Consider the following 72089-nt stretch of genomic DNA (forward strand, 5'->3'; position numbering starts at 1 on the left):
CCAGATACAGGGGAGAAGTATGTCAGAGTTGGTATAATGGATGGGGTTAACCGGGAAAGTGGAGGTGGAGAGCTAGGGGAGTGGTTGGATATGATTTCCTGACTTATGGAATCAATTTTAGATGTAAAATAGGTAGCAAAGTCAATGGCAGAGAGCAAGGAGGGTAGACAAGGAGTGGTTGGGCAGAGGAGGGAGTTGAAGGTGGAAAATATATGCTGGGGATTTGAGGAGATGAGATGAGATTCTTGAAATATGACTGTTTAGAGAGGGAAAGGGCAGCACTGTAGGATGACAGCAGGAATTTGAAATGGAGAAAACCTACCTGAGAGCGTGATCTTCTCAACTGTTGCTCTGCACTTCGGGATTATTTTTTGCAGCTATCTGGTGCATTTATAATGCCAGGGTTGAGGTGTGGATTTGTGAGGGTGAGTAGTGATCGCTGGTTCAACAGAGTCCAGAGCATAAGTAAGGGAGGCAATGTATAGGGAAGTAGCTTGTTCAGGGCAGGAGAAAGAGAGGATATGGGAGAGAAGTGAGTCAAGTAGGGAAGAAAAGAAAGCAGTGTCGATAGCTTCAATGTTACACTTAGTGATGGTGGCTTTTGGTGGTAGAGGAGGGGAAGGAGAGAGGGATATTTTAAAAGAGAGAAGGTGGTGGTCAGAGAGGGGGAATGGGGAATTGGAGTAGGCAGAAATAGCACAACAGAAAATAGAATAGAAATATGTGTCTGCACCTGAAATCACTAGGACATATACAACAAACCAATGGTAATAGCTAGAAATGGATTTATTATCACAATAGCAGCAGTGAATCTTACTATTAGAACTGCAGTTATTAAAATCAACATAAAATCACATATCAGAAACAGTGTAACATTCTGCATATAACCACCAATGCTGAAGATTTTGTGCTGTTCCCTTAGGGACAAAATTAATTAATTGTCTATAATAATGTAGGAGTAGATAAATCAACATATAAATCCCATAAAAAATGGAAATTGAATACTTATTTGCTCAAATTGAAAAACATAAGTGTCTCTCTCCCTGTTGAAGGAAAGACCGTGAAACCGCAACATTGGTGCACCACTCACCACTCAAATGGAATCAGTCCAGGGTATAGATCAAAGTCCCAGAAGGTAGGTAGAGCTCAGCCATCTGTCCTAGCCAATATTGGCAGACAGCTGGAATTTAGTTGTGGAGTGGATGTCAGCTGGAGTGAATGCCGTGGCTGCTGGTCCTGTGTGTCGCCACAGAAATGTGGTACAGGTAATTACAAGGGTCATGTAGCTCAGACGTTGTGCTTCGACTGTTTGAAAGTGGTTGTACCAGAAGGACAAGGATTACAGGAAGATCCGTGCACCATGCTCTGTGCTCCCACACTCCAGTGTGTTCCATACCTGGAAAGGAGATCCCCTGCAGCACATCAGGAGGTAAACTGATAATAACCTGGTAATCCAGAAAAGGTAGGCAGTTCAACAGGGAAACCTATAGACCTTGATGTGTTTCTACTCAGTAACAGAGGTTTTTTCAAAAGGCAAGATAGATCCCTCCTCATTTGGATGGGATTATATATCTAAGGCTGCAAATCACAGAGTTTTTTGTCCAGCAGGACACAATTATTTAATTAGCAGCATTTTATAATGCCTAACAACATGCAAGCATTTAATACAATAATAACATATCCCATAGAATGTAGGAATCAGGATCTCTTCAATTTATTCGTTAAATTACTAAATTTTGGGTACTCAGAAAAAAAAGTATTATCTCAATAAGAAAAATAGATAAATATATATCAGCAGTCAAAAAAAATATAAAAAATAAGAAATAAAATAATTTTTCAGAGAGAAAAGAAATAGCACATAGAAATATTAATGAATATAAATTATATGTGTACAATAGCACACAGAAACACCAATAATTTAATCCAAAAATACCAATTGCTATAGAAAATAAATAATTATACCAACATAATGACAGATGTTGAAAAAACAAAAATAAACCCCCCCAGTGGTAATGAGATATTGCCCGTCCATCCCTAATAACCCATAAGGGAACCACCCTGCAGAACACCTAATGGGAATAAATGGGGGACCTTCAGGACAAAGGCCAGACCCCAGAGGAAACCTAGGGATAATAGAGCAGGAATCAACCCTAAAAATCTATGTCCACTGTTTAAATTTAATCCTTTAGGAGCCAGCATCTGCAGGGTGGGTATCCAGTAAGCCTCTCGGACACACAGCCTGCAAAACCTGTCGCCCCCTCTTTCAGTTTCAAAAAATATGTTCAATGCCTACTAACATCAGTCCCCTAGGATATATGAAATGTTGAAGTGCAAAATGTCTGGAAACACTATGTTGACTAAAACCATTTATAATGTTCCTATGATGTTCAAGGAACCTGGTTTGAAGTGATCTGGTAGTTATCCCTACATAATTTAGCTTGCATGGACACTGAAGCATATAGATTACATATGTGCTTTTACAGTTAATATATGACCTAAAAGGATATACAACAGCTGAGTGTGGAGACATAAAGGAACTACTTTACGTTTGATGTGTCCACAGGTGATACAGCATGTACAGGCACACTTGAGACAGCCCACACTTTTCGGTAACCACCTGGAAGACTGGGACACCAAACTAGAACCAGTACCTTTGTTCCTGTAAAAGCTCGGAGCTAGCAGATTCTTAAAATTGTCAGCCTTCTTAAATACTATAGTGTGTTTGGGTTCAAGTTCATTTATCAACATTGGATCTAGATGTAGCATACTATAGTTCTTAGCAAAGATCCTACGTATCTGATGTGAGCAGTTATTTTTGGAAATGAAAATGCTGGCCTTATCTAATGAGAAATCAGACTTCTGTTTGATAGAGGGGTTCAAAAGGGTACTACGATCCAATTCTTCAATGGATTTAAGAGAAACCAATAGTACGGGTTCAGGATAGTTATTTTCCTTGAATACCTCCATAAGTCTAGAGGCTTGTGTAGTAAATACATCGTTAGAGGAACAATTATGGTGTAACTGCCTGAACTGGCCCAATGGAATGTTATCAAGCTAGTTCCTGCGGTGGTTGCTTATATAGTCGATATAATTATTGGTGTCGACTTCCTTGTGAAAGGTGCTAGTTCATATGGTGCCCTCAGCAATATCACAATGTTGAGTGAATAACAGATCAAGCAAATACCCACTCGCATGGGAAGGTGAGGAAGTCCATTGGGAGAGGCCAAATGAGGAAGCGAGGGTGAGATGTTTGGAGGCAGAAGATTCTGTGGGTATATCAATTGGAATATTGATGTCACCTAAGATAATAGAGGGAAGATCTGAGGAGAGAAAGTGAGTCAGCCAGGAAGCAAAGTTGCCAAGGAACTTGGAGGGAGGGCCAGGGGGACGGTAAATGACAGCTACTCGGATGTGTACTGGTTGGCTGAGGCGTATAGCATGAACTTCAAATGTAGAGAATGTAAGGGATGGCTGTGAGGGTATGAGTTGTTATGAGTAACCAGGAGATAGAAGGACCCCAACACCACCCCCATGGTGACCTCCAGGCTGGGGGTGTATGGGAGAATGTGAGGCCCCCATAGGAGAGAGCTGCAGGAGAAGTAGTGTCAGAGGGTGAAATCCAGGTTTCAGTAATGGCAAGGAGATTCGGGGATGATATAATAATAATAATAATAATAATAATAATAATAATAATAATAATAATAATAAGAAGAAGAAGAAGAAGAAGAATTTATAATTATAATAATAAATGATTCATACACACAAAACTTATACTACTTCGATTTCAGTACAGAAACATTTTGTCCCTGGATAGTTTACTTCTGTGCATAAAATAGACAGATCCCATGGTACTCAGTACTATCTAAAAAGCTTATAAAACTCCATACAGCTACTATATTTATTGTTCTTTGCCTCTTATCCTACACAAGCAGTACACTAACATCCAAGAAGCTGCTGGCTAGAAACTGATGGAATCAGAGTAAAACTAATATTAGTTTAAACCATTGGAGCCCTTCATGCAAAAATAAAAATATTGGACCAGAATTCAGTGCCACTTAGGCTACAGTACTTCCATCTATCTCATTCCCAAAGATCTCTCAAGAAAAATACATATTTTCAAGTATCCTGAATCAAAACTAATCCAAGGATGATTTTTCATGGTAAGAGAAATTATAGAAATATGATTTAGTAATATTATAGTTAAATTAATCTGTACATCAAGAATTGTAGATTTTGGAGGTCATAATTAGTCTTGTGTTGTACAGTAATTACCCCCAATTATCCCACTCTTTCCTACTAAGTCTGATGTTTATTCCCTGGCACTATGTACAGTAGCAGCTAATTCCATGCTGGGATGGTGAAATGCTTAAGATAGAATGAGAAACTAAACATACAGTAGATCCATCATACAATACTTTTCTACTGAAATGTGGTCCTAACCAGTCCCACAAATGTTCTACAGTATATGAACTAATGTATACCATGGCTCTTATTGTTAAAATACCAATTGTATCTTTCTAGGGGAGATGTATCAAGCCTTGGACAGAAAGTAAAATAGTTGTCTAAAGCAGCTAAGTACATTCCATCATTTCAAAAACTATGCTAGACAAAGAATCTGTGTGGCTGCTTTGCATAATGTCTCTACTACTCTCTCAAAGGCTTCTTGCCCCTCTTTTCCCCTTTAGAATTACTACTCAAGTAAATTTAATGAATGCATGTTTTTGTGATTTTTGCATCAAGGATTTACAGGAACACATTTTTTTAATGTGAAACCCTTAATTTTGAAGTGTGAAATACAAATTTGGAATTCAAAAAATAAAATAAAAAATGTTGCCTTGAATTACTTACCTAGCATTACTGCAAACTCTTTTATTCATGTTTCTGAACTTATTATTGTGTGATATTAGTTAAGACTGTAACTTCAGGTATATATATATATATATATATATATATATATAAAACAAATGGAGTTGAAAGATGAGTGGCAGCAGTTCCTATACACTTCATATATTTATATAAATATATTTATACTAGAATAGTGCAAAAACAATTAATATAAAGTGTCTAGTGCATATGTGCATTTAGTGTATAATAAAAACTGAACCATGAGGTAGTGCCCAATGCAATATTTTCGCCAGTTGTATGTGTTTCAGTCTAATAAATAGCAACAGTGCAAGAAGTTGTATACAATATATAAGAAATCATTTAATATACATATATAAAAAATAGACAAATTGTTAAAATAAATTATATACGTAAAGGCAGGGAAAAAGAAAAAATATATAAATGTATAGATAAAAATTATACTTCATAAAACAAAAAAGGTGGATCATATGCTTATCTTAATGAGGTAATCAGACCCAGTTCATGGAGGCAAGAATAGTGCAGCCTCCAATGCATTTCATCAGTAATCAGACTTCATCAAGGGAACATTCGCTTCCAACGCATTTCATTAGTAATCAGACTTCATCAAGGGAACATTCCCTTGATGAAGTCTGATTACTGACAAAATGCATTGGGAATTGCACTATTCTTGCCATGCAAACATTAGAATAACAACACTTACCCATATATACATACATACCCTCACCAAACACCGTTTCCCCGTACAAAACTACCGCCACGTTACCAACTTCCAGAGGCTGCGACCACCACATCACCTCCTACATAAACATCCAGCATTGCCAAGGATGCCCACCACTTGCGGTCCACCTGGCACACATCCAGCAACACATACGGATGTTGCTAAGCAACCCCATGCAGGCATCCCCGTCAATGCATAATACACAAAGCCTGACTCACTGTCAACAGGAACTTGATACCATGGGTGAGTGACTTCACTATTGCTAGCTCTGTTTATGGTGTTTATGAGCACACTCTGCTCATTGACAGTGAGCCGTGCTTTCTGAGTTATGCGTTGATGGAAACACCCGCATGGGATTGCTTGACAACATCCGTGTGTGTTGCCAGATGTGTGCTGGGTGGACTGTCAGTGGTGTCCTTGGCAATGCTGGATGCTTATGCAGTAGTTGACATGGTGGTCGCAGCCTCCGGAAGTTGGTAACATGGAGCCTGGGAGGTAGTGTTGCACGGGGAAGGGTTGAATGTATATATGGGTAAGTGTTGTCATTTTAATGTTTGTATGGTCCTGATGATGGGGCAGGATGGAGTGGAGGGTGCCTTCCAGATAAATTGTATATAGCAGGTATCCTTCTTATTAGGAGCTATATAGCCCCATGTGTAATAAATGTGCAAGTCAAGTTTCAAGGTTACTTGGACTTTTCATCATGACATGTGTAGCATAAAAATAAAAATAAAACATATCTTACTTTTATAAGGCCGGACGGCCTAATGAAAGGGTTCAAGTAACCTTCAAACCTTGTAACCTTGAAACATTGACTTGCACATGAAGCAATTTAATTTAATTCATCACTTTGTTTTCACCTATGGAGGAGTGCCGCCTGTCTTTCCTTAAACCTGGGGCTGCATAGCTCCTAAAAAGAAGGATACCTGCTATATACAATTTATCTGGAAGGCACCCTACACTCAAAATATCCTCCAACTCCAAAATGTAGCTATATATATAATTTCACAAAACTTACTGCATTTGTGCCACTCTAACTAAAAAAAGCAATGAAGTTACAATCATTAAGGCTGACGCCTTAATGGACGTGTTCCTTGCACAATACAGGTATGGTATGCCATGACACCCTGTGGTTAACTGCAGAATAAGCACTCTCACAGAGTGAGATTGCTGTCACTCACAAAATGGTGGAGCTGCTAATTCACAGAATGATGTGCTCATTGGTAAACACACATGCAGTCTATGCAACTGATGTCTGAGCAGTTATGTGGCAAACACATCTCATTCAGTGCCCACAATCTTCCCATTCACTCACCACAACAATCCCATGGGGCTCCAACATACTTCTCACTCCATACATCCATCTCATTCAGAATACGCATTCAGCTCCTTAATTGCTAAAATTATCATACTCTGGGCCATATGCAATTCCCGGCAAAAATTCCTGTACTTTTCGCATGCAGTACTTTTCAACCACTTAACTGGTATCCAATGTGGAAAAGTATCGCGCACGTGTTTGCCTTTCACCATATTCAATTAGAAATCGGTGAAAACGGGAGCTGGCAAAACTGTAACATTCGAAAATTCCTGTCAGATTTGGGGAATACAGCCTGAGATCCCCCAAAAGATGCACTGACATATGGGATCACTGTAGATGCCCCCGAATAGCCCTGCTTAAGGTATTTGGGGTACTTAAATATTCACAATAGCTGCTATTTAGTGTCTTTGCTTAAGTGGTGAAGAATAGCATTTAGCAGTTTATATTGGGGAAAACAAGTAGTCCCAGCTAATTTGGGGTACCTAAATATGGGTGCTAGCATATTTTTAAGTGCTAAAGTGAAAATTTAAAAATCGTAAAAAATCCACCTGCTGCAAGCACCATCAAACTTAAAAACACCTGCCCCATACTTGGGGACCCCCCTGGAGTTGATTTCACTAGTTTTTAAGTATGTCTCCCAACTTTGGACTTTTTCACACCAAAAATGAAAGTACTTTTTTGGGGTGTTCTAAAGTATTTTTTTTTTTACATTTTGTCACAGTTTACCTTTGGGGAGGTAACCACCCTGCAGGGGGTTGTTCAGAATTTTGTGCCCCATTTTTTTCCGACTGCTATTCATAGGTGAATCTTTTTTGCCGATTCCAATACATTGAGTTTTTGCACCGGCAAAATCACTTTGCAATTGAATACGGAGGATACTTTTCAAATGGAGAAATGACATCACTTGCAAACTTTTCAGCAGAAACTGACTTATTGCGGTTAATTGAATATGGGCCTAAGTCTATACATGTACACTATCTGTGCCTCCATGCTGTTATAACTTCCCCAATCCTTACAGCTGTGTGGTTTCCTAACTGTGCTAGTTTTTTACTCCCTCATCTGCACCAATCTGTATTTCCCCATCTGTGCTGCCCTGCCTTACTGCATTTGTGCCACTCTGTTTCCTTCCATCTGCACCACCACCTTTCCCCTAGTCACACCACTTTGTCTTCCCCTCACCTGTGCCACTCTTTATTCCTGTATCTTCACCACTCTGCCCCTCCTCCAATCATGGGAATCTGTCTTCCCACATATCTGCACCAATCTGTCTTACCCAATCTCTACTGATGTGTGTTCTACCGTTTTACTAGTCTGTATTCCCTCCTCCATACCAATCTGTTTTTTATTTTAATTCAGATTTTCAAAATAAAGATACAGAAATTGAGATAATTAAATATAGTACAAATTACAATGCAAATTTGCTTCTTGCCAAAAAGTTTAGATGAAAACTATTGTCTCTAAATATACGATATCTAAAATTTTACTTGACTTAAAATTATCTAATAGAATACAAATGTAAACTATGAGTAGACGTAACAAGTTATATCTAAATAAATTACAGACATTGATTTATATTAAATTATATATATTTGCATTTTAGTATTCACGAACATATATAAAGAGTATACAATATACATAACAATAATATTCTTAGTTACATAAAATTGAAATTAGATTAAAATAAACTAAAATGAATGAAAATTATGAAATTAAAGATATATAAGGGAAAAAGGGGGTGACGGGTGGGGGGGGCATTCTATGCATTAAGTAATAATTGTCGGTGAAGGAACCATTCTGCGGATCTGAATCATTTGGAAATTTGGTTTTGTTCTTCAGAAGAAAGTAAGTTTATATAAAGACCCCATTTCCTATAGAACTTTTCAACTGCTCTTTCTAGGTCTGGGATAGTGGCTCTGCGATCAAAATAGAGAAGTTGCATTAATTTCAATTTAACTTCGTCAATAGATGGAGATGAGCTGGAGGTCCAATGAATAAGGATATTCTTTTTGGCTACTGTTACCAACATTGTTAATAAAGGAATGTAGGTTTTTTTACCCATACCTAGAGACCAGACAGTGAAGTTGGCACACAGACAAGTCAATGGATCAGGTTGGAGATGAAGAGAGAATATAAAATTTATGAGATTAATTAATTTATTCCAAAATCTCTGGATTTTTCCACATTCACAGAAACAGTGGAAGAAATATGCATTGGATAATGGCATTTGTAACATTTACCAAGATCTGAGGCTACTATATATTTATGTAGTGTTGAAGACATATAGGCCCTGTGTATAGCTTTTATATGTTCTTCTTGTAAGTATGAGGACTGTAAAATGTTCAAAGTTCCATCAAAGTATTTGAATAGATCCATAATATAACTAATCATATATCTCTCTTCCATGGAATTAGAAGATTATCCATAGCAGGCAAAAAAAAATGTTTTAGCCAGTTGAACATAAAGGAAGCTAGTTCTATAGGTAATAGAGGAGGTTAATTTTAGTACAGAACTTACAACATCTGAATGAGGTGCAGATATAGAAGTAACAAAGTGTTTAACCTGTAGGTACATGTAAAACTCAGTATGATGTAGTTTATATTCACATTGTATAGCAGTGAATGAAAAAATTATAGCCCCTGGGTCAAATACTTTGGATGTCAAGTTCAGCTCCTTATTCCTCCATGTGAGAAATGTGGCATTACCCAAAGAGGGAGGAAAGGATGGGTTTCTCCAAAAAGGGATATATGGGGTGATAGAATGAGATCTGGCCAATTTTTTATTAAGCATGATCCACGACGCATATGTATCTTTCAACATAATGTGATTCAGTATGTGAGGAGGAATATCAGATGATTTGATTTGCCATGTTATAAAGCCCCAGGAGAAAAGGTAGTAAATGAGACACAATCCAAGTTCCTGTCAGTGTAGGAGATAGTTTCAAGAAACCAGTCTCTGATATAGCGAGAAAAAAAAACAGATAGGGAGCAGGAGAGTAAGTCTGGGACTCCCATCCCCCATCTCTTTGAACCACCTGCATTCTGGTGAGGGCTATCTTTGTTTTATTGTGTAAAAATTTAGAGACAGATCTTGTGAAACATTTAATGTCTGATGTATTTAGTGTGATAGGGAGCATTTGCATGCAGTAGAAAATTTTAGGGAAAATGATACTCTTAATGACAGCATTTCTACCCAATAATAAGATCGGTAAGTGTATCCAGTTGTCAAGTGAGGTAATGACCTTGTTGACCACTGGCATAAAATTTAGGTTATAGAGCTGTGAAAGATTGAAAGGTATAGAGACCCCTAAATATTTAAAATGTGAAGAAGCCGTAGAAAGAAGAATAGGAAGGGAGGAAGTTGAAAAATTTGAATGTTGATTGTCAAGAAGAAAAAATTCATATTTGTCAAAGTTTACCCTATATCCAGAGAATCATCCAAACTCATTAATAGTAGGGAAGACCTCTGAAAGAGAAGAATGTGGGTTGGAGAGAAACAGTAACATATCGTCATAACATATCACTAGTGATGTCAGTGGGGCCGGACCCAGATGGTAGGCATTCTCATGGGAACACCTCTGTCTGGGCAGCCACGTCCCGGGCACGTCCACCAAAGGGGGCGTGCTGTCAATCACCATTGACAGCATGCCCCCTTTGGTCTCGCGCATGCGCATGATGGAGCATCCTCTGTCGTGTGCATGCACATTTGTGTACCATCGACCCTCTTGCGAGCATCCTGCGCTGGTGAGCGGGTCTGAATGAGACCCTGAGTGCCTGCCTTTTATAAAGCTCCTCTGGTCTGGATGTATAATACATCGCAAAAGAATCTTCAATCTCTCTGTAAGAATTTTAGTAAAGATTTTATAGTCAAGATTAAGAAGGGACATCGGATGTTATGATCCCGCTTTAGATAAATCTCTACCCGGCTTGGGCAAGACTTTAATTATAGCAGCATTAAAATACAATGGGACAGAATTAGTAGTGATTATTTTATTATAAAATTTAACAAGAGTCTCTCCTAATCTATTCTGTAGTATTTTATAAAAGTCTGCACTGCTACCATCCAGGCCAGGGACTTTACCAGGCTTCATACATTTAATTACTTGTAGTACTTCTTGTAAGGCAATGGGGGCATGTAAAGAAGAGGCCATGTTGACAGAAAGTGATGGAAAAGGTAGAGAATCCCAAATAGTAAAGGAAGAAGCAAGAGTAGTTGGAATATTATTATTATTATTATTATTATTATTATTATTATCATTTATTTATATGGCACAAACAAATGTTCTGCAGCACTTTACAAAGTACATAAACAAGTTGTAGACAAGCAACTTACAGAATAATACAATACAATACAGGACCAGGACATGTATAATATATATTGCTACACTACTGACCATAACACCCAGATAAGCAACAGAACATAAGCAACCAAGTGTTAGGTGCCCTGGTGGTGAGTAAGAAGTAGATGAAACTAAAGTAGGGAGAAGCACAAGAGGGTAGAGAGCCCTGCTCATAAGAGCTTACATTCTAAAAGGGAGGGGAAGACAAACAGGGGTGACACAGATGGGGTAGATGGGGAGGAAGGAGCATGTAGCAGGGAGTTAGAATGATAGCTGGAAGGCTTTGATGAAGTAGTGGGTCTTGAGAGCCAGTTTGAAGGATTGAAAAGAGGTGGAGAGTCTGATGTGGAGAGTGAGTTTCAGAGGTGGGGAGAAGTGCAGGCAAAATCTTGGAGGCGGGAGTGGGAGGAAGTAGTCAGCTGGCATGAAAGGCGGCATGCATTAGTTGAACAAAGAGAGCGGAGAGGAGAGTGAAGGGAGATGAGATCAGAGATGTATATGGGGTAGATTGGGTGAGGGCTTTGTAAGCAAGCGTGAGTACCTTAAATTGTGTTCTAAAAGGGAAGGGGAGCCAGTGGAGGGCTTGTAGGAGAAGGGAGGCAGATGTAGAGCATTTGGAGAGGAAGATAAGCCGTGCAGCAGCATTAAGGATTTACTGGAGACGAGAGAGATTGGATTTGGGGAGGCCAGATAGGAGGAGGTTACAGTAGTCCAATCTGGAGATGACCAGTGAGTGTATGAGGATTTTTGTAGCATCCCGGGTGAGATAGGGTCTGATCTTAGAAATATATTTGAGATGGAAATGACAGGACTGTGAGAGGTTCTGGAAATGTGGTTTGAAGGAAAGGGTTGAGTCCAGGATAGCTCCAAGACAGCGCACTTTGGGGCTAGATGAGATAGTTATTCCATCAATTGATAAAGAAATAGTTGGAGGTGAGGTTATGTGGGAGGGTGGGAAGACAATCAGCTCTGTCTTAGCCATATTAAGTTTAAGAAATCGCTGGGACATCCAGAGATAGCAGAAATATCATGTTCATCATAAGTTAGAGAGCTAGGGGAAGGAGGGACAGTTACCTTAGATACAGCTGTGGGAGGGCTCGAGTCAGGCTGAGTGTACAGATCCTTATAGAATTTACTTATAATCTCTGCGATTTGAACATTTGATGCGGTAAGGGAACCATCATTAGTACATAAAGGATGAACAAGCATAGGACTGCGGATACCATTAAGAAGATTGGTCAGTAATCTGCCAGTCATATTTCCAAATTTGTGAAATCGAAAATTCATAGAAAAGGAATATTTATTTCCCATATTTTGGAGATATTCATCAAAGTGAACCTTCTTTAATAAATAGGCTTGTATAGTACTGGGATTAGGAACTACTTTGTACTTTTGAAAGGCCTCAGTCAAAGAAGATAGTATATTTACATATGAATTTGTATATTTTTTATGCTGGGCAGAGACATAGGAAATAATATTTCATCTGAGAACAACTTTGGCTGTATTCCAGAACAAAGCTGGATCACTTTCCAGATGGTTAAGGTTATCCTTTTTATAGTCTTCCCATGCCTGTCCCTGAACTGAGTTAGAGAAATGTGACGGAAACCTCCATTGCTTGGGCCCTTTTTTTCCTCATGTATAGATAGGGATGACCATACCAGGGCATGATCTGAAATGGAAATAGTTTCGATATGGACTGCAGAAATATTCGGGAGTAATTTTGATGAGAATAGCAGATAGTCAATCCTCGAAAGGGTTTGGTGAGCTGTGGAAAGACATGTATAATATCTTTCCAATGGGTTTAGAGCTCACCAGATATCAATTAATTGCAAAGTTTTAGCTAAATAGGGGACTCCTAATTTTGGTAAAGGAGGAGAATTAGAGTGAGACGTGGATTTACCTAAAACCTTGGAAGAGACTAAGTTAAGATCACCACACACTATAAGTGATTCATTACTATATATACAATACTCAGTCTAGCAATGAGACACTGAAAAACATTTTTGGAATATATATTTGGAGTGTATATATTACATAATACATACTTAATACCTAAAATAGAAACATCTGTTATGACATATTGACCCTACAGATTCATTTGGACCAATTGTATGTCTACTACGAATTGTTTCCTTGCAAGAATAACTACTCTTCTTGATTTAGAGTTGAATGAGGAGGCTCCCACTACCAACCAATTTAACATCAGAAGTTTGGTAAATTCTTTGGGAACTAAGTGCATCTAATGTAAGAATACCAGGTCAAGTTTTTGTTTATTCAGATAAAGAAGAACCTTTTGTTGTTTAGCTGTGGAATTGAACCCACTTACATTAAATGTTCCTATTCTAAGGTTCATCTTAGAGTATTATAAATAAAGTTTTATTCATTACCTATAAGTACCTTATCTATTAACAATAGATTGTATCCCAATGAGAGGGGAAGAGGAGGGTGGAACAGACAAAAGGGAAAAGACAAGACAATGAGAAACTTACACTGTAAAATTTGAAAAAACAGTGACCCCATCCAGTGGAGAAATTAAGTAATATGTGATAACTTGTTTGAGTTAACAAGTACATACAGAAAATTAAAATGAATAAACGAAAAGGAATATAAGGAACAAATATCCAATGAGATTATGAAAAAGAAGTTACAAAGGATCAAAAAGCTAGGTATCCTGTACTGACAACCGGGTTCTCCATTTGGAGAATAGTAACGTGAAGCAGTTTAACTTTTCTAGTTGTAACTAGAAGCTCAGAAATGTATTCTACCCTATGAGAATTAAATGATCTGATATGAGACCTAGAGTAAGTCAGATCGAAGCAACGCTAAGCATCCGCCCAGTATTAAGCAGATAGGAAGCCAACAATTTATATGAACAATGACAAATTGTTACAAAAAGATAATAATTCTAAATACACATAAATATATTTAAAGCTTTTTTTTTAATACCAAGTAACATGTTCTACCCCTAACACCATAGTGGGCAGCATCAATGGGAGCATTAAAGTATCAGTAAATAACTGAAAGAAGTTTATATCAGATAACATGCCAGCAAAACATCTTGATAAAGAAATCAATCATTCCAAATTCAATAATAAAACATTGAATGACTGAACTAATCTAATAGTGGCCAAGTAAAATCTATATATAAATGTAATTTTTTCACTTGATGTAAAATACAAATATGCATACTGACAGACACAAAATACAATAAAAGAGATAAATAACGGGTCACTGATCTGAAACATCCGATGCCTGAGACATAGATTCCTCATGTAAATAACTTGCGGCATCCGCTGTATTATTAAAATCAACATACGAGGAATCCACAAAAAACCATGGCAGGATACATCAGTGTGAACTTGCGCTTACTCTTTACCAACTGGGCACAAATATCTGAGAATATTTTGCATGCTCTAGACAGTTCTACGGAGTAGTCCTGAAAGATAAAAAGTTTGTGGTCCTCCCAAACAAGATTCCGTACTTTACTTGAGGCAGACCAAATAACAGACTTGTGAAGATAATTTAGGCATTTAAAAATCATTACTCGTGGTCTTGAGGAAGCAGCAGCAGGTTGTGGTCCCAAACGATGAACCCTCTTGATAATCATATCACGACAGATATCCTCAATGCCCAACAACGAATGCAGAGTTTGCCTAACAAAATGTACCAATGTGCCAATGCAGCCCTTTTAACTGTTTCCGGGATGCCGACCAATCTGATATTATTCCTTTGTGACCAGTTTTCTAAATTTTCCACTTTGTTAAGTAGATGATAATTATCTTTTTGGAGATGTTTCACTGCATGAATCAAATCGGCTACATCATGATTGGTAACTTTGAGCTGCAGCTATGTGTCAGAGACACTCTGCGTCAATCCCTGCAGCTGGGTGGTAATGTCCACCACTGCTTGAGTCAGTAGCAGAGCCTTGGTGGACTTTATTGCATCCACATACGTAGCTGGGGAGTCAAAGGGGCATCCTACCTGAGATTCAGAGGAAGGAGGTTCAGCTGCCACTTTCTTTGACGCCGGGGAAGAAGCTCCTGTATCATTGCCCGCCGCCATGTTAGATTCTGCAAGACGTTTCTCCTGATGCAGCTGCTGTGGCTTTGCCAGCACTTGCAAGGAGAAATATCTGTCCATCCACAGACATGAGGGGTGAGCAGGGTAAGCGGTCCCAGTGGAGACTTTCACAAAAGCCTAGAAAAGGTTATAAAGGGTCAAATATATCAGAGTTCCCAGTCTCAGACCCTAACACCATCCAACCGGAACCGGAAGTCCCATACCAATCAGTTTTTACCCATCTGCGCTACTCTGTTTTCCTGCATCCATGCCTTTCTGTATCTCATCCACATTGCTATGTTCCCAAACCGTGCCACTCTGTGTACTCTGCATCCACACACTGTTTTCCATGCATCTGCATCACTTTGTACCTCCCATCCACACCACTATTTTTCACCCATCTGCATGACTTTGGCTTTTTCCCATAACTGCTGCTTAATCTTCACCCCCTCTCCACACCTATATGTCCCCATCCACACCGCTCAGTCTCTTCCCACATCCACTCCATTCTTATCCCATATGTGCAGCTCTGTCTTCTGCTCAGACCTCAGTTGCATAAACTGCATTTGTATATTCCAATGAGAACACAATTCTGTTAATTAGCTGCTCCACCATTTTGTGAGTGACAGCAATCTCACTCTGTGAGAGTGCTGAATCTGCAGTTAACCACAGGGTTTGATGACATACCATATCTATATTGTGCAATGAACATGTCCATTAAGGCGTCAGCCTTAACGATCATAATTTCATTGCTTTTTTTAGTTTAAGTGGCACAAATTCAGTAGGTGTTGTGAAATTTCAAATCATGTCTAAGAAGCCTTAATGGTACATGTGAAACCGTAAGGTTTATTGTCTATGGCATTTCATTGCTTTTTTATAATTTATTAACCAAGAGGGTTTTGACAAGCAAAAAGGGCCACCTGCAGGGCAGAAGGACAACAAATAGGTACAATAACATGGGTGGAGAAGCAGACAGCATACAGAAGGTGTTTTAAGGGAGCAGAGGGATGACGGCTGTAGGAGCAGGTTGCAGGTGTGTGTGGCAGTGGCTGCAGTGGGGGCGTGGAGCAGTGGCAGCAACAGGGCCGTGCACAGATGCTTCAGTGGGATATAGAGGGACTCACTAGTGCTGGGCATGCATCTGAGAAAATCAAATCAATAAGACACAGATGCATGGATGTATCAGTGAGATCCATCCTTGCACTGTTTTAAAAAATGAATGTATAATATAAAAAAAATGACATGCTCCAAAGCACAGCCAGCATCGAGCTTTGGAGCCCCAGTGCTGCTTGTTCTAAACACAGGGGACAAACAACATATGAGTTCCCTGTATAAAGCACAACCAGCACCAGGCTAATCAAAGCCAGTCCTGGTTACCAAAATACAGGGGACAAACAACGTCGGTGTGCCATAAGACAAAAACAGAATTTTTACCATAGAGAAATCCAGAGAGGGGGGCATGGTGTTTAAGGGGCTACACCTCAAAAGCTATTGGAGGTACGGAGCTGAAATTTGGCATGGACAGGTAGAACTAGGACAGTCATGGTTCTTGATTTTTCCGAACCTTCACCTGGGGGGCAGCAACCTTTAAGCTCTTTTGCATGGCCACTGACCATCCAGGGCTCCCGCGGCTTCTTCATGCTCCAGCTGGTCTTCTCTCCAACTACTGGCTGATGTACTGACTGGATGGTGCCTCACGCTGGCTTTATATAAACCAGCCAAGGGGGCGGGGCAATGATGCCATGAGCCATAATTGAGGGGGCGGGGCGATGATGCCATGAGCCAGTTTTGAATTTCAAAAATGGCGCGAGGTGCCATTATTTAAATGGGCATTGAAGTCAATGGTGAGAATCGCTCATTGGCTGAGAGGTGGAAGGCTCACCTTTCTCAGCCAATGTGTACTCCGCACTGAGATTTCTGTACTGAAATCCCAAGGCAGAGCTGTCATTCGGGTAGTTGTGTCCTTAGAGGTTTTTTTTCTAAAACCCTGGATTGCCTACTTTGGAATGAAGAGGACAAATCCACGTATAGGAGGAGGTGAGTATGTAATATTTATTACTGGTACTCCATTTGATTATCTACTGGAGAAGAGGACAGGATGGCTACAGGGATATATAGGTGAGTATGTGAGATAGTGGTTATGCATGTGTGCGTACATGTGTGTGTGCATGTATGTTTAAATAATATGTTAATTTTCTACGGTGTGTGTGTTGTGTGGTTTTTTAATACTGCTTTTGCTGTGGAACTACAGGTACCAGCAAGCCCATAATTCCCTACATTCTGATACTTGTGGTTCTCCAAGTACCAGCATATGGAGGAGGATTGCTGGGAACAGTAGTTCCACAGCAAAATACAATATTTTAATTATTTCTGTGCACCACACTTTACACAATCAACCCAACACCTTTATTGGAGGGAGTCCCCCGCTCCAAAGTGAACCCCAGCCTGGGTTAACTAGCAATCACAGGTTATGCTTTGGCTGAGGGGCCCGGCGAGAGGGCCAACCAGCAAGCCTTCAATGCTTTTGCCTGGCAGGCACCAACCCATCAGGGTCCCCAGCTCCCCAGGGATCCCCAGCCTGGGCTGACTAGTGGTCAGGGGTGAGGCTTTGGCTGGGGGGCTCAGTGAGAGGGCTAACCCACCATGGCTCTGGCGTCTTTGCCTGGGTGGTGGCAGCCAATTAGCTATTTTGCATGGCTGCCACCTCCCTAGGGCTTCTGTTGTCCTCTTCACTTAGTGGGTGGCAGCCTGTCAGTTCTTTTGCATGGCCGCCACCCACTAGGACTTCTGGCATCTTCTTTCTTTAGGAGCTATTCTCTGCTTCCCCTCGACCCTTGGACTGCCATGCTGCCTCCTTGCACTGGCTTGTATAAGCTAGCCAAGTGGGCAGGGCGATGACATTGTGAGCCATGATTAGCTCATGGCGGCCATCTTTAAATTAAAAAAATGGCGTTGAGGCGCCACATTTGAATTGGGCATCACTGCTATATTTGGCAGAATGGGTGGCAGGGACTGGATCCTTTCAGATCCAGCCCCATCACCGACACCTGCACAGATGCCGGTATGCGGCGCAACTGCTACTGGGTCCCAGCACTGACACTCCACCACCGGCCGCTGACGCCTGCTTGATCACCGCCGTGTCCCTGCTTATGACTGATTCTATTGCTGTGTTGGTCCCGCAATGCCTGCAAAAGGCAGCCATCTTTTTACACCCAGGTGAAGCTACAGTGAGTACACCTGCTGGAGGCTCCTACTGAGGCTGCACAACAATTTGAAAAGTCCTATCAATCTTGAGGTAATAGTTTAAAAACTGTAACTTTCTAATTTACCTGAACCATAAAAAGCCCTACCCTGGAACAATAGCTACCTAATAAAACAAACCCCAAGTCTAAATTTGTCCCCAAGTCTAAATGCCTTCCCAAAAATCCCCCATAGAGAAAAGCAGAAAAGTGGTCCTAATTGAAAATTTTAGATAAAAGTGACAGTAGGAGCCTTAGATTACTCCCAAATCCTAATTTTTTATATCAGTGCCCTCAAATTATAAGGGCTACACCTCAAAAACTATTGGAGGTACCAAGCTGATATTTGGCATATGCAGGTAGAATTGTCGCTTGGTGTTGCATGCCAAATTTCAGGGCAAAAACATAAAAAATGAGGACTTGGGAGTAATCTAAAGTATCACATTTTCCTGACATTCTCAATTAGGTCCACTTTTCTGCTATAGTCTATGCTTTATTTGGGGGGAAGGCATAACTCAGGGTAGGGGGCAAATTTAGACTTGGGGTTTGTTTTATTAGGTAGCTTCAAGAATGTGCCATTGAATAGATAGGACTTTTCAACATATTGCACAGCCAAAGTAGGTGTCTCCAGCAGGTTGTGTATGTACTGTGGCTTGATTTGGGAGCACAAACATGGCTGCCTTTAGTTATTAGGCAGCAACACATGCAACAGTGATCGCAAAATATTTGCTGCTACATTCAACGAGGGACTCAGGGAGGACTGTGCATGAAGTGCTGACCCAGAGGGGCAGAAGCTGGAGCATGTGCTCCCCAACACTACACCTCTGATCTCCACCCCAGTACAGATGGCACCCCCATACAGTCAGCACATCTGATCCTCTTCCAGCACTGCCAGCACCTACACAATCAATCCCCCATTCCTAATTGCACCTCCAATTTCCCCTCCCCCAATACAGGCACTAGCAGCACCTGCACTCCGGACAAGAAGTGCAAGCACTAACTCTGATCCCCCTCCCCAGTCCATGTGGCACCTGCACCTCGGCTACAAGCAGCATCAGCGGGTGTCAGGGGAGCCATGTGTCATGGAGCCCTCTTCCCAGTCTCCGGCATCTGCACTCTCCCGACAGCCACTGATAGCACCCTCTATCACTGGGAGATAGCAAGTGATGGTGGAAGCCCCGCCCACTCATTGACATAATACCGGTAATAGCGGGTGTATTGGCAGGGGGTGGGGCCTAAAGCCATGGAGTGCCTGCCCCTATTTGAAGCCTGTCCTGCTGCTGCACATAGAGGTAAGTAGGAAAGTAAGCACGCATGTTCTCTCACTCTTTCTCTCTCCTCCATACCCCAGCACACCCCCCTCTCTTCTGTGCCTCTCTCCTTACTACCTTCTGTATTCCCCTGCGCCCCCTCTGTTATGTGCCCCATGCTTCCACTACCCTTGCACTCCCTTCTCCTCTGTGCCCCTGCCTCATCTATGCACACTCCTCTGTGTCCCAGCTCCTACTAGCTACTCTACTCTCCAGCATCCCCTCTCCTCTGTGCCCCTACCTTCTCTATGGCCCCATGTCTTCTATGCCCCTGCCCCCACTATACCTCTGCACCCCCCTTGCCTCTGGGCCCATGCCCCCACTACCACCTCATCTGAGCAACCCTCTCTCCTGTGCCCCTGCCTCAGCTATTCCCCTTCCCCCCACTACCTCCTCTATACCCCTGCTCCCCACAAACCTCTATACCTCTGTGCTCCTGCCCCCACAAACCTGTATACCCCGGCACCCTTCTCTCCCCTATGTCCCTGTCACCTCTATGGCCCCCTGTCTTCTGTGCCCCTGCCCCCACCACCTCCTCTAAACCCCTGCACCCCCCTTTCCTCTGTGTCAATGCCTCTTCTCCTCTATGCCCCTGCCCCTACTACCTCTTTCACTGTGCACCCCTCTTTCCTTTGTGACCCCTCTCCTCTGTGTCCCTGCACCCACTACTTCCTCTATACCCCTGCACCCCCCTTTCCTTTTTGCCCAGCTACATCTAAGGGCCCCATCTCCGCTGTGCCCCATCCCCCACTTCCTCCTCTATACACCAGCAATAGCACCCCCCTCTCTCCTGTGCCCCTGCTCCCATTACCCCCTCTATACACCAGCACACCCCTCTCTTCTATGTCCAAGCTCCCACTACCCCCTCTTTACTACAACCATCTCACCTCTGCCCTTGCCCCCATTAGCTCCTCTATACCCCTACACACACCCTTCTCTGTGCCCCTGCCACAACTAACCCCTCTATACCCTGCACCTCTCTCCCTTGCCCATAACTCCTCTCTGCTCACTCTCAACTGGGCCCCTGCTCCCACTTAAATACTGCTGTACCTCCCTCTACTCTGTGCCCATGCACTCCCTCTCCTCTGTGTTCCTGCTTCATCTATGGCCCCTCCTCTGTGCCCCTGCCCCCACTACTGACTCTTTACACCAGCACCCCCCTCTCTTCTGTGCCCCTGCTCCCACTCTCCCCTCTATACCCCTACACCACTCTCCTCTGTGCCCCTGCCCCATTAGCTCCTCCATACCCTGCACACCACTCTGTTCTGTGCCTCTGCTCCCACTGCCCCCTCTATACCCCTGCACCCCTTTCTCCTCTGTGCCCATGCCTCCACTAACCTCTATACCACTGCACCGCACCACTCCTCTGTGCCTCTGACTCCTCTATGCCTCCTCTCCCCTGTGCCCCTGCCCCCACTACCTCCTGTATCCCCATGCACACTCCTCAGTTTTGTGCCCCTGCTCCCACTACCCCTTTAAACCCTGCACACACTTCTCCTCCATGCCCCTGCCCCTACTACCTACACAATACCCCTGCAACCCCTCTCCTCTATGCCCTAGCCAATTCTATGCCCTCTCTACTCTGTGCCCCTGCTCTATTATCTCCCTCTCCTCTGTGCCCCTTCCCCCACTAACCCCTCAATACCCCTGCACCCTCTCTGCACTGTGCCCAACATCATCTATGCCCCCCTCCTCTGTGCCCCTGCTCCCACTACCTCTTATATACTACCGCACCCCCACTCCTGTGTGCCCCTACCCCCACTACCTCCTCTAAGTGCTGGCACCCCCCATTCTTCTGTGCTCCTGACCCCACTACCCCCTCTATACCTCTAAACCCCTTTCCTCTGTGCCCCTGTCCCCATTAGCTCCTCTATACCACTACACACACCCTCCTCTATACCCATGCAAAAGATCTGAAACAGGCTGCTGCCAAATAGGTGAAAAGGAAAACAGAAACCCTGGGTAGGTGGCAGCCATACAAAAGAGCTAATTGGCTGCCATCCCCTCAGGCAAAGATGCCAGAAGCCCTGGCAGGTTGGTGCCTGCAAGGTGAAGACACCAAAGCTCTGGCGGGTTGGTGCCTGCCAAGCAAAGATGCAAGAAGTCCTAGTGGGTGGCAGCCATGACAAAGAGATGATACAGGCTGCTGTCCACTGGGCGAGGACCCCAAAGCCCTTGTGGGTTGGTGCCCACCAGGTGAAGATGCTAGAAGTCCTATTGGGTGGCAGACATGAAAAAGAGCTGAAACAGGCTGCCACCCAATAGGCGAAGATGCCGACACACTGGTGGGTTGGTGCCTGCCAGGTGAAGATACAAGAAGTCCTAATGGGTGGCAGCCATGATAAGGAGCTGACACAGCCTGCAGCCCACTGGGCAAAGACGCCATAGTCCTGGTGGTTTGGCAACTGTCAGGCAAAGACGACAAAGTCCTGGGGTGGCAGCAGCTCCCCAGGTGAATGTGCAGACAAAACAACTTTTATTTTAAAAAAAATGGTGTAGTCTGTTAATTTTAATATTTTTTTACTGGTGAACTACAGATACCAGTGGGCCCAAAATGCCCCGCTTGCTGGTAAGTGTGGTTTTCAGAGCACAAGCATGTAGATGAGGTTGCTGGGATCTAGAGTTCACTTGCAAAAGAAAATATTCTTTCAAATGCACCACATTTCACAATCAACCTGGCACCATCCAGGGGTGCAGTGGATAGCCCTGGGCTATCAGCCTGGGCCTGGGGAGCCCTGGAGAGGGAGATACCTTTATTGTGGGGTCCACAGCTAACCCAGGAATCCCTAGCCTGGGCTGATTAGCAGCCAGGGTTAATGCTTCAGCTGGGGGGCCCGGTGAAAGGGCTCCTCTGGCTGTGGCATTAGCCCCCCCACTAGAAACAGTCTGATGCTGTTTCCGGACAATACAGGGGGACCCTATTCAATTTCTCCCCCTGTATTTCCGGGCCCGGATAAGAGCCCAGTGCTGGTTGCTCAAAGTATGGGGGACCACTCTGTCATTTGTCCCCCATATTTTGGCAACCTGGTCTGGTTCTTACTAGCCTGTTGCTGGTTGTGATATATACGGGACACTCCAATGCTTTTTGTCCTCTGTATTTTCTCAAACATGGCTGGCTGTGCCCGGCCCGGTTGTGCTTTGGGGGGTCACCTTTTTTATTTTTTAAACTAAATTCTTAACATAGATGCATAGATGGATCTCACTGATGTGATAGTACATCTATGACTTATTGATTTTCTCAGGTGCATGCCCAGTACCGGTGAGACCTCTGTCGCCTGCTGATGCCCCTGTGCACTTCCCTGCTGCTGCCACTGTTCTTCACCCCCACTGCTGCCACTAACCCACACGCCTACAGCCCACCCCTGCAGCCATCTCTCACTCTGCACCTCCCCACCTGTGTGCCGGCCCCTCTTCCACCTGCAATAGTGTACCATTTTGTTGCCCTTCTCCCCTGCAGGTGGCCCAGTTTGCTCTTCCAAACCCTGATAGTTAACATATTTTAAAAAAGCAATGAAATTCCATAAACCAAAAATCTTACGGTTTCACAAGTCCCATTAAGGCTTCTTAGACATGATCAGAAATTTCACAAAACCTTCTGAATTCGAGACACTCAAACTAAAAAACACAATGAAATTACGATCATTGAGGCTGATGTCTTAATGGACGTGTTCCTTGCATAATACAGATATGGTATGCCAAGACACCATATGGTTAACTGCAGATTCAGCTCTCTCACAAAGTGAGATTTCTGTCACTTACAAAATGGTTCAGCTGCTAACTCACAGAATTGTGTACTCACACAAGCATGCACACATGCAGTCTATGCAACTGAGGTCTGAGCAGTTATTAAGATAACCCACTATTAAACGGATGGGCTAAAAGTTAACAATTTTACAAGTGGTCTAGTGTGAAATTACATAGGCATATAGGGCTTGATTCAGACCCGGTTGCAACCGCTGAGTGCTCGCAACCAGGTCGATGGTGGCCCAGAGCGCATGCGCACGATGGAGCTGGCTCCGTCGTGCACATGTGTGAGACCCGGCTAGCGACGGGCACTCCGTCGCTCCGGGTCTCGCAACAAAGGGGGCGAGCTGTTGATGTTGAGTGACAGCTTGCCCCCTTTGGTGGGTGGGCCAGAGGGGTAGCTGCCCAAATGGAGGCGTTCCCATGAGAATGCCCCCATTTTGGGCAGCCCCACTGATATCACGAGTGATGTCAGTGGAGAGATTCCGGCTCTGTTAGAGCCGAAATCTCTCTGGGGCTTGAGGCCTCGAGACCCTACCACAAGGGTTTCATCACAAGCCCAATTGTCGAGTTGGCCTTGACCATTGTGACCATCATCATGGCCACTCGCAATAGCTGTGGGTGGTCACCCACAGCTATGTGAGTGGCCAGGAGGCCATTCTAAAAAAAACAAAAGCCTGGCCCTGATTCAGAGCGAGCACTCTGTCAGAGCGATGGGGTCTGAATCATGCCAATAGAGTGATGCACTATCCCCTGGTGGGAAAAAATAGATAACAATGTGTATGACCCTAATAATAGCAACAATAAATCATATACAACAAATATTCACATACACATACATTAAAAACAATAATATTAAAACATTTAGGGGTAAATTTATCAAAGGTCGATTTGCTGGTCGATTTGAAGAGTGATTTTGCTCTTCTCAAACCAACTCAAATGAAATGTAGAAAAACCAGTGATTTTGCCAGATTTACTCTTATTCGATTTGGTGTTCGATTTGGAAATAAAATTCGATTTAGGTCAATTTGTGAAAGTGATTTGTTGTTCGATTTGACATATTCATGTACAAATCGAATGGCAAATCACACTTCAAACCAAACTGCAAATCCCCGACAGCAAAGAACTGCTTCATGCTTTCACTTTCAGCATGAGCAGTTAATTCTCACACAGATACTTGCAGACATCAGTGAGAAGTAAATAAAGAGTTAAAAGTTTAAAAAATTTGATGTGAGGTTATTCCCCCCAAAACAGAACCAGCCCCAGGCTTTGCAAACCCAGGTCTGCTGGACTAAGTACAGGGAAAAAATTGCGTAGGGTCTCCCTGTACTAAGGACCTCATTCAGAGCCGCTCGTAAGCGGCCATACGCTCATTCCGAGCAATGTTCGTCCATCTGCGCATGCGCACGGTTTGTAATACGCATGTGCGAACCAGTCAGTGTGGCCGAAAATCGTTTGTTCGCTATATAACGAATGCCTGCTATTTTGAGTGACATGAGGAGGCGTATGTGGTTGGTAACAGGGAAAGGTGCTTGAAAACGGGGAGTGGAAATCAGAACGCAGGCGTGCTTAAAGGTCAAAACGGCGTTTTATGGGTGTGCATAATTAATACAGCAGCGTCATTGACCACGTCACTTGGTTGTTTTATAGTCAGAACTGCTCGCAATATAGTGGTAGGAAAAACCAGCCACAAGAATAGCGAGCAGTTCATACGCTGTTCGATGTACTCGATTAATCTAATAAATAGCAGACATGACGTATGATGCGAGCGGCCAGGGGGGCGTATTTTTCAAATAAACGTCCACATGTTTTGTTCGCTCGTTTATACATAGAGGCGTGAACAGGCCGCAAAGAGCGACCGGTTCTTTTGAATAGCCACCCCCTTATTTCTGAACGAGCGAGCGCTAATAGCGTCCGGCTCTGAATCAGGCCCTAAGTACAACCTTAACTGGGCTATGGGATCTAGTGCTGGTTCTGGACCCTATTCAATTTCTCCCCCTGTATTTCCAGGACCGGATCAGAGCCCAGTGCTGGTTGCACAAAGTATGGGGACCCCTATGTCATTTGTCCTCCATATTTTGGCAACCAGGGCTGGTTCTTACTAGCCCGGTGCTGGTTGTGCTAGATACGGTACACTAGAATGCTTTTTGTCCTCTGTATTTTCACAAACATGGCTTGCTGTGCCCAGGCCTGGTTGTGCTTTGGGCGGGTCTCCTTTTTTATTTTTTAAACTAAATTCTTAACATAGATGCATGGATGGATCTCACTGATGTGATAGTACATCTATGACTTATTGATTTTCTCAGGTGCATGCCCAGTACCGGTGAGCCCTCAATTTGAATGTAGAAAAACCAATGATTTTGACTGATTTACTATTATTCGATTTGTTGTTCGATTTGCAAATCGAATTCGATTTAGGTTGATTTGTGAAAGTGATTTGTTGTTTGATTTGACATGTTTATGTACAAATTGAATGGCAAATCACACTTCTAACTGAACTGCAAATCCCCGACAGCATAGAACTGCTTCATGCTTTCACTTTCAGCATGAGCAGTTCATTCACACACAGATACTTGCAGACATCAGTGAGATGCCTGCATGTATCTGACTGTAAAAAGTAAATAAAGAGTTAGTAGTTTAAAATAAATCTGACGTGAGGTCCACGCAAAACAGAACCAGCCCCAGGCTTTGCAAACCCATTTCTGGTTGACTAAGTACAGGAAAAAATTTGTGTTGGGTATCCCTGTAAATCACAGTACCAGCCCTGGACCCTTCCTAGCGGGAGACTGATGCCACAGCTAGGGGAGCCCGATCACCAGCCCCCCCAGCCCCAGCATCAGCCCTCACTGCTTGTCAGCCCAGGCCAGGGATCCCTGGGGAGTTGTAGACCCCTTCAATAAAGGTGTCTCCCTCTCCAGGGCACCCCTTGCCTAGGCTGATAGCTCTGGGATATCCCCGCCACCCCTGGGCGGTGGGTGGTGGGTTGATGGTGTTAGTGTAGTGTAAAAATAGTAGAATAAAAATATTGTCTTTACAGTAGAATTGCAGGTCTCAGCAAGCCTCCCCCGCATGCTGGTACTTGGAGAACCACAAGTACCAGCATGCGGGGCATTAAGGGCCCACTGGGACCTGTAGTTAACCTGTAAAAAAATGTTGAAAGAAACACACACGCACCTTATACAGTATAAGTTTAATACATACATACATACATACACACTCACACATACTCACCTATATTACCTCGAGTGGCACCTTGTCCAGTAGGCATCCAGGGTGTTGTTAAAATAACTAAATGATAAACGAGACTCTCATACTAAGCAATAACCATCCTAACAAGGATGATTATTCCTTCCTGAATGAAGAGCTATAGACTCAAAACACACCGCTAGAATTAGAAAGCCAGATGTCACTACTTTCGAACAGATTGCAACAGACTAAAAAAGAGAACAAATCAAGATAGAAATGTTACTCTAATACCTACCAACAGTGATGCAGAGTATCTTTTATAGGTTAGATGAAACAATGGAGCCCCAATGTCTTATAGACCCCTTTTTGATTAGTAGTTCTATTGACACTTGTTAGATTAGCTTCCTAAGGCAATCATGTTGTATTTCCCTCTAATAAGAGTTGTCATCTACGAGTATGAGAGACAGAAAACAGAAAACAGAATTAAGCAGAAAACATTATTACAATGTGACAGTGCTGGTATGGCACCAGCTCTGTCACATTGTAATAAATTTTTCTGCTTAATTCTGTTTTTAGTTTTACAATAGATTCTTTTTATTTTTATATTTGTTCTGCGATTAAAGGGTAAATTTACTAAAGGTCGATTTGGCATTTTGAGTGATTTGAGGTGCGATTTTCACTTGATTTGTATTAAATTTTGCTTTTGGGTATTTTCTAAAGGCCAAATCGAATGTAAAATCAAATTTGAAATCAAATTTGTGTCAAATCGACCTTAAATCGAACATTGGAAAAACATTGGTACTTTTACATAGCCCTACACACATAAGCCTTATTTAATATCATTCGATTTAAAATCAACCACAAAAATGGACTTCAAATCGAACTTAAAATCACCAAATGAATAGACCTGCTTCATGCTTTCGATTTGAGCATGAGCAGGTCGGATTGACACAAATACATGCAGACATAAGTGAGATGCCTGCATGTATCTGACTGTAAAAAGTAAATAAAGAGTTAAAAGTAAAAAAAAAATGACATGAGGTCCCCCCCAAAACAGAACCATCCCCGGACTGTTGAAACCCAGGTCTGGTTGACTAAGTACAGGGAAAATAATGTGTAGGGTTTATATACTTAGTACAACCAGCACTGGGCTATGGGAACAAGGGCTGGTTCTGGATTTGCAAGGAAAAATTTGTGTAGGGTCTCCCTGTAATTTACAGAAACAGACCTGGACCCTTTCTACCGGGGGACTGATGCCACAGCCAGGGGATCCTTATCACCGGGCCCCCCAAGCTGCAGCATCAGCCCTGACCACTAGTCAGCCCAGGTTGGCGATCCTTGGGGAGTTGGAGACCCCTTCAATAAAGGGGTCTCCCTCTCCAGGGCACTCCTAGCAAGGCTGATAGCCCGGGGCTATCCCCACCACCCCATGGCAGATAAATGTAGGCATCTCACTAATGTTTGCATGTATTCATGTCAATCGGACCTGTTCATGCTCAAGTCAAAAGCATGGAGCAGGTCTATTCATTTGGTGATTTGATGTTCGATTTGAAATCCGATTTTGTGGTCGATTTCAAATTGAATTATAGTAAATAAGGGTTGTGTTGGGCTAAAAGCACCAATGTTTTTCCAATGTTCAATTAGAGGGCCTGATTCAGAGCCCGACCCTCTGACCAGAGCACTTGCTCTAAATCAGGACCCTCCTACCTGAAAATGGAGCAACCTCTTGGACGCTCGCATAGCTGTGGGTGACCACCCACAGCTTATGTGAGCGTCCATGATGATGGTCGCGATGGTCAAGACCATCGCGACCATCTGGCTTGCAACGATACCCTGCGGTAGGGTCTGGCTGCCGCAAGCCCAGGAGTGCTTTAGGCTCTATCAGAGCCAAAAGCACTCCCACTGACATCACTAGTGATGTCAGTGGGGCCGGACCCAGACGGTAGGCGTTCCCTTGGGAACGTCTCCATCTGGCAACCACACCCCCGGCACGCCCACCAAAGGGGGCGTGCTGTCACTCACCATCGACAGCAGGTCCCCTTTATTGCGAGACCCATAACGACGGCTTGGCCGTCGTTTTTCGGGTCTCGCGCATACGCACAACGGAGCAGCCTCCATCGTGCGCATGCGCACTAGGGCAACATCGACCCACTTGCGAGCATCCTGCGCTCGCGAACGGGTCTGAATGAGACCCTGAGGTCGATTTGACACATTTGATTTGAAATTGGATTTTACATTCGATTTGGCCTTTAGTAAATACCCAAAAGCAAAATCGAATACAAATCGAATGAAAATCGTACCTCAAATCACTCAAAATGCCAAATCAACCTTTAATAAGTTTTCCCCTTAATCTCAGAACAAAAATATAAAGAATCTCTATATTGTAAAACAAAAAACAGAATTAAGCAGAAAACATTATTACAATGTGATAGTGCTGGTGTGGCAGCTCATACTCATAGATGCCAACTCTTATTAGTTGGAAACACAACATGATTGCCTTAGGAAGCTAATCAAACAAGTGTCAATAGATCTACTAATCAAAAAGGGGTCTAAAGTGAAAAATGGGGTCTATGAGACATTGGAGTTCCATTGTTTCATCTAACTATAAAAGATACTCTGCATCACTGTTGGTAGGTATTACAGTAACATTTATATCTTGAGTTGTTCTCTGTTTTAGTCTTTGTTGCATTCTGTTCCAAAGTAGGGACATCTGGCTTTCTAGTTCTAGCGGTCTGTTTTGAGTCTATAGGCCCCGTTTTTCACTGTAGACCCCTTTTTGATTAGTAGTTCTATTGACACTTGTTTGATTAGCTTCCTAAGGCAATAATGTTGTATTTCCCACTAATAAGAGTTGGCATCTACGAGTATGAGCTGCCACACCAGTACTGTCACATTGTAATAATGTTTTCTGCATAATTCTGTTTTTTGTTTTACAATACACAGATTCTTATTATTTTTATTTTTGTTCTGAAATTAAGTGTTTTAGTATTATTGTTTTTTATGTATATGTATAGGAATATTTGTTGTATGTGATTTATTGGTGCTCTTATTAGGGTCATACACGTTGTTATCTATTTTTGTCCCGCCAGAGGAGGGTGGATCACTGTATATGCAATTTCACATTAGACCACTTGAAAAATTGTTAACTTTTAGCCCATCCGTGTAATAGTTGGTCATCTTAATATTGTCTGCACGGCTCTTATTCATTTTTTTATACATCACTATGTTAACACTGGGTTTAGTGATGCATCTTCTGGTGCGACTGCCTTGACGCATTGAACACGAGGAGTAGCGGGTGTCACAACAGGAGAGAGAGGTATTTAAGCTTGGTAAGTGTTTGTTATTTTTTTGTACTTGGCTTGATAAAAGCTCTAAAGCGCTGAAATGTTGCTGTATGCTATGTTGTTGGAGTGATGTTATTTCACCAGAGTGCCGCCTTTGGAGTTACATATATATATATATATATATATATATATATATATATATATATATTCAATAATAAGGAGAGCGCAATCATGAGAATGGTATCAAAAGTAATTTACTAATAACAAGGCTCACATACATCAAGGTTTGAAATAGTAAGTATCATCCAATTCCCAGTCCTCAAACAGCCATCCCTAGGACCTAACGGGTATCACTGCCTCTGGAAACAACAGAAGATGTCACCGCGTCTCATGTCAGATAGTCACTCCCAATGCATTTCATCACACCCCCTGACGAAGTCAGATAGCCACTCCCAGAAACACGTTGGGAGTGGCTATCTGACGTGAGACATGGTGACGTCTTCTGTTCTTTCCAGAGGTAGTGATACACGGGAGGTCCTACGGACAGCTGGGAATCAGGTGATAATTACTACTTCAAACCTTGATGTATGTGAGCTTTGTTATTAGTAAATTACTTTTGATACCAGTCTCACAATTGCGCTATCCTTATTTTTGAATTTCTAGAAACTGTGGGCCTGATTCAGAGCCGCTCGTAAATGGCTGCTCGTTCGCTCCGAGCGATGTTTGCACAAATGCGCATGCATATGGGTCGTAATGCGCATGTGCCAACCAGTCATTGCAGTCAGAAATCGAGCACTCGCAAAATAGCGAGTGCCTGCTAATTTGAGTGACAGGATGAGACGTTTGTGGGTGGTAACAGGGGAAGGTGCTTGAAAACGGGGAGTGGTGATCTGAACGCAGGCGTGCCAAATGGTCAAAACGGGCGTTTTATGGGTGTGCATAATTAACAAAGCAGCGTCATCGACCACGTCACTTGGTTGTTTCTTAGCCCGAACTGTTCGCATGATTGTGGTAGGAAAATCCAACCACAAGCACTGCGAGCAGTTCAGACGCCTTTCGATGTACTCAATTAATCTAATAAATAGCGGAGATGACGTATGATGCGAGCGGCCAAGGGGCATCTTTACAAAATAGCGAGCACATTTTTCGTTCACTCGCTCAGACATAGAGGCGTCAACAGACTGCAAAGAGCGAGCGCTCAATTTAAAAATCCGGCACCTTTTTCTGAACGAGAGAGCGCAAATAGTGTCTGGCTCTAAATCAGGCTCTGTGTTCCCTGTGGCAAGGGGACATTGAATAATTAGCAGCAATACATTAAGGATATATAAAAAAGATCTGGACTCATTGGGACTTGATTGTGCTGAAGTATACATTCTATATACACATACATATCTACCAAGGGTCTGGCACTCCCAGAGATGAATCCCAATTGCAGTCGGTGCCCTCATGAATAAATAAATATGTAACCAAAGGTGCGGCACTCAAAACTTCAATAAATAATTTTCTCAGGCTGGGTAGCTTAACAAGGTTTCAGTTTATCACTGTCTTCAGGTTCAATAATATATAAAAGCAAACATATCTTTATAACAGTGAACATCACCCCATGTGCAGCATACCTGCCTTCTCGAGTCGGGACCACACACCCAACCGTGGACACTCCAAAATGACATCATTGTGATGACCAGCTAATCACAGTGCATCAGTGTTTACCTTCACCATAGCAACAACAGCTTAATGGCTGTGGGGCAAAAATACTTCAATGTCAAAAACCAGTATAACAATGTATCTGATCGCTTATATCAATAAATACTTTTAACAATCCATGAAATGGCTTCAATACTATTCCATAGGCGTCATGAGTACGAGAAGTTTATCATAAAAAACAACCATAGGAAAATGGATAATTTAAGCCCCTGGGGAAAATAACATCCAACCGGGCTATACACTGTCGAAGCTGTATAATTGCCTGAGACAGAATCTGTTAAAATTAAAATCTGCACGATGCCATTTTGTGAATGGCAACAAGATACCGTTTTGCAAGTGGCCACCCAGAACCATTTTAGCAAATCTCACACACTATAAGTACATATGGCGATGCTATTTTTTAGCGTCATAGAATTCCCACATAATAGAACATTGTTAAAAGTCCTCATTATATAAATACGTACGTTTACTAAAACATATAATATGAACGACCCTGCAAAACACATACCACGGTGTACTCCACAAACACGTAGTCGCACAATGCTAACCAGCGTCTTTTCTTAATATCCTTACACTTACACACTGCACACTTACATAAAAAGGTTCCCTAGCATTAAGATTTATATTCAAGGTTTTATTCATTATTAAGTATGTAATAAAGCGACTGTATTTAAGATCTCGGGTTTAGTACATGGTAAGCAGATCGTGTTTGGTGCTATTATAAACCACTGTTTATTTGCAGACTTCTGTTTCCATTGGCAAGTAAATTGCAACATGCGTCCGGGAATTATGGATCATAGAGAGATAGGCATTGAAATGTACTCTGTTCTTGTAATGTAATTAGCCACTTTAGACTTGTTCTTCAGCGGGAAAATGGACACAAAGAAGCTTTTGGAGCCAGAACTATTACAATACAAACTGACCTATGAACTGCATTGAAACAGGAGATCCAGGAAGAAGAACCAATGGGATTATGCCAACTTGTTCTATTGTATTGCCTATCTCTGCAAAGGTTTATATGCAAGCACCCTGAATCTGCTAGACAGTCATCTTTTATTTGCTGTTGACAGAGGTTTCATAGGTGATGCCGGGAATCTCGATTCAGAGCCCATGCGTATGTCTTCAGCTGTACCTAGTGATAGTATAATCTGTTTTTGCTAATTGTATTTAGATCACAGCATGTAACTATCTGCTTTTTGGTGAATAATATCTTTTTGTGTTTTGGAAACACAATCAAAGTCTGGAAAGCAATTATTTCTTGTGTGACTTATAACGCTAAATAGTGACATTTAGGGTGTAAGATAGGTAGGAATCAATAGTTGGGGCTCGTAGTGCAATCACGCTACCATTCACACGGTAACACATGGTTATTGATTTCTCAGCAAAGGGTGGAGGCGCCATATGCAGGAAATAATGCAATGTGCCTTCGAATACCTGCTTGCCTTTGAATACCTGCTACCACTTTGTTGCTGAGAGACTGCTATCCATTATTGTGTGAGTTCAAGGAGCGCTGATTAGAATCCAGGGATCAGGAAGGAAAAAGTTTGTTTTCCCTCGTTGATAAAACTTCATGGTAACAGGGGAAGTCGCACAATAGCGTAAGGGTAATAATAAATTTTGTGTAGCGGTCGCATTAGCATATATACGCATTTCCTGTATTGCTGCCGCGTGTTTAAACAGAGCCATTGAGATTGCATTGTTATATTGATAGCGTGTTAGCATTGTTGTAAATACCTTAGTCAATGCTGTCAAAATCTAGGAAAATGTTTACTTTTCTGCACAGGAAAAGGGTGTGTAACAGTGAACATTTGTTGGTAGGGTTAACATGTTCCCTAGCTAGGGGTATCGTAGGACCCTTAGGGGCTAGGCACCTGGTGTCGGCCTAGTAGCTCGGTAGTAGATACTGAAGTCTATACATATAGCAGGTGTAGTTGTTGTTTTGTGTTAGGTATCGGCTCTCAGTGTGATTGCAGCTTCCTGTGATCAGTTAGGGTTATTGGCCATTGAGATTGAACCGCACAGTTGTGGCATATTGTGATTGTGAACTGAGTAGTGGTGGATGAAATTACTGAAAAGGGTTAAGTGTTATAGGAATGCTTAAATTCTAGCAGTGCAAAGTACTCAAAAAGGGCCTTTTAATATCGTCCACAGCTAAGTGAAAGTAGCCTTGACATTCTTTCACCATTTAAATCTCTATTGAAAAGTTTAGCATTATTTTCCAAAGATAGTAGCCAAGCAAATGGTAGAGATGTTAGATGATGTGCTGCTCTTGGAAGCCCCGATTGGTTCGGCACGACATATTATGCATACTAAGTACGGTGCGTATGCAACTAGGTACTGTGATGTATGGTTTAAAATGATGAGAATGAGTGTGAAACAGTAACCCAGAATTGGCAGCTTTGATAAGGAGGTATTGAACAATGGCCCTCATTCAGAGCCACTCGCTAGTGGCAGTACGCTCGTTCCGAGCGATGTTCGCACATCTGCGCATGCGTACGGTTTTTAGTACGCATGCGCGAACCAGTCAGTGCGGCTGAAAATCGTTGGTACGCAATATAGCGAATGCCTGCTATTTTGAGTGACAGAATGAGGCGTATGTGGGTGGTAACAGGGGAAGGTGCTTGAAAACGGGGAGTGGAGATCAGAACGCAGGCGTGCTTAAAGGTCAAAACGGGCGTTTTAAGGGAGTGCATAATTAATCCAGCAGCGTCATTGACCACGTCACTTGGTTTTTTTTAACTCAGAACTGCTCGCAAAATAGCGGTTGAAAAAACCAACCACAAGAATAGCGAGCAGTTCATATCCTGTTCGATGTACTCGATTAATCTAATAAATAACGGACATGACGTATGGTGCGAGCGGCCAGGGGGCGTTTTAAACAAATAAACGAGCGTATGTTCTGCTCGCTCGTTCAGACTTAGAGGTGTGAACAGACTGCAATGTGCGAACGGATCATTTGAATAGCCACCCCTATTTTTTGAACGAACGAACGCAAATAGCCAACGGCTCTGAATGAGGGCCAATGTCCGAGATAGCATCTGTATGATGCACTCTCGAAAGAAAAAGATACAGTATAACGATTGTTTAAAGCTATGGCAGTACAAGGGGGATATGTTGCTTAGGGGTGTGCATGCGCGCACACACAGCAAGGTCGTATTGCTGAAGGTAATGTTAGTAGTTCACGTGCACCACCACTATCCTATGCGGATGGGGGTGAAGGTACAGTCAATGTAAAAACCCATAAAAATGTAACATGTAACCTGTACCCTCTCTTAAGTAATTATAAGGAATGTGTTGTTGATGTAGATGATGACCCTGTTGTGATGTCTGCTCTCTCCCATGTTACACAAATGTTAAATGTACCACCACAGCAAGCACAGGTAGCTCCCTCACTAGTACCAGAAATCGAGGTAGCCCCACCCTTACAGGAAGTTTTAACCCCTGCTTTAACAGTAGCAGAGATTACTAATACCGCATGTAGTAGCAGTAGACTGAACCCTCAACTACTTACTTTGGCCAAAGGTAGCATTATGGCAGGCACAACTAAATTCCATAATTACAGACTTCCCTGACCCTAAGAAGGAATTAGAAAAATGCCAAAAATTTGTGAAAAACTTGCGTAATGCTCATGATCCAACCAATAAAGATTGGCAAGTGATGTTAAGGGCATGTCTTCTGCACTATACCGACATGAAAAAGTTTATCACAGATTGCATATTGCAGGGAGACGCTCCCTTAACAGATGAGGATAACCAGGGTAACATTACCTGCATAATAACTCAATTGGGTGTATATTTTCTGGTAGTAGTTAACTGGAGTAAAATTTTCATCATAAAACAAAAGAGAGTGAATCTGCAGAAGATTAATGTACCCGAGCTCTGCAGACTATGACCCAGTACACTGGGATAGAAGATATTAAAGATAGCACTCACCATAGGGAAATGGTCATCATGGTACTTATGGATGGTCTTAAGGACAATCTAAAGACCTGAGTCCAGACCTCTCTACCTGGCTGGAGGAGATTTACTGTAGACACACTCAGGGAATCCGCTATTGAACACTATAAAAACATCCTCAAGAAGAGAGAGATCCAGAATGAGAAGCTAATGGCTGTTAGCATTCAAGCTCTAGATTGAATGAATATACCATCAAAGCCACCAGATACATATACACCTGTGCAGCTAAACACCCTCACCAATCATGTGCAGCCACAAACACAGCCCTACCCCACTTATCACACACAGCCACAAAACCCATACTAACCACAGCCACCATATTACCCTCAAAATCCCTATCCACACTCACAATCTTTCTCAGCACCCAACCCATACATCAGCCTTTTCCGCCACCCCACTCACGAATGTGCTTTAACTGCAACCAAGTGGGATATGTAAGTAGGAACTGTAAGGTGAAAAAGGTAGGAACCCCGAACCAGGGAGTACCTAGATATCCACATAAGGGGTATACACAGAATGCAGGATATTTCCCACAGTCACCAGCTCCAATTGTGGCCTTAAATTCTGTATTGGGGAGTGAGAGCCAATGCTAGGGGTCAGGTGAAACCTGTAGTCTACAGCCAGTCAGGTTAAATTGGGATGTTAGAGAAGAACCTGTAATGATAATTGACGTAGCTGGTACTAAACATTCTATTCTTGTAGACACAGGGACGACCAGATCAGTTATAAAATCTCCATCTAATTTACAGGTGCCCAGCGAGACAGTGCCAGCAAAGGGTGTAACGGGTAAAGTGCAACATTATCCTTTAACCAAATCCACAGAAGTTACTATCGGGCCTTTGCATACCAGGCATTCTTTTCTCCTGGCAGCAGCAGCTCCTACTAACCTACTGGGAAGGGATTTGTTATGTAAGATGGGATGTGCCATATGTTGTACCCCTGAAGGTATATTCTTAGATATCCCAGAGAGAGTGGCTCATGAGGTTAGGGATATATTGGACACTCCCCAAAGGTTAATGTTTCACTCTACTGTTTCAGATAAAAATCCATTTCAAGTAGAACAAATGTTTTCTCAGATACCGGGGTCCCTCTGGACCAAAGATGGACAGGACACAGGATTGATTGCAAATGTAGCTCCCATAATGGTAAATTTAAAAAGTGGTAGGCAAGCTCCAAAAATTCCCCAGTATCCACTAAAACAGGAGGTAGAGTTAGGGGTTTATCCCATCATTAATTGGTTATTACAATATGGAATTTTAGTCCATACAGCAAGTGTAGCTAACAGTCCCATCTTTCCTGTGAAGAAGAGTGGTGGGAGGGGTTATAGGCTGGTACAGAACCGTAGAGGGGTTAATAAAGTAGTAGAAAGCCAATTCCCCGTAGTGCCGAATCCAGCTGTCATTCTCATGCAGATCCCACCAAATGCAACCCATTTTACTGTAATTGAACTCTGTTCTGCTTTCTTCTCTGTACCTCTTCATCCTGACAGTCATCCTGACAGTCCCTCTGGACCAAAGATGGACAGGACACAGGATTGATTGCAAATGTAGCTCCCATAATGGTAAATTTAAAAAGTGGTAGGCAAGCTCCAAAAATTCCCCAGTATCCACTAAAACAGGAGGTAGAGTTAGGGGTTTATCCCATAATTAATTGGTTATTACAATATGGAATTTTAGTCCATACAGCAAGTGTAGCTAACAGTCCCATCTTTCCTGTGAAGAAGAGTGGTGGGAGGGGTTATAGGCTGGTACAGAACCGTAGAGGGGTTAATAAAGTAGTAGAAATCCAATTCCCCGTAGTGCCGAATCCAGCTGTCATTCTCATGCAGATCCCACCAAATGCAACCCATTTTACTGTAATTGAACTCTGTTCTGTTTTCTTCTCTGTACCTCTTCATCCTGACAGTCAATACCTATTCACTTTTACATACAGGGGTGTACAATACACATGGATACGATTGCCGCAAGGTTTCATAGACAGCCCCAGTATCTTCTCCCAGGCCTTACACGACTGTTTACAATCTTTTCAACCTGCCAATGGATCTGTTCTAATACAATATGTGGACAATTTATTGTTGTGTTCTGATTCATTTACATCATGTTTAAATGATACTAAACTTTATTGCTTCATCTCTTGCAAACAGGACACAAGGTTGCTAAGGACAAACTACAGCCATGCCAGTCCAGGGTTAAATACTTGGGATATTTCCTAACCCAGGGGTTTACAACATCTGACCACTGACAGAATCCAAGCCATACAGACCATGACACTGATGCAGAACCAACAGCAAATCTGTACCTTCTTGGGAATGTGGAGATACTGCAGAATGTGGATCCCAGGTTTTTCTATTTTGGTCTTGCTATTACAGTTTTTTTCCTCAAAGCCCAATCATGTCATACACACAGAGGAAACAGAGCAGGCTTTCCTTAACTAGTCTGACAAGAGCACCTGCATTGAGAATACCTGATTATGAAAAACCTTTTGATTTGTACTGTACAGAAGCTAATGTTTGTGTCCTCACACAAAAACATGGTGATGCCAGTAGGCCAGTAGTATACTACAGTGCACAATTGGACACTGTGGCAAGATCACTCCCAATGTGTTTAAGAAGTGTAGCAGCAACTGCTCTATTGGTCAGTAAGAGTGAGGATGTAGTATTAGGCCATGATATGATTGTCTATACTCCCCATGCTATATCTGCTTTGCTAAATTCTACCCAAACCAGACATGTCTCCTCAGCTAGGTTCACAAAATGGTAAATAGCTCTGATAGCACCTGCAAACATCGCAATTAAATGGTGCAGTACATTAAATCCAGCAACATATTTACCATATGTGCTACAGGAAGCACAAAGGATGGAGAGAGGTGAGTCGCTGGTGAAAGTGAGTTCTGCGGGTTTATTGATGTATATGATTGTATGGAATATCTGAAATAGACCTTTACTGCAAGACCTGACATACGGGATACACCTATAGAAAACGTAGATGTGACATTTTACATGGATGGGAGTTGTCATAGACAAACTGACACTGGAGAGTTATGTACAGGTAATGCTGTGGTAAATGATGAAGACATCATAGAGGCCGAACCTCTAGGTCCACCTCACTCGGCCCAAGTGGCAGACCTGCTGGCACTAAGGAGAGCTTGTGAATTAGCAGAAGGTAAATCTGCTAACATATACGCTGACTCTAGGTACGCCTTCAGGGTGGTACATGATTTTGGTGCTCTATGGCGTCTGAGAAATGTTATGACAGCAGCAGGTACATCAATCGCATATTCCAGACATATAAAAGGACTACTGACAGTGATCCAATTGCCAAAGGCAGTGGCAGTAATTAGGTGTAAATCCCATACATGTGAGGATGATTCAGTGTCATTGGGCAACAACCAGGCAGACAAAGCTGCCAAATTGGCAGCTGGTTTAAAAGTGAACGTTCCAATTAACCAAATGATGTTTCAAATGATTGACTTGATGAAATTAGTTGAGATGCAAAATTTGTGTTCCATTTAGGAAAAGGCAGTCAGGAGGTCTAAGGGATGTGGGCAAGAGTCCTCTGGACTCTGGAGAGATGGACAAGGTAAGCCAGTGGCTCCAAAAGCATACTGCTGAGTCAGCGCACAGTCTGTCTCACTTGGGAAAGCAAGGTTTGTGCAAGTTGGTAAGAGCATACTCGTGTGCACTGGGTTTTTCTTCCCAAGTGGAAAAGAGAGCAATGTCCTGTCTGACCTGCTTGAAAAAAAACATTGGGAAAACAATCCTTACCGAACCATCCCATATTCCTCCGACCGACGGACCTTTTCAGGTAATACAAATTGATTTCATCCAATTACCACCCTGCAGGTATCTCAAGTATGTATTCATGTGCACTGATGTGTTTTCTCATTGGGTTGAGGCATACCCAGCTGCCACTAATACTGCTTTGTTTACTGCTAAAGAAAATAGTTCAGGATTTTGTATGCAGATACAGTATCCCTAGAATTATTGAAAGTGATAGGGGTACTCATTTCACATGTGATGTCTTCTAAAACATGTGTAAGTTGATGGGTATTAATAGTAGACTTCACACCCCTTACCGACCACAAGCCAGTGCCAAGGTGGAGAGGATGAATGGGACTATTAAAAATAAATTAAGTAAAATCATGGCGGAAACTGGACTGGGTTGGCAGAAGCACTACCACTTGTCCTTCATAGTATCATGACAACTCCTAGACTCCCTCTCAATCTGTCCCCCTTTGAAATACTGTTTGGTAGACAACCTCATTTGATTATAAGCCCACAGGAAGATTTGAAAAGTAACAACAAGGTAACTGTAAGGTATCTTATAACAATGAGTAAACAGTTAAAACAGCAACAGCAGAAACTGAATTTGTTGTCACATGATGTGCCTGAAACAAACTGTCATGATGTTGAACCTGGAAAATTTGTTATGATCAGAAATTTCTTGCGTTCAGGTTGTTTGACAGATTGGTGGGAAGGTCCACATCAGATGTTGCTGACAAGTCAACTTCATTGAAAGTGGTGGAGAGAGATACCTGGGTCCATTCCACTCACTGTAAGAAGGTCAACCAACTAGTGGAGAGACAAGGCGGAATCGAGGCAGATAACATAGACCTGTCAATTGCGCACTTTGTTCCGGGAAGGTTAAAGGTTACAGTGAGACACCTGTGCTAAAGAAATTTGTAGATCATTGTTTTCTCCCAGAGTTATCATTATCTTGGGTTGTTTCGGGATCTCTGGTTTCTGTGATGGAGGACAGAGGATGGAGAGGGGAGCTGATGGTGATATCAATGTAGTGGAGTTGGGAGGAGGAGTGCTATACCAAACGGGGGAGTATCATACCAAACCAAGCACAGTAATTTTTTAGAGATCTGTTATTTTGGAAACTCGGAGACAGTGTGAAGGTCTATCATCTGAAGATTAGTGTATGTGTGAATTTTGTGGGTCCCAAATTGATGAGAATTGCATCCAGTGGTGCCAACCTATGTATAACCAGTATTGGGGTGGGTATCCTTTAGAGGATTATCATACCATGGTGGGCAAAGTTTTAAACCAAACTGACTGTTGGGTGTGCTCTCATGTGCCTCAAGGACAGCATAATGTAGGGTTAGTGCCATTTCCATTAAATGTCTCTGAGGTTTTAGAATTGCAAAAAGGGAAGTCGCTGGAAGGAAAATTTCTTAACACCAAACCACCTCATTTTAAACTCCACCAGTATCAAGTAGATAAATCACTATTCTGTTTGAACATCACCAACTCCAATAAACCAGGAAGTTGGGAGGTGATTGGGAATAACCAGATCGATGACCTTCTCAATAAGAGCTGATTATGAGTCTATACATTTTGAACTGTTACGCACAATTTGGTTAGGTGGGAGACACTTCCGGTATAAATATACACTAAGTTCAACCAAAGAAATGGTTGTTAGGGTACCAGAAGAGTACTGTGCAGGGTTATACAACCATAAACATGTATTAGTCAGATAGTAGAACCTGATAAAGGATCATTTGTTAGGGAAATGTGTTGGATGATCATGATGCATTCTATTCATTATGTTCTCCCCGATGATGTATATTTTATATGTGGAAGGAAAGCATACAAGTGGCTCTCTCCATGTTCTGAAGGTTTGTGTTATCTGGGAAGAGTAATCCCTGGAGGTTATGACCTTACACATGGTGAAATGCTTGGTATTCATAAAAACACACCATCACCATATATTCACACACAGTATGAACACAGAGACAAAAGGAATATGATACCTGGTGATGTACATAAAGCCACACAGTTAATTAGTGAAACAACTGGCTTTCAAGTTTTAGTTGCATTGGATCCCGCCAGGATCACTCGGGGTAGACTAAATTTCAGATATATAGAAGACCTTGTTAAATTAATAGATGATATCACCAAGATGTATTATGATGACACATTTAGGTACACAGGTAAGGAGTTACAGGCCTACAAGAAAGAACTTATGCAACACAGATTAGTATTAAAACACTGGAGGATATTATGTGACTTTGGCCACCCAATTTGGTGTAAAGTGTTGCACATACATTAACAACAATACTAGTGACCCCAAGGAGGTGATAGACCAGAAGATGGATGAAATTCTGCAGTTAAAATGGGAATTTCAGAAGAACCATAATGCTTCAGTGGCTAAAGTGGAAGAGAAGGTAGAGGAATGGGTTTCTTGGTTGAACCCAGTGAAATGGTTCTCTGGTCTAGGAGGCTGGGTCCAGGAATTGGTTGCTAGTATAGGTAAACTCCTGATCCTAATATTGGTTGTCATCTTAGTAATTGGCATATGTGTCAGGTGTGTTCCTACTGTGTTTAAATGTGGAGAATATAAAGATAAGGTAAATCGAAGGAAAGAGATTATGATGGTGGTTAGAAGTAACAATATGAATACTGAGGTAAATGTAGGACTGAATTACAACAATGAACTAGACTGTACCATCAGATGACGTATAGATTTAGACATGCATGAAATGTATTATGAAATGTTATTTTTAAACATCTTAAATAATGTAAGTCCCTATTCCCCTTCAAGACTTCCTTTATAGGATTGGTGAATCCCCACATCTTTCCCATGATCTCCCAAGATCCGCGTGTGTGCGTATAAGGGTAGTTTTATGTCCCTCCCAGAGACACATTATTGATTGTTTAAGAATCACCTTGTGCCATCCCATAATATAAAATTAAATAATATGTCATAGTGTAAGCCTAAATATAATTTTTAAAATCAGAGTGTGATAGCTATGAAAGGGTTGACTGTCGATGCTAGATAATTGGCTTAGACAGTATCTGTTAAAATTAAAATCTGCACAATGCCAATTTCCGAATAGCAACAAGATGCCATTTTGCGAATGGCCACCCAGCACCATTTTAGCGAATCTCACACATTATAAGTACATATGTCAAAGCTATTTTTTAGCATCGTGCGATTCCCACACAATAGAACAATGTTAAAAGTCCTCAGTATATAAATACATACATTTACTAAACCATATAATATGAATGACCCTGCAAAACATGTACCATGGTGTACTTCACAAACACGTAGATGCACAACGCTAACTAGCGGCTTTTCTTACATAAAAAGGTTCCCTAGCATTAAGGTTTATATTCAAGGTTTTATTCATTATTAAGTATGTAATAAAGCGACTGTATTTAAGATCTCAGGTTTAGTACATGATAAGCCGTGTTTGGTGCTATTCTAAACCACTGTTTATTTGCAGACTTCCAGTTCCATCAGCAAGGAAATCACAACATGCATTTTGGAATTATGGATCATAGAGAGATAGGCATTGAAATGTACTCTGTTCATGTAATGTAATTAGCCAGTTTAGACTTGTTTTTCGGTGGGAAAATGGACACAAAGAAGCTGTTGGAGGCTGAACTATTACAATACAAACTGACCTATGAACTGCATCATAACAGGAGACCCAGGAAGAAGAACCAATGGGATTATGCCAACATGTTCTATTGTATTGCCTATCTCTGCAAGGGTTTATATGCAAGCACCCTGAATCTGCTAGTCAGTCATCTTTTCTTTGCTGTTGATGGAGGTTTCATAGTTGATGCCGGAAATCTGGATTCAGAGCGCATGCATATGTATTCGACTGTACCTAGTGATTGTATAATCTGTTTGCACTAATTGTATTTAGATCACAGCATGTAACTATCTGCTTTTTGGTGAATAATATCTTTTTGTGCATTGGAAACACAATCAAAGTCTGGAAAGCAATTATTTCTTGTGCAACTTATAACGCTAAATAGCGACATTTAGATAGGTGGGAATCGATACCACCTTGCCTCGCATTGCAACAGCTTCAATGGTCGGTTACCTCCTCTTACAGATAAGAGGATCTGATCATTCATGCAATACCTTAAATTATTTAATGGGTGCTTGCATTCCACAAAATGATATGCAACTGGCTGGTCACTCGTTCCAGTAACCAGGGTGTTACGAATGGCTGAACGATGAGCCACCATTCGTTCCTTGAATTTTCACTCAGTCTTTCCGACATAGCTTAATTGCATTTGGAGAATACTTCATTAATGTTGTGTTATTCATGAGGTAGGAAATTAAGAGATTATCTGGTAAAAGCAGATATCTCTAAAAAAAATACTAAACATGTTTCACCCTTTTTACAACATGGCAAATTAGTTTGCATTAGATGTTCATGTGTTACATGTCAGTATTTATTATCAGTAGATGCCCTGGTTACTGCAATGAGTGACCTGCCAGTTGCACATCATTATGCGGAATGCATGAACCCGTTAAATAAGGTTTTGCATGATTGATCAGATCCCCTTATCTGTAAGAGGAGGTAAACGACTGTTGAAGCTGTTGCAATGTGAGGCAAGGTGGACAGTCCGGTTGGATGTTATTTTCCCCTGGGGCTTAAATGATACCATTTCCTAAGGTTGTTTTTTATGATAAACTTCTCGTACTCATGACGCCTATGGAATAATAATGAAGCCATTTAATGGATTTTTAAAAGTATTTATTGATATAAGTGATGAGATACATTGTTATACTGGTTTTTGACATTGAAGTACTCTTTATCCCACAGCCATTATGCTGTTGTTGCTATGGTGAAGGTAAACACTAATATACCGTGATCAGCTGGTCAGCGAGATTATGTCATTTTGGAGCGTGCATTCCTGACTTGAGGAGGCAGGTGTTCTGCACTTGGGGTGATGTTCACTGTTATAAAGGTATGTTTGCTTTTATATGTTATTGAACCTGAAGACAGTGATACACTGAAACTTTATTAAGCTACCCAGCCTGAGAAAATTATTTCTTGAAGTCTTGAGTGCCGCACCTTTGGTTATATATATATATATATATATATATATATATATACATACATATACGCATATATATATATATATAAATATACACACATATATATATATATATGATATATATATATATATATATATATATATATATATATTATATACCTGCATATACAGTCTAAAATTAATATCACACAACAATTTTAAAAGCTATTGTTGAACATAGTCAAATTATAGCCTATTCCCTGTCCCATTCATTGGTGCCAAAATATTATCACATTACCACACTTTTAATCCTGTGGAAAAAAAATCACCAAACAACTTGACAAATGTCATTTCATTAAAAATAATTACCCAAAGGGCCTGATTTTGCCGCTCTCCCACAGCCCCTGCAACTGCCTGTAAAGGCACCCTGCAATCAGAAACTCTGCAGCAGCCCTTAGGATGCTTTAGACGTGCACCCTGCTGCCATTACAACCCCCAGGAGCATCCTGAGGATGCTCCAGGCATTGCTGTAAGTCCCGGTGTGTGTGGCCCCACCCCTTCCATGTGACATCACATGGAGGGGCGTGGCCTGTACTGGGCGCCGGGACAATTAGTTATGGCACTGTGTACAGATTTACACCAGCAAAGGGCCTAAAGACACAGACAAGGCCACGCCTACATCCACCTTTGATCAGGCCCAACTGTATAAGTAATATTTCCTCAATAAAGTATCTAAAAAAAAGAATATATATATATATATATATATATATATATATTTAGTAGAATGAGTCTGGCACTCAGGACGATAAACATAAAGAAGTGGGTGCCATCCTAAAAAAATGTATACATATAATCCTTCTGGCAAGGATGTACTCCTAGCACAATGACAAAGGAAGGCGGCACTCCAATGAGTAAATCAAATCAATGTGTATTAATAATACGTCAACATAGTAATATATATATAAATATATATATATATATATATATATTTTTTTTTAAACAACTGCTCACAGTCATTTCCTTTGTTTTAAATATTATGTTTTCTTCCCAGTCTGTTATTTTCCCATTTTTTTGGCTTTTTTGAAAATGACACTTTTTGCTTTGTGTGCTGGATGTCATTGTTACATTTTTCTTTATGCATGGATTACTCTATAGTACGACTTTCCATGCTAGATAACAGTATCAGCACCTGTCATGGATGACAATTATGAAGGACTACCTGACCACACAGTGAAAATACAGCTAAGGGCCTCCAATAGAGCCCTCATTTGTGCAAATGTGTCTGTCTTTCCACCAGAATACGTTGCCTAAAGACAAAAATGGACATGATGTTCAGGAGTTGAAGATTACAAATATATTTTGGCAAAGTTGGCAGGTGATTTGTGGAGAGACAATGTGCTGAATTGTTGCAAATTATGAGCAGTTGGTTTGTATTTTTTGTGAAAACCAAACACACCAAAAGTTAGGGGTTCCAAGATGAATCGAATCCCAGTTCAGAATTCCAGTTGGGTTCTGAGTAGAACCAAGTCCTGATTTAGGTCTTCTCGCAATTCATAACTTGGATATAACAACATATCTTGCATGTTTTGGATTGCTTGTAAGTCTCTCCCTCATTAATTCAGGTGCTATGAGTGGGCAAAATTGACTGGAAATTAATGTTATTTATGTTAATAATACTATGGGAACAAAAACAGATTAAAGTTACATGATTTTAGCTGTTTTCATACATTTTTTAAGAAATCCAAAACCAAAACACTTGAAGACATGATGCATAAGACACTACTGTGCACCAAAACACTTGAGCAGAGCCATAACTATACTTTTTGGTGCCCTGTGCCAGAGAGAGCATTGGTGCCCTCACCATTTTTTAAGATAGTGCACCTGAAAAAGGGACATGGCTTCATGGAGAAGGGCCAGAGAAGAGATGGGGGAGGCCAGGAGATGCTGGGGATAAAAGAAGAGGAAGCTACAAGTGAGAATGATAATAAACAGGAACATGGACAGGCCCAATCAGCGCCCCCTGCCCTGCGGTACCCTGTAGCATGGCACTGGTCACACTACTCTAGTTACAGCCCTGTACTTTAGGGTAGTTTTGGCAAAACCAAAACACAGCGATGATATAAAACTAAAACCAGAACACGGGAGTCTGCGCACATCTCTAATTATAATACATAGACTACTGGGTTGGAAAAATTTCCATTACTGGAGTCCCAGGGCCTGATTCATAGGTGCACGCAAAATGCTGATGTTCACGTAGTTGAGCTATACTTTGCACAGAGTTCTCAAAACCACTACGGTGCATACATTACACAGAATGTACACACTATTGTGCTGTTGCGATCGGAAAAGATTGTACCAGAAATGGGTTGGCAGAGTGATGGGCGATCCTGGGCGGTGACTGGGAGGTGGCCTGGAGATATAGCAAAAATAGTCACTCACAAGCGTGTTATGAGGGTATTGCAGGAGTGTCAGGGATAGCGGCTGTGTTGTCAAACACGTAACCACAGCCACAGAGACCATGATCATTCAGAGAATCTCCATCTGCCATAGGCCTGGTGCAAGTGTCATTGGTTGCGCTGATGGTGGTGTGACAACAATCACTGGTGGTGTTACAGCGTTCGGATATTGTGCAAGTGAGCATCTTAGTGCTACGCCTTCAGTCAGAGGCTACTACCCCAGGGGAAGGGTGATACTAGCTCTTGTATAGTATAACAGCTATGATTCTGCCTAGTGACATAAGAGCAGACGATAAAGGGAGAGAGGTAGTTGGACTCTAATTGTACATTTACAGTTAACCTCATGAATAAATTGTCCCTTCCCTACAAACCCTGGTGATCTTTGTAGTTTGCAGATGCTGCTCCTAAAAAATGATTACAGTCAATGCTCAAGTCATGTTTATCTTTGTATACTTACAATCCATACTGATAGAAACATGCATCAGCCACTTTAATCAAATATAACATAGAAAAACACATCAAATGTAAAATCTGCAATATCATATTGTAACAAAAATGTATTGTATCTGAATGACATCAACTTTATTTATTTTCCAAAGAACTCACAATCACTGAAGACAATCTCACTGCAGTCAATGAATTCTTACTGCTGGGCTTCCCATACATTAATGGATCCAAGGCCGCCATTGTGTTTCTACTGATACTGACAGTTTACATTATGACACTCACAATAAATTCTGTAATCATCGTATTGGTGTCCAGAAGACGACAATTACACTCTCCTATGTACTTTTTCCTCCAGCAACTGTCATGCGTTGAGATTGTGTTTCTGACTGTTATCATCCCTAATATGCTACATGTCATATGGCTGGAAGGAGCCACCATCTCTATTATTGGTTGTATAACACAGACTTATCTTTATTGTGGTGTAGGTTGTACAGAATGTTACCTTCTCACAGTCATGTCTTATGATCGCTACCTGGCCATATGCAACCCTCTGCGTTATAGCACCATCATGAACATCAGACTTCAGCGTTCCTTGGTTATCTATTGCTGGGTGTTTGGTTTTCTGCTCCACCAGAATACTCTTTATTTCCTGTGTCAACTTCATTTCTGTAGACACAATGTCATTGACCATTTTTTCTGTGATCTTGCTCCTTTTGTTGAACTTTCCTGCTCTCTCACCTATGGACTACAGTTATATATTGTGATTGGTGCTATCCTGATAATAGTCATACCATTTATCTTAGTAGTGATTAGTTACATCTGTGTATTCATAACAATTCTCAGGATCTCCTCTACGACAGGCAGGAGGAAAACTTTCTCCACCTGCAGCTCTCACCTCTCCGTGGTCACTATATTTTTTGGAACCTTGATCACTATTTACTTGGTTCCAGTTAATGGAAACTCCTTGACCATGAAAAAATTGATCTCTTTACTGTACATTGTGGGAACACCATTGTTTAACCCAATCATATACAGCTTAAGGAGTCAAGAGATAAGAGTCATCATGGGAAATTTATTTAGCATTAAGAGACCAGGACATGACATGAGACTTTAAAAACATATAACACAGTAGTCAATTTACAACTTATGTTTCCAAAATTATGAGCTATAGTAAAGTAACTTGGATGGATATGACCAGCACTAAGATACCTATTGGTATATTGTAAACCAATATCAATAAACAAATCTATACAAATAGTTGAATTTTTTTTTTTTTTATGCACATTTTTTTATTATTTTTATGGACATTTCTTTTCTTATTTGGATTGAATTTTTACTTTTACTGTTATTTTTTATTATTCATTTTATGATGCCTGCATTGTGAGAATTAATATCCATGAAGCACATATTTATCATATAATTAGATTTTAATAAATTGATACTTTCAATCAAGCCGTACAGTTTGATATGATTGATTATAATATGTATTGATGTTACACAGATCTTAATTGATATTTTCTCTTGGAGTTATACATTTTCAACTATTTGTATAGATTTGTTTATTGCTATTGGTTTATAATATACCAATAGGCTCCTTAGTGCTGGTCATATCCATCCTTTTTTTCTATGTACTATCCGGAGCTGACAACTCCATTTGAACTAGTTGCTTCTTTTGACATCGCCAACTGATATTTCCTTTCTTTTTCTTTGATATTAGTAAAGTAACGTATTGCTTTAGGGACTTATAGATTGACTGGAAAGAAAAGCTTCTGTGTTGTAAGAATTTGATGTTAGCAAGTTTTGGTGCAAATTGTGCTTTTTGGTACCATGCCTGTACACAATAAAATGTTATGCCTAACATTTGGATTAATTTTATGCTTAGGACCATTACTCTCAGAGGAAGGGGGGATGGAATATGGAGGGGACTTGTTGGCAAAGTACATTAACCTCTTAACTGGTAATATTGCATGTGATGCAACCAGATCCAGAAGTGTGCCATCTGGGAAGGTCACATCACATGCAACCATGCCAACTGCTTTGTCCCCAGTTTCTCCAGAGGAGATACATTGTGCATAAGTATAGAACGGATCTTCTCTGTTTTCCTAGACACCCCTGCAGTGATGTGGTGGTCTGGAATTGCCAACATCACAGGACAGAGCTCTGTTGGAGAGAAGTGCTCAGTACTGTCTCTGCATACCATTTTTAGCCATCGGGCTCTAGGAACCAGAGCTTCTCAGAGGCGTGACCTCCAGTCTGCACCATTTGCCAAGCACAGCTCTCTGTCATCTCTCTCTTCTTGTCACCCTCTTCTTGTCAACAAATGTTTCTCACACTGTCCCCGTCACCTGCTCCCTCTCACCCTCTCTCTCTTTTCAAGCAGTAAACAGAGTATAGATACAGGAGTCAAATCACTTATTTTACAACATACTGTATTGCACATTACATTTTAAACTATAAAACATTGTAAAGAGACATGTCAAGAAGACATATAGATGTGTCCCTTCTCAGCTTAAAGGCTAATTGCATCAAATGTGACTTATTTGCGCAATTAGCATGCTGGTGGGTGTATGCGTTTACATGCACCTGCAATCCATAGGATCACATGGTGCAAATGTTCCCATGAACAGGATGCAGCTTGCTGCAGCTAGTCATGAAAGCAATGCTGGCACTCGCAGGTAAATGTATAGTTTGCAGGGGGGTGCTGAACACCTTATCACCTTAGCACCAGACCTGGGGCCATCTCTCAGATTGCAGAGGAGTTCTGTCTCACAGAGAACTGCAGTGCCAGGCTGCCGGCCTCTACTTGTGATGTCAGTAGCTCCTCCATGGGCAAGCTGCTGACAGGTGTTGACCAGCTTCCGTACCTGCTTTTCATGCAAGGAGGGTGACACACTAGTGGGGCAGGGACCACATGCAACAGGTGGCTCTAAAGTTACATCTGCCTATAGTGAATGTTCCCGTTAGTTATATAGCCAATCCACCCCTAGGAGGTGCTTGCACAGTCTGGCACACAGTAGTATGCAAGGGGAAGGCTGAAGCTAGAATTTGCAAATTTTCCCCATAGACAATGAAACTGCAGCAGCAATAGTTTATACTTCTAAATCAGGAGCTTAATCTTTACATGAAGTGCTACAATGCCAAATTCCGTGCATTATCTGTGAATTTGCACGTGCACAAAACTAATTCCTATGTAATTAAAGTCACATCCCAGTGTCTGTAGTACACTATGGACCTCATTCAGACCTGCTCACTAGATGAGATCGCCCACATCCAGGGTATGCAATTTTGTCAAAGTGACGACACAGGAAGCAATCGCTCGCCAATGCATAATCACACCCACTCTGTGTACACTCTGTGTATGCAGACACCTATTAGCGTATGTTGAGATGCCTACTAGCGCACGTCATCTCCAGGAAGTGTATTAAAATATTGGTACATCGAGCACCATCGGTAACAATCGCAGCACTTGTGGCTGCCTTACCCTGCCGCAAGCATTGCGAGGACTGTAGTGTAAAAAACAGGCATGTGATGTGTACTATGATGCTTCCTGTTAATTATACATGCCTTAGAAACAGCATTAAAACACCCAGGCATGCCTGTGTTCACACTACCACTCCCCCATTATTAGTGTCCTGCCCCTGTTACTACCCACAAGCGGCCACTCTTGTCACTCATTTCACTGGGCTGCCTTTGCTGGGTGAGCAAGAGGGTTGTGATCACACAGAGTAGTTCACACATGCGCAGAATGAAGTATGTGCAAGCGTGTTCACAAAACATCGGACCGCTTGTGAGCACACAGCGCTTGCGAGCGGGTCTGAATGAGGTCCTATGACTGGTGTTTTGTTGCAGCTGTCATGCAAATAAGTTGCAACATGCAAAGGAAAAGATGCTACACTACTCCTATTCTCTCAGTTGCACTGGGCGTCTTGCACAGTATCATGAATACACATATATTTAAAGAATTTATATATTCAGTGCTGACAGACAAGTCTTGTGGACAAGTCTGGGACTAGTAATTGGAATACACAAAGATACTGTGAGTGTTTACTTCGCATACAGATACAGTATGTCTGTGGCAATTGAAGTATAACACAGACACAGATATGCTCATAGGGAGTGTTCTGAATGTGGATTTAGAAACAATTGTCACACATTTAGCTATCGTTAGAAATTGTAGGACTTTTGTACCATGCTGATGTGATTAAGAAGAACTGACAACTGTATTCTGAATAAACATAGGGAAGCCTTTTGTTAAAGTTATCAGACTTCTTGCCAAAGCTTGCTCCACCTGTGAACAGGACAAACTCCATTGTCTGTAATTTTTTTTAGTTCAGACAGAAGTAATATTACTGTTATATATATATATATATATATATATACTTAAGCGATCACATGGGTATCCACAATGCATGGACACATATCTATATACAGTTGCAATTATAAATAGAAACACACACAGTGCATGTTTTGTGCTGTACAGAACCCCTCTATACAGCGCACCTTTTAAGCTGCATGAAGACACACAACGCATACTTCATATAATCATAAATATACACGCACTCATAAAAAGTTCTATGGTTTATATTAAAGTTATTAATTATGATGTAATATGTATGTATTTGATATCTAAGGTTTAGCACATGATATGTAGACCATGTTTGGTACCATTCTAAACAACTGTCTATTTGCAGGTCGTTGGTTCCATCGGCAAGGAGATCGCAACATGCGTCTGCAAGTTATAGAGAATTAGGTGTTCGAATGTACTCTGTATGTAGTGTATATTGATTAGTTAAAACACACACAAAGAGCCATTGGAGGGCTGAACTACCATTGTACAAACTGACCTATGACAGAAGAACCAAATAGAAGAACCAATAGGATTATACCAACTAATTTATATTGTATTGCCTACTCAGTGTCCTGCACTCTATTTCCAGTAGTTAGTCATGATATTCTTTCTTTTGACGGAGGCTTCACCTTTGATGCCGGAAATCTGGATCCAGAGCGCCTGCATATGTATCGACTGTACCTTGTTTATGTATAATCTTTTGCGCTAATTGTATTTAGATTACAGCATGTAATTTAATGCTTTTTATGTGAATACATTTTTGTGCTTTGGAACCACACTCAAAGTCTGGAAGCAATTATTTCTTGTGCTACTTACAATGCTAAATAGTGACATCTGGGTATAAAGATTATTAGGTAATCATAGTACACATCAGTTTTTATTTTGAGAAAAAAATCTTTAGCAATTCCTTACCCTTAATTACATGATACTACAGTACTTCATTATTTTTAGTCATTAGTTGTCATTTTATGAAAGACCTCATAGTGGTTAAAGGTTTATGGTTATAGCCTGTGGAGTATTTGAAGAGTGGATATATCAGCACTTCAGTAGTACAAAATATACCAGCCAAGAAGTGCAGAGATTTATTTAGTATTATCCTGGAAAGGCTGATGACGGAACTTTAAAATCGATAAAAAAACAATAATAACAGCTAAAATCATGTACTTTGGACCTGTTTACATGGAATCCAAAACAAAGATCTGTATTTTAAATCTGAATTTCAAAGTGACTCAGAGCCCCCCATGGGCTGAATTTACTCTCAGGCACTATTCAAAAATGCTGCATTTTTATATTTTAAAAGGTCAACAATCCAGCATCCAAAGCCACCAAATATGCAGGGGAACTGAAAAGAGCCACTTAGTAAATGCGGCCCCATTTATCAGATATACCTGGGCTGGGTATACAGTATAAACAGTACATTGATAATACTGTAGTGCGATCTAAAGCTTCTCCATAAAGGTCCTCTAGGACGCCTTTGTGGGTGAGAGGCCCAGTTATTAGGTCCCTGAAAAAGACACAATGGACACGATTTTCAAAAGTGCTGAGTTTGCATAACTGTATATACGAATGCGATAATTATTATTATTATTATTATTATTATTATTATTATTATTTATCCTTTACTGCTTATAACAATGTCTCTTGTTTCATATATTTGGTGTATTTCCCCATCCCTGTCATGGTTCTGTTATTCTTACTTTCTATGTAAAGATTCATACAATAGGAGCAGTTTGCTTTGCTTTATATACTGGATGCAGGTATGCTGTATACATGAATAACCATACAGTATAATATTGAATCGTGTCATGTGCATTCCATGTAACATTGTCAGTCATAGATTTATTACATAGTAATTGAAAAATTACTGAAATACTGGAACATACTGGTACTATTATACTGGAACCACTGAGATGACAAATGTGCCACTCCATGCTCCTCAATCTTCTTACTTGCACAGCCCGAGTTACTGTATGTCTGGAAGATCCCACACTGCTTTGCAGAGAGTGTCGGGAAACCACTGAGAGATTCATCATGCTGATTTTTGGAGGCATCAGCTCTATGCTGTGCAGCCTGGGACTTACTGTCACTTTTGAATAGAACCTATAACTAGAGATGTGCACCAACCCCCGTGCTCTGGTTTTGGTTTTGGATGCAGATTCATCTTTGTGTCTTGGTTTTGGTTTTGCAAAACTATCCTCACGTGTTTTGGTTTTGGACATGTACTTTACTTATTTTTACATAGAAAAAACAGCTAAAATAATGCCATTTTGACCTGTTAGCATGCAATCTAAAATCCATATTCAGTTTTTAATTCTGAGTTACAAACTGCAGGAAGATCTGAACCTGGACTTGGCTAAACTCAGAACCCCTAAATTTGGTTATTGTCGGTTCTCTGGGAATCAGACCCGCACATCTCTACCTATTCGATGGTATTTATATTTTTCAACAAAATCCGAACGCCAATGTTGGGCAATACGTAACTTGGTCGTTATAAGTATATGGCCCATTATATATTGGTCATTATTAGTAAGATTCCTGTGATATCTATGAAAAATAGCTAGTAAAGGATTTGGGGATATAGAAACATTTAAAACCTTGGAAATAAGGTCAAATACCCATATCCATGGTGAAGATAAAGCAGGACAAGACCAAAACATATGTAATAAAGTACCTATTTAACCACAATGGTGCCAACATTGATTCAAAATTAATGGCCATATCACATGTAATTTCTCTGGAGTTAAACACAGTCAAAGCAGAAGTTTATAGAATTGTTCAACATGAGAAATACTTTTAGATAAATTAAAACATGTGCTAAACACTGAATTCCAATCTTCTTCAGTAAGCAAACAAGATAAATAAATTTCCCATTTCACCAAAGATGAGAACTTAGAGGGTTTTTGCTCAATAATAATAATAATATTATACCACCAAGTTATACCCCCCCTATACGAAACTTTCACAACTCTATCATATAAATATCTAGGGACAATAAACACTGAATGGGGAGCGTGTGTAGAATTGAACAACCAGTGGTGCAATTGGAGATATTTATAATTTTTTTTTGCTGATATAGAAAACATCTCTTGGATCTGAGTAAAGGAATGCAAAGTGCCTTCAAATGTCACCTCATGTAGAGAAGCCGCTCCCTGAGTTTTCCAATTATCAAATTGTAAATTAGGATTAAAGGAAGCTACTACTTCTAGGGAAAGGTTAGAAGCAGGTAAAGTAACTTCCTCCAGCTTGGAAACTGCCTCATGCCATGCTTTACATGATGGACCGTTGTGGTTTGATAGATTGGGGTAACCATAGTAGATCTGTTAAGGGGAGTGGAGAAACCAACATCTTTTCAAAAAGGACCCATGTTTTAGGATTTTCCAAAGAAAACTACTCTCCTACCTGACTCAATAAACATGCTAATTGGTAAAATTGTAAATCTGGGAATGCTAACCCACCATGACAATACTCTCCTAGCCAATCTAGGTTTTTTAGCTTTCCAAACATATTTTATACATACTGCATTGAATTTATTCAACAAACATTTCAGAACCAGAACAGGAATTGTCCTAAATAGATAGAGCAGTTTAGGAAGAATGATAATTTTCAATGCAGCTATACACCCCATCCATAATACCTCCTGCATCATCCAATCTTTTAACCGCATGGATAGAGGACAATAGGGGAAGGTAGTTGCATGAAATTAAATTGGCTACTCTCAGTGTAATCTGGATCCCCAGATATTTATGGCTTCTATCCTGCCAAACATATGAATATGTAGCTTTGAGCAGGGTTAATAAACTTGGGGGGAAGTTATTCGGAAGAGCCTCCGATTTAGTGGTATTTAATTTATAGTAGGAGACTAGAGAGTATTCTTTTAAGACTGTATGTACATATGGTAAACTTGATGAGGGATTAGTAAGAGCTACTGTAGAAGTACTTCATATGCAAATAAGCAAATTTTGGGGCACTTATCAGATAATATTGGACATCTCTACCTATGACCAAGAGGAGATGGAGCTCTGTATTTTTTCATTTATATTTATCTGAGTTTACAGGAACATAGAACATGGTGGAAACAAATATGTTTCATAGGCAGCTGGGTCATTAAATTCCAAACAGTACAAAGTTTTTTAAGTAATTAAAGATGATTAAACCAAGAACTATTTAATTACAGCAGTGTTAGACATTATTTGATGTGATATGAAGGTAGGTAGGAGCACTGCAATAGAAGTTATACAGTAATTTACAGCTACCCTCCTGAAACAACCTTCTGCTCCTCTGCACCGTTAGATTCACTTGTAATTTGCAGATGCTTCTCCTAATAATACGTTCATGGTCATTGCTCATAACTCTGCTTATATTTCATTCATGAGCATAAACAGAAACATGTAAGTAGCACACACGTGAATTAAAAAGAAAACGGTTTAGAAGAATATATAAGAACATTCTGAATATATAGAATATATATAGATATCCTTCAAAAGAAGTAAGGATCAATAAAGTTTGAGGTAACAATAAGTTTAAAAATGGGGCAATCTAGATGGGCCAAGTGGTTCTTATCTGCTGTCAAATTCAATGTTTCTATGTTATATGACAAAATATCTCAAAGACTGAATAAGAGTTATCATATTGTAAAATAAATTCATACTGGCTAAATTAAATTCTGTTTATTTTTCATAGAACTCACAACGAGAAAAGATAATCACACAACAGTCAAAGACTTCTTACTATTGGGATTCCCACAAATAAATGGTTTAAATGCCATAATTTTATTTCTACTGTTACTGATTATTTATATTATAACACTCAGCATAAATTCCATGATCATCGTATTGGTGTCAACAAGGCAACAACTACACTCTCCCATGTACTTCTTCCTACAGCAATTTTCACTTAATGAAATTGTGTTCCTGACTGTTATCATCCCTAACATGCTACGTGTCATATGGCTGGAAGGAGCCACCATCTCTATCATTGGTTGTATAACTCAGTCTTATCTTTATTGTGCTATTGGGTGTTCAGAATGTCACCTGCTCACAATCATGTCTTATGACCGATACCTGGCCATATGCAACCCTCTGCGTTATAGCACCATCATGAACATAAGACTTCAGCGTTCCTTGGTTATCTATTGCTGGGTGTTGGGCTTTCTGCTCACCCAGATTACTCTTTATTTCCTGTGTCAACTTGAGTTCTGTGGACCCAATGTCATTAACCATTTTTTCTGTGATGTTGCTCCTTTTGTTGAACTTTCCTGCTCTTTCCCACATGCACTGCAGTTAGAAGTTATGATTATCGCTGTCCCTATCATAGTCATCCCATTTATCTTAGTTGTTGTTAGTTACATCTGTGTATTTATAGCAATTTTCAGGATCTCCTCTAAAAAAGGCAGGAAGAAATCCTTCTCCACTTGCAGCTCTCATCTCTCTGTTGTGACCATGTACTTTGGAACCTTGGTCACTATTTACTTGGTTCCAGCTAATGGAAACTCCTTGACCATGAAGAAGTTGAACTCTTTATTGTACACTGTGGTAACACCACTATTTAACCCAATCATATACAGTTTGAGGAATCAAGAAATGAGAAACATCATGGGGAATTTACTAAGAGTTAAGTGCCCGTGGCAAAACAAGAGAACATTGTATTAGACAGTAATCAAATTGCTACTCATTTTTACAATATTACTATGTGATCCATTATTTTAATTGGTACTTAAGGATTACAGATTGACTGAGAATAAGAGATTGAGAGTTCTAAAAGTTATTTTCTGGTGGTGTTTGTACACAATAATTATTTTCCTATGTATATTTGGATGTATTTTGTGTTTATGCCTCCATATGCTTTAAAAAGTGGAACGGATCATGGGGGGAGGAATGCAGGTTTTGGTAATGTACAGTAGATGAGGTGTGTTCACACAAGTTTGTCCCTTCCAGGTCACAAGATAGATGTGTATGTCCCTGTAAGGAGATGTAAGACTCGTGTGTGCATTAACCCTGGTATTAATTATGCATAGTAATAGTGACAGATTTCTGCCACTTCTGATTGGCTGAAGGAGCCAAGGTCCTTTGCACTCTTTTGATCTATTCAAATAATTTATTTGGTACAGTATTTGCAATCAGTCCGTGGCAGGATAGCAAACTCACATTTTTTTCTAAATGTAAAGACTATGGATGTTGTATATAAGGGAACATAGGTGCTTATTCAGTCATTTATGATAATGCAATCACAGTTTTATCAACAATCTGGTAAGGTCACATTTTATGCAACTTCTTCGAGGTGAGATACAATAGGTGAAGTATTTTAAACTGTGATTCCAAATGATTGTAAAACTTGGACAAATGATGAGTGGTAGTTAAATGGTCTCCCATTGCTGAACTGTAAAAGTCAACTGGGCATATGATTCCCACTAAGTCATCTCCTACTCAGTAGGTGTACCACAAGCCAATGTTTCCCTTAGAGTTGCCACTTTTTATTTTTGTTGAAATATAATTTAGGGAAAGCTACTAGGAACCTCGCTCCCTCAGTCAACTAGAAATCCAATATCTAATATGAAAATATGTAAACTATTTACCAGGTGGCAGGTGATATTTGCCCTGTAATTTGGGCAATGGAGTCATAAAATTGACACACAATAATGATGTGTCCTCGAACACTTTTGCTGCAGTCATGCCAAACTGCCCTTTTTGGTGCACTAGGGCCTGTGCGACTTGGCTTGCGCTGATCATCCTTTTTTGCTCAAATGTCCATCTTATTCACACAAATTACACAATGGGATGAAAACCGCTTAACCAGATTGCACTGATTAATTTGATATGCGTCACTTTTACATCTCTGTGTGAATGAGTATGAATCTGTATACGAAGGGCTTCAACGGAGCAGTCGCAGCTTTTTTTTATGCCAAGTTACATTGTTCTTCATCTACAACTTTGTACATATTTAAAAAAAATTCTTGTGCAGTTAATGTCCCTGCCCGGCTTCTCTGTAACAGATTGATTGGTGTTTTGCTGCATCTTTGGTGCAAATAAGATGCAAATTTAAAGAAGAAGTTGCTATGCTACATACAGTGCCACATGGCATATTGATGCTTGACGTATGAGAACACATCTGCAATCCACATCATCCCTCTAGTACACCAGTTGGAGATGCCCAGGTTAATAATCACTTGTGAGAGAGCAAACATGAAGCAACCATGCTAAGGGTGATGACTGACAGCACAAGACTTATGGATGAAAATAGCAGATTATCCCATGCTACAAGGGAGTCTATAATGGCTTTTTTAAAAATCTATAAAAGTTCAGACAGAAGGAAATTCTGTAACAAACATTCTCTCTAAATCAGCCCAAGGTTTCGAGTTTGATGTTAAAGTCTAATTGCGTACTGTATTTGTGAAAATAGGTAAATAAACTGGTTTTAGTTAGACAATGATATGCATGAGTGGATATTATTATTTACCCTTCCAGATACTGTATAAGTTAAGATTAATCTTTTTGTGTCTGATCTAAGTAATGTTTTAGGATCATAAATGGACTTGTTAGAAAAAGATACATTAGTTTATGGTAAAACCATCACTTTAAATGTGGCCAAGCACCCCGACCAAGACCCCAATCAACTCTTCAATGGCTCCGTTATATGTTTTAGTTTTGGGTTCAAGTTTATCTCAGAAGTCAGCAAAACGATTTGGGATAGTAGATACAAGATATAATCAGACTTTCAGTTTTATTTTTATTGGGTGTTTGAGGCGAAGAAACACATCACCTGAAATATTATTTGCCAGGGCCACTGTCTTCATGGCATTCAGTTTAAATAGAGATTCATCAATATATATTCATCAATAACATCAAGTAAGGCAGCAGTGACTTCTCTGCAAAAAAAAACTTAACTTATGAGTAGAGGGAGCCATAAAAATACCCAGGAAAGACACCAAATCCCTAACTCTAGATGAAAAAGTTTATATAATTAATATATAAAGTACATTAATAGATTAATGGGAAAAGATGACATTTGTGATAGGGAAGAAACTTGACATATAGCCATTACATTATAATCTACCTGAGGGCTACTTTAAAGGATGGATATTGCTTTTAATACCTAACCAATAAAGCCAAAATGCAAAAATGTTGCAATGTGAAATGACCAATGAAGACAGTCAAACACCTTATTGACGTCTAAAGAAAGAATATTTCAGTCAAGTCAAATACTCTATGTGTATAATGAAATGTCTGCCTGTCTCTTGTAATGACTGGCCTCAACTCCACTCCCCCCCACCACCAATCTAGTGAATGCAGAAATATAGCCTGGACCACTGATGTCTATAGCAAACAGTGTTATGATGCCCCCCAACAGTACAGATATGTACTAGATGCCCCTCAGACAGCCACACACACATATGAAGTATAATACATGTAAAATGTAAAAAAATATGATAAATATTAAAAAAGCATTATTCTAAAATAATGTTAATAAAAAGATTTTGTAACAATTTTTTTAATACTTTGAAACAATAAACATAACATTATTTATTAAAGGTAAATTTTGCTTACCTGGCATACTTTTGTTAGGTTGAACATTATCTTGTCTCTGTTCATCTGTGTCACCTCTGATTGGCATTACAAGTCATAAGTAGGAAGGCACAGATCACAGATGGGGAAGGGGGACATATAGTATGGAGGGCAGAGGCACAGATATTGGAGAGTGGCAAAGGACAGATAATGGATTGAAGCAGATAATCAGACAATGTTGGAGGTAGAGATACAGACAATGAAAGGGGGAGGGGCACAGATAATTAAATAGGAAGAGGCACAGAAAATGGAGTCGGGGCAAAGGCACAAATGGAAAGTAGGGGCAGAGGCACAGGTGGGGAACTTTTGCTTGTTTTACTTTGTAAATGAAACAGCCAATGTAATAAGGGGAGGAGAATAACAGGGGACAAAATCTGGGGACAGGGACAGAGAGAGGAGGAACTAAAGCCTTTTGAAAGAGAGGCAGGTCTGGTACACGCAAACTTGTGCCCTCATATTAATTCAGTAGCTGTTCAGTAGAAGTGATTTATGGGCAAGGCCGGAGAGATAAACGACTAAAGCTCCCAATGAGACATTCATGGTGGTCCCTGCCACAACACCTTGTGCCCCCCTATCAAACTCGCAACTATAACTTCTACCTCCATGTTTGACAGTTGGTATCACAAGGCTTTATTTAATAAAAACTGACTCGTAAATGCCGCCACTTTGCAGTATATTTTAGACCAAAATGCATTTAACATAGGGTCACAAAAGCATTGCCCTTTTGAAATTGCTTTCTGATAATTTTGGAAGCAAGATTAAAACCCAGTAATGTTTTGCATTTAAAAAGATTGGCCTTTTACATACATACCCCTTACTCTCTAACTCTTAGAGATGTCCAGTGTCAATGCCACCACATTGGTGGGTGCACTGCATCTGAGTAGAGGTTAAACTATATCTATAAATGTGAAATAACCCAACTACATTTCTGATAGTTACTAATTGCTAAATGGTTAATGCACAGGAAAGCAAAAGTATTTTTTCCCCAGAGAAACATATATTTGTCCCTGGACAGTTTCTTTGATTTAGATAAACAGACAAATCCCACAGCGTTCAGTGATACATATAATACACAGGGATCTCCACATGAATTCTTCATTTATAAATAATGGCCTCTTATCCTGTACAAGCTATACCCTTAGGAACTTAAGCCAATTAATATGGAGCCTACATACAATGAACGTTGTGTGGATTACGGACCAAAATCAATGTTACATGGGGTACTGCCATTAATGAAAACATAACAATTATCATAAATCTCTCAAAAATGTTCATTAATGACTGAAGGATTATTTAAGAATCTTCAAACAAAACTAATAGAACAATGGTTTTACATGGTGAGGAAAATGATAGTTTAAAAAATCTGTAAAACAGAGATGGTGGTGAGCAAACAGTGCCACAAGGTTTCTGTTAGAGATGTGTGCGGACCCCTGTGTTTTGTTTTTGGTTGTAATTCATCATCGTGTTTTAGGTTTGGTTTTGAACTTTTTTGTTTCGAATCTGGTTTTGGTTTGGTTTTGAATTTCTTTAAAATCGATAAAAAAAACAATAATAACAGCTAAAATCATGTAACTTGGACCTGTTTACATGGAATCCAAAACAAAAATCTGTATTTTAAATCTGAATTTCGAAGTGACTCGAAGCCCCTCCATGGGCTAAATTTACTCTCAGGCACTATTCAAAAATGCTGCATTTTTATATTTTAAAAGGTCAACAATCCAGCATCCAAAGCCTCCAAATATGCAGGGGAACTGAAAAGAGCCACTTAGTAAATGCGGCCCCATTTATCAGATATACCTGGGCTGGGTATACAGTATAAACAGTACATTGATAATACTGTAGTGCGATCTAAAGCTTCTCCATAAAAGTCCTCTAGGACGCCTTTGTGGGTGAGAGGCCCAGTTATTAGGTCCCTGAAAAAGACACAATGTCTAACACTGCTCTTATTGCAAATACACCAAATGCATAATACTGTCTCTTCACCTTTACATGAATGAAGCAAAACTCTTTTGATTCACAAAGGACACGATTTTCAAAAGTGCTGAGTTTGCATAACTGTATATACGAATGCGATACTTATTATTATTATTATTATTATTATTTTTATTATTATTATTTTTATTATTATTATTATTTTTATTATTATTTATCCTTTACTGCTTATAACAATGTATCTTGTTTCATATATTTGGTGTATTTCCCCATCCCTGTCATGGTTCTGTTATTCTTACTTTCTATGTAAAGATTCATACAATAGGAGCAGTTTGCTTTGCTTTATATACTGGATGCAGGTATGCTGTATACATGAATAACCATACAGTATAATATTGAATCTTGTCATGTGCATTCCATGTAACATTGTCAGTCATAGATTTATTACATATTAATTGAAAAATGACTGAAATACTGGAATATACAGGAATCATTAAACTGGAACCACTGAGATGACAAATGTGCCACTCCATGCTCCTCAATCTTCTTACTTGCACAGCCCGAGTTACTGTAGGTCTGGAAGATCCCACACTGCTTTGCAGAGAGTGTCGGGAAACCACTGAGAGATTCATCATGCTGATTTTTGGAGGCATCAGCTCTATGCTGTGCAGCCTGGGACTTACTGTCACTATTGAATAGAACCTATAACTAGAGATGTGCACCAACCCCCGTGCTCTGGTTTTGGATGCAGATTCATCTTTGTGTCTTGGTTTTAGTTTTGCAAAACTACCCTCATGTGTTTTGGTTTTGGACATTAATTTTTTTTATTTTTAAATAGTAAAAACAGCTACAATAATTTCATTTTGAACTGTTAGCATGCAATCTAAAATCCATATTCAGTTTTTAATTCTGAGTTACAAACTGCAGGAATATCCAAACCTGACTTGGCTTAACTCGGAACCCCTAAATTTGGTTGTTGTCGTTTCTCTGGGAACCAGACCCACACATCTCTACCTATTCGATGGTATTTATATTTGGTACAAAATCTGAACGCCAATGTTGAGCAATATGTAACTTGGTCATTATAAGTATATGGCCCATTATATATTGGTCATTATTAGTAAGATCCCCGTGATATCTATGAAAAATAGCTAGTAAAGGATTTGGGTATATACTAGGGGTGCACCGGCCACTTTTTGTGTTTTGTGTTTTGGTTTTGGATCTGGATCTTTCTTCGTGTTTTGGATCTGGATTGGTTTTGCCAAAACCACCCTTCCGTGTTTTGGGTTCTGGGTTTTGTGTTTTGGATCTGTATTTTTTTTTAAAAAAGCATAAAAACAGCTAAAATCACAGAATGTGTTGGTTTTTCTGCCCCTATGCTATTATTAACCTCAATAACCTTAATGTCCACTAATTTCCAGTCTATTCTGAACACCTCACACCTCATAATAGTGTTTTTATGTCTAAAAGGTTGCACCGAGGTAGCTGGATGACTATGCTAAGCGACACGAGTGGGCGGCACAAACACGTGACCCATCTAGGCGTGAAACTGCAGTGGCAGACAGGATGGCAGTTTGAAAAACTAGGCCCCAAACTGTACATAATGCAAAGAAAAAAAAGAGGTGCAAGATGGAATTGTCCTTGGGCCCTCCCACCCACCCTTATGTTGTATAAACAGGACATGCACACTTTAACAAAGCAATCATTTCAGCGCCAGGGTCTGCCACACAACTGTGGCTGAAATGATTGGTTCGTTTGGGCCCCCACAAAACAAGCTGGCAATTAATCTTTCCCTGCACAAACTGGCTCTATGGAGGCAAGATGTCGTCCTCATCCTCCTCATCCACCGATTCCTCACCCTCTTCAGTGTTGTGTACATCCTCATCCTCACAGAGTATTAACTCGTCCCCACTGGAATCCACCACCACAGGTACCTCTGTACGTTCTGGAGGCTGGTCTCCCTGGAAGAGTTGATAATTCATTTTTATGAATATCATCTTCTCCACATTTTGTGGAAGCAACCTCCTACGCCTTTCGCTGACATGGTTCCCGGCTGCACTAAACACTCTTTCGGAGTACACACTGGAGGGGGGGGCAACTCAGGTAAAATAGAGCCAGTTTGTACAGGGGCCTCCAAATTGTCTCTTTTTCCAGCGAGTACAGGTATGGACTGTCTGACATGCCTACTTGGATGCTGTCACCGATGTAATCCTCCAACATTCTGTCAATGGTGACAGTATCATATGTAGTAACAGTAGACATGTCAGAAATTGTTGCCAGGTCCTTCAGTCCGGACCAGATGTCCAAACTTGGTCCTGGCTGCCCTGCATCACTGCCAGTGGGTTGCTTAGGATACCTAAGTTTTTTCCTGGCAGCCCCAGTTGTGGGAGAAAATGAAGAAGGAGCTGTTGACGTGTCATGTTCCGCTTCAGCTGACAGTGTGTTCACCAGCAGGTCTTTGCACCTCTGCAGGCTTGTGTCAGCCGGAAAGAGAGAAACCACATAGGCTTTAAACCATGGATCGAGCATGGTGGCCAAAATGTAGTGGTCTGATATCAACAGATTGACCACCCTGGAATCCTGGCAAAGCGAATGAAGGGCTTCATCCACAAGTCCCACATGCCGAGCGGAATAGCTCCATCTTAGCTCCTCCTTCACTTTCTCCAACTGCTTCTGCAAAAGCCTGATGAGGGGAATGACCTGACTCAAGCTGGCAGTGTCTGAACTGACTTCACATGTGGCAATTTCGAAGGGCTGGAGAACCTTGCACAACATGGAAATCATTCTCCACTGTGCTTGAGTCAGGTGCATACCCCCTCCTTTGCGAAGGGCTGGAGAACCTTGCGCAACACGGAAATCATTCTCCACTGCGCTTGAGTCAGGTGCATACCCCCTCCTTTGCCTATGTCATAGGTGGATGTATAGGTCAATCGTTTAGTAAAAGTAGTGTTGTTCCTAGTTCCTCTCTGGGATGATGAACGACTCCCAGCAGCAGCAACAGCAGCAGCGGCAGCAGGAGGCGTAGCAATGCAGAATCGTCCGGATAGGAGAGTCAGTCATGCCAGTGACATGGCCTGCAGGACTACTTCCGATCCTGACTAAGGAGGAAATTGACGAGGAGGGAGTTGACGGTGTGGTTTGCAGGCACTTGGATACAACAGGACAACGGGATTTAGGTGTCCCTGGACTGCTTACAGTCTTAGCCAAAGTTTCTGAACTTGACAGTAACTTTTAATGAACGCGCTGCAGGTGCCGTATAAGGGAGGATGTTCCTAGGTGGTTAACGTCCCTACCCCTACTTATTCCACCTTTACATATGGTACATATGGCAAGACAGTTGTTGGCCGGATTTGGATAGAAATATTGCCAGACCAAAGAGGTGGAATGTTTGGTCTTCTGCCCAGGCATGACCGTGATGGGCTTTTTCATCCCACGGACAACAACTGTCTCCCCAGAGCCTGATTTAAACAAACCACATCACCATCAGAATCCTCCTTGCCAACTTCCTCCTCAGCGCCAGCTACACCAGTATCCTCATCCTGTTGTACTTCAACAGTGACATCTTCAATTTGCATATCAGCAAGTGGACTGTGGGTGCTCCTTTCAGCACTTGCAGGGCTTATGCAAATGGTGGAAAGAGCCACCTCTTCCCGTCCAGTGCTGGGAAGGTCAGGCATCGCAACCACCACCACACTTGGACTCTCCTTGGGGATTTGTGATATCTTCTTAGAATGCACAGTTCTTTGCTGTGCTTTGGCAAGCTTAACTCATTTGATTTTTTTAGTGGGAGGAGTGCTTCCATTGTCATGTGCAGCTGAACCACTAGTCATGAACATAGGGAAAGACCTTAGCCATTCCTTGCCACTCCATGTCGTAAATGGCATATTGGCAAGTTTACGTTTCTCGTCAGATGATTTAAATGTTTTTTTAAGGTCATTTTCCTGAACTTTGTCATTTGGGATTGTATGTGCCCTCTACTATGACATTGGGCATCAGCCTTGGCAGACAATGTTGATGGCATGTTATCGTCTATGTCATGACTAGTGGCAGCAGCTTCAGACTAGGAGGAAATGGTTCTTGATCTTTCCCTAATTTATTTTTATCGGAGAAAGTTTGGTCCTCCATTTATGTTATATTGATATATACGTGCGGCTAAGGTGCACACAAACACAGAAAATAATTTTTTATTTTTGTTGGAGACTAGTGCACTTTGTGGGTTACACCACCCTTTAAGAAATGAGCCAGCTGGCCCTTTAATTATGGGACACAGGCGCATGCTTGGCACTACTCCTTTGTTGATGCATGTGCAGCCACTGTGCACACAATTCACAAACACAGGAATTTTTATTTTTTTTTAGCACTTGGGGGGAGCACCCATGACGGACAGAGCACCCCCTGGACAACACTACAGCACCCCTTTAGGACTGGGACACTGCACAGGACTTTGGAGTGGACACAGCCCCTATGGACAAAACTTTTATTTTGTTTGGAGTGCCCTTTGGGGGTTACAGCACCCTTTAGCGGTCAATCCAGCCGGCCCTTTATTTATGGGACACAGGCGCACGCTTGGCACTACTTTGTTGATGCACGTGTGGCTACTGCGCACACAATTCACAAACTCAAAAAAATATATTTTTTTATTTTGTTTGGAGTGCCCTTTGGGGGTTACAGCACCATTTAACGGACAAGCCAGCCGGCCTTTTACTTATGGGACACAGGCACACGCTTGGCACTACTTTGTTGATGCACATGTGGCTACTGCGCACACAATTCACAAACACAAAAAAATATATTTTTTTATTTTGTTTGGAGTGCCCTTTGGTGGTTACAGCACCCTTTAACGGACAAGCCAGTCGATCTTTTACTTATGGGACACAGGTGCACGCTTGGCACTGCTCCTTTGATGATGCATGTGCAGCCACAGTGCACACAATTCACAAACACAGAAAAAATATTTTTTTTTAGCACTTGGGGGGAGCACCCCTGATGGACAGAGCACCCCTGGACAACACTACAGCACCCCTTTAGGACTGGGACACTGCACAGGACTTTGGAGTGGACACAGCCCCTATGGACAACTGACTGCACAACACAGTCCAGCCAGCCCCTATGGACTTTGAAGTAGTGGACACATCCCCTATGGACAACAGCAGCACAGCATAGCAAAGCACAGCACAACACTACACTGCACTACACTACACTACACTACAACACTACACTACACTACACAGCCCAGCCAGCCCTAACTCCCACCCTCCCTCTTCACTGTCTACAGCCGAGTGAGAAAATGGCGCCGACGCGGGTACCTTATATAGGATCCAAAACCCGCGAGACCCGGAAGGCGGGATGATGACGTTTTGCCTCGATTTCAGATCCGAGTCAGGCGGGAAAAGTCGAGCCTGACTCGGATCGGCCTCGGATAGGGGGGGCTCGGGGGGGTTCAGATTTCAGAAATCCGGACCCGCTCACCCCTAATAGAAACATTTAAATCCTTGGAAATAAGGTCAAATATCAATATCCATAGTAAAGATAAAGCAGAACAAGATCAAAACATATGTAATAAAGTACCTATTTGACCACAATGGTGCCAACATTGATTCAAAATTGATGGCCATATCACATGTAATATCTCTGGAGTTAATTACAGTCAATGAAGAAGTTTATAGAATTATTCAACATGAGAAATACATTTAGATAAACGAAAACATGTGCTAAATACTGAATTCCAATATTATTCAGTATTCGAACAAGATAAATGAATTTCCCATTTCACCAAAGATGAGAACTTAGAGGGTTTTTGTGCAATAATAATAATAGTAAACCACCAAGTTATACCCCCCCTATACGAAACTTTTACAACTCTTTCATATAAATATCTAGGGACAATAAACACTGAATGGGGAGCGTGTGTAGAACTGAACAACCAGCGGCACAATTGGAGATATTTATAAAAATCTTTAGCTGATACAGAAAACATCTCTTGGACCTGAGTAAAGTAACACAAAGTGCCTTCAAATCTCACCTCATGTAGAGAAGCAGCTCCCTGAGTTTTCCAATTATCAAATTGTAAATTAGGAATAAAGGAAACTACTCCTTCTAGGGAAAGGTTAGTAGCAGGTAAAGTAACATCCTCCAGCTGGGAAACTACCTCATGCCACGCTTTACATGTGGACAAAACAGCCACCAAACCGGTGGACCATTGTGGTTTTATAGATTCGGGTAACTATATTAAATTTGTTAAGGGGACTGAAGAAACCAACGTCTTTTACAAACGGACCCATATTTTAGGAGTTTTCAAAGCAAACTACTCTCCTACCTGACACAATAAACATGCTAGTTGGTAAAAATTTAAATGTGGGAATGCTAACCCACCATGACAATACTCTCCTAGCCAATCTAGGTTTTTCAGTTTTCCAAACATATTTTATACATACTGCATTGAAGTTATTCAACAAATATTTCAGAACCACAACAAGAATTGTCCTAAATAGACAGAGCAGTTTAGGAAGAATGATCATTTTCAATGCTGCTATACACCCCGTCCATAATACCTCCTGCATCATCAAATCTTTTAACAGCATGGAGATAGAGGGCAATAGGGGAAGGTAGTTGCATGAAATTAAATTGGCTACTCTCAGTGTAATCTGGATCCCCAGATATTTAAGGCTTCTATCCTGCCAATCATATAAATCTGTAGCTTTGAGCAGGGTTAATAAACTTGGGGGGAAGTTAATCGGAAGAGCCTCCAATTTAGTGGTATTTAATTTATAGTAGGAGACTAGAGAGTATTCTTTTAAGACTGTGTATAAATATGGTAAACTAGATGTGGGATTAGTAAGAGTTACTGTAGCAGTACATTGTCTGCAAATAAACACATTTTGTGACTCTTATCAAAGAATATTGGACATCTATACCTATAACCAAGAGGAGATGGAGCTCTGTATTTTTTTCATTTATTTTTATCTGAGTTTACAGGAACATGGAACACGGTGAAAACAGATATGTTTCAGAGCCAGCTAGGTCATTAAATTCCAAACAGTACAAAGTTTTTTTAGTCATTAAAGATGATTAAACCAAGAACTATTTTATTACAGCAATGTTAGACATTATTTGATCTGATATGAAGGTAGGTAGGAGCACTGCAATAGAAGTGATACAGTAATTTACAGCTACCCTCCTGAAAGAACCTTCTACTCCTCTGCACTGTTAGGTTCACTTGTACTTTGCAGATGCTTCTCCTAATAATATGTTCATGGTCATTGCTCATAACTCTGTTTGTATTTCATTCATGAGCATAAACAGAAACATGTAAGTAGCACACACATGAATTAAAATGAAAACACTTTAGATGAAAATATAAGAACTCTCTGAATATATAGATTATATATAGATATCCTCCAGAAGAAGTAAGGATCAATAAGGGTTGAGGTAACAATATGTTTAAAAATGGGGCAAACTAGATTGGCCAAGTGGTTCTTATCTGCTGTCAAATTCTATGGTTCTGTTATATGACAAAATATCTCAAAGACTGAATAAGAGTTATCATATTGTAAAATAAATTCATACTGGCTAAATTACATTCTGTTTATTTTTCATAGAATTCACAACGAGAAAAGACAATCACACAACAGTCAAAGAATTCTTACTATTGGGATTCCCACAAATAAATGGTTTAAATGCCATAATTTCTACTGTTACTAATTATTTACATTATAACACTCAGCATAAATTCCATTATCATTGTATTGGTATCAACAAGGCAAGAACTACACTCTCCCATGTACTTCTTCCTCCAGCAATTTTCACTCAATGAAATTGTGTTCCTGACTGTTATCATCCCTAACATGCTACGTGTTATATGGGTGGAAGGAGCCACCATCTCTAACATTGGTTGTATAACTCAGTCTTATCTTTATTGTGCTATCGGGTGTTCAGAATGTCACCTGCTCACAGTCATGTCTTATGACCGATACCTGGCCATATGCAACCCTCTGCGTTATAGCACCATCATGAACATAAGACTTCAGCGTTCCTTGGTTATCTATTGCTGGCTGTTTGGCTTTCTGCTCACCCAGATTACTCTTTATTTCCTGTGTCAACTTCAGTTCTGTGGACCCAATGTCATTGACCATTTTTTCTGTGATGTTGCTCCTTTTGTTGAACTTTCCTGCTCTTTCCCATATGCACTGCAGTTAGAAGTTATGACTATCGCTGTCCCTATCATAGTCATCCCATTTATCTTAGTTGTTGTTAGTTACATCTGTGTATTTATAGCAATTCTCAGGATCTCCTCTACAAAAGGCAGGAAGAAATCCTTCTCCACTTGCAGCTCTCATCTCTCTGTTGTGACTATATTCTATGGAACCTTGATCACTATTATCTTGTTCCAGCCAATGGTAACTCCTTGACCATGAACAAGTTGATCGCCCTTTTGTACATTGCGGTAACACCACTATTTAACCCAATCATATACAGTTTGAGGAATCAAGAAATGAGAAACATCATGGGGAATTTACTAAGAGTTAAGTGCCCATGGCAAAACAAGTGATCATTATATTAGACAGTAATCAAATTGCTACTCATTTTTACAATATTACTATGTGATCCATTATTTTAATTGGTACTTAAGGATTACAGATTGACTGAGAATAAGAGATTGAGAGATCTAAAAGTTATTTTGTGGTGGTGTTTGTACACAAAAATTAATTTCCTATGTATATTTGGATGTATTTTGTGTTTATGCCTCCATACGCTTTAAAAAGTGTAATGGATCATGGGGTGGAAGAATGCAGGTTTTGGTAATGTACAGTAGATGATGGTGTGTTCACACAAGTTTGTCCCTTCCAGTCCACAAGATAGATCTGTATGTCCCTGTGAGGAGATGTAAGACTCGTGTGTGCAGTAACCCTGATATTAATTATGCATAGTAATAGTGACAGTTTTCTGCCACTTCTGATTGGCTGATGGAGCCAAGGTCCTCTTCACTCTTTTGATCTATTCAAATAATTTATTTGGTACAGTATTTGCAATCAGTCCATGGCAGGATTGCAAACTCACATTTTTTTTAAATGGAAAGACTACCGATGTGTATATAAGGGAACATAGGGCTTATTCAATCATTTATGGTAATGCAATCACAGTTTTATCAACAATCTGTTAAGGTCACATTTTATGCAACCTCTCCAAGGTGAGGTACAATCGGTGAAGTATTTTAAACCGTGATTCCAAATAATTGTAAAACTTGGACAAATGATGAGTGGTAGTTAAATGGTCTCCCATTGCTGAACTGTAAAAGTCAACTGGGCATATGATTCCCACTAAGTCATCTCCTAAGCAGTAGGTGTACCACAAGCCAATGTTTCCCTTAGAGTTGCCACTTTTTATTTTTGTTGAAATATAATTTAGGGACGGCTACTAGGAACCTCGCTCCCTGAGTCAACTAGAAATCCAATGTCTAATATGAAAATATGTAAACTATTTACCAGGTGGCAGGTGATATTTGCCCTGTAATTTGGGCAATGGAGTCATAAAATTGACACACAATAATGATGTGTCCTCGTTCACTTTTGCTGCAGTCATGCCAAACAGCCCTTTTTGTCATACCAGGGCCCGTGCTACTTGGCTTGCACCGAGCATCTTTTTTTGCTCAAATGTCCATCTTATTCACACAAATTACACAATGGGATGAAAAACTCTTAACCTGATTGCACTGATTAATTTGATATGCGACAAGTGTACATCTATGTGCGAATGAGTATGAATCTGTATACGAAGGGCTTCAACGGAGCAGTCGCTGCTTTATTTTATGCCAAGTTACATTGTTCTTCATCTACAACT

At 40.8% G+C, this 72089-nt stretch overlaps 2 protein-coding genes and 1 pseudogene across 2 annotated transcripts; all 3 read left to right on the forward strand.

Annotated features, from left to right (window-relative positions):
- The first annotated feature begins 17303 nt into the window (after positions 1–17303).
- LOC148513834 (olfactory receptor 10A3-like) lies at positions 17304–48528 on the forward strand. Its single transcript, XM_088481265.1, has 2 exons — positions 17304–17334; positions 47567–48528. Exons 1-2 carry the CDS (start codon positions 17304–17306, stop codon positions 48526–48528), a joined length of 993 nt encoding a protein of 330 aa, XP_088337391.1.
- A 7937-nt stretch (positions 48529–56465) lies between these two features.
- LOC148513835 (olfactory receptor 11A1-like) lies at positions 56466–57410 on the forward strand. The gene has a single exon (XM_088481266.1). It carries the CDS (start codon positions 56583–56585, stop codon positions 57408–57410), a length of 828 nt encoding a protein of 275 aa, XP_088337392.1. The 5' UTR covers positions 56466–56582.
- Positions 57411–59284: 1874 nt separating this feature from the next.
- LOC148513836 (olfactory receptor 10A3-like) lies at positions 59285–70800 on the forward strand (annotated as a pseudogene).
- Positions 70801–72089: the final 1289 nt, after the last annotated feature.

This window comes from Taudactylus pleione, unplaced genomic scaffold, assembly GCF_031769625.1.
Source record: "Taudactylus pleione unplaced genomic scaffold, aTauple2 ptg000268l, whole genome shotgun sequence".
NCBI lineage: Eukaryota > Metazoa > Chordata > Amphibia > Anura > Myobatrachidae > Taudactylus > Taudactylus pleione.

Bases quoted from the DNA above. Each gene is read 5' to 3' on its own strand.
- LOC148513835 (XM_088481266.1), top strand. From the start codon at position 56,583: ATGATCATCGTATTGGTGTCAACAAGGCAACAACTACACTCTCCCATG.
- LOC148513834 (XM_088481265.1), top strand. From the start codon at position 17,304: ATGAAGAGGACAAATCCACGTATAGGAGGAG. The intron at 17,335-47,566 runs GTGAGTATGTAA...TATTTTCCAAAG, and splicing joins AAATCCACGTATAGGAGGAG to AACTCACAATCACTGAAGAC.